Below are 72089 nucleotides of genomic sequence, written 5' to 3'. Positions count from 1 at the left end.
ATTGAGTCAAATGGGAACAAAAACATTTGGTTCAGTAACAATACTTAAACAATGTATCATCGATACAACCTACGAGGATCAGTAACTAGTTCTGGGGCATGAATCTAATGAAGCAGAGTTTTGAACAAACAATCGCGTGCCATTAAAAAGATACAAGTCACTGGTATTAAGCTGGTCTTATTCAACAGATATGAACTAACTTCATGCTAAATCGCATTGGGTACACCCCAACCAAACATATGTTGTCTTACAACGTATGAACAACATTATTGTGCAATATGCAGACATTCAGATGTGAAAAATAATAGGAAGGATGAACTTGGATCCTATCCTAACTTGGGTTCTTTGATGTTTTGAGCTCCGGGGCACATAATTAATATTTATCAGTGTGTAGCCCTATGTGTCCCCTTATAATATTAAGTTTTTATTAACTACCTAGATAAGTTTAATCTATACTGGAGTAAAATATAAGAAGATGATAAAATCTATCCAACAAGGATACATTCCTGATCGGGGTTTTCTGTGAAATTAGAGTGTAAGGCGTTCCCTACACTGTCCACAATAGCTGAGGTAGTCATCGAAGATTCAATGCATAAAATTGCAGTTATGGCATCTAATTGAGTAACCTCATTTCTGAACATAAGCCTTGCATGAGCTGCAACATTGAGAGAATAACAATTCCAATTGGAAGAAATGGAGTCCACAATAGATGAAGGAGCAAAACAGAGGGTAACATACCTTGGGCCAGGCGTATCAAACTTTCCAGCATTCGCACAGTTGTCCTAGCTGTATTGTTGGAAATATGATCAAAGAAAATACAAAAATGATATATTGATAATTGTGTCATTTAGCGAAAGGGATTTACTGAAGAACCTGCATTTTGAGTTGCAGATCTTCTTTGAAGTTGGTAATAGCTTGAAATAACTTTTTCAGCTTCCTTCATAAGGATTGGTTTGAAGTATCCTTTTACGAAGTGAATGTACCTGCAAAAAATTGCAGAGGCTTAAGATGCTAGCCATCTCTGAAAGAGTTATTACAGCTTCAAAGTAATCACATGTTCAAGGATGACATCTATAAGCCAAGCGGCAGAAAACAAAGTTTACAAATTTACACATTATTAATAATCAAATATGCACCTATCCTACCTTAGCCAAAATAAGAAAATAACCTTAGATTAATCCCAAAACAGTGAACCAATTCACTGAAAAACAAAAAGGATTGACACAAGGGTAAAGAAAAAGAGAGGAAAAGATTGATCAGAATATGCACATCTAACATAAATAGGAATTATGAAAGATAAACAATGATAGACAGGGGAAAAAAAAAAAAAAAAACTCTCCACATATCTGACTAAAAGATAAAGAGATAACAAAGAAAAGTTGTTATGTTCACAATTTAACATTGGTTGTCAATAAATTTCAACAGGAGAAAAGATAAGAAATTATCAAAGAGATAATGTGCCACAATTTATTATAGAAGACAGGAAAGTTGATAAGAGTTCATGAATTTTTCCTTTTTCCATCAAATGAGTTCAATTAAAGATTATATTTCACGAACTTCTATCAACTCTTGTCTTTAAGAGCGGACTCATGCATGAATGAGTTTAGGAGAAGTGTTAAGGTAAAAAAATATAATCGGCCACGGGAGAAGACTATATATAAATAATATAATGCCCTCTAGATTGATAGGTGCTACAACAGTTTCAGGTGCAAAAATAGTACAATGCTTAACATATATACACCGTGATACTCCAAACACATTATACAGCATATGTACATTATAGTCTCCCCATATCTATACCACTAAAATCTGAGTGCAAAGCACCATTTTTGCTGTCATATTCCAGTCATTAGCCACAGAAATTGAAAAACACCAAATGATATAAGTGAAATTAGTGAAAATGTAGTTTCATATATTTTAAAAGGTCTGATACTTAAGAGACCTCATGGATCTGCTCAGATTGGACAATAAATTACATGTCATTCTCTGTTAAAGGAATGACTTACCTGCGCAGCATTGAAAGTGGCCAGATATTTTCTATATTTTCATCATGATTTCCTTTACCTGGTTCTCCCTGCAATCAGTCACAAGCCAACCAATAATTGGATTTACTCTTCAGGTTAAACATACATAATATTAGGTGAATATTACCTCGGCAAGAATGTGAGATGATACAACTGCATCCCACTCAGGATTCTTCGTGTCAAGAAGGACAAGGACTATGTCAAATCTGCTCAATAAGGGACCAGAGAGTGTTGTATTGACAGAGAGCGCTAGACTGGGTTAAGAATGTTACAATCCATTAACATGTAAGAAATAAGTCAGATCTGCTCAATAATGGAACAAAGTACTGTATTCACAAAGAGAGTTAGACTCGGTTAAAAAGGCTACAATACAAATTATGTAAGAAATAAGTTAGCTGAAGGCTCATACAAGACTAAAACCTTGTAGTCCTCAAAAGTATTATGAGAAAGATAACAGGCACAACCAACAAATTATAATTTGAACCATTATGTCAAATATTCAGAATGAAATGGATACGTTGATCAGGATCATAATGCCCTTTAGGATTTGTTGCACCGAAGACAATGGTCCTAGTACTTAGAGTGGTCACAAGGCCAGCCTGGAAAACAGAAACACACAAATATTCAGTGGCCATGCTTAAACTTGGAGCCAAATTGATCATGATATAAACAAATTAATTTTATTCTCAAAGAATCTTAAATAAAGTGGAAAAAGTAATAAAACACATAAGATAAACAGTGAACTTTTGTCCAAGCTAATTAGGCAGAGAAATATTATAGATTATAATACATTGAAACATAACAAATACGCCAAAAAACAACACAATTATATTTTAATATAGAGGAGACTTGATTGGTGTGAAAAAAATTAAAGGTTTTAGGGTTATTTATAGTGTAGTTGTGGGGGGGAAAATGAAAAAAAAAAACTTATAATTATATAAAATAACCGTTGGGTGTCAATTGACCGTTGGTTGCCAATGGTTAAATTTTTTCTTTTTTTTAATAAATTTTGTAAAATTTTGTTTTAATCCTTATAATTTATACTTATTTTAGGGGGTTTAAATAATTTTACAAAGGACTAAAATAATAAAAGGTAAAAAACATTTGGGCCCAGTGGAGGGCCCGGCCCTTCTCCTAAGACCAGGCCTCCTAGGACCGGTTTTTGGAGCTAGGCTTTTGGCCCAGTCCCAAATGGCCAGCTCTAAGTGAAACACATCTTTTTTTTTTTTTTCTGATTCATTAATGGGACAAAAATTTTGTTTTAGTATTAACAATTTTGACAAATTCTGAAGGATTCTCATGTCCTGCATTGTCTAAGTAAATAGTAATGGTGCTCAGATCTTGTCTGCTAGATTAAACTAGATGCGTTATAGAGGATCGTCTTGCAGCGATCTTTTGTTCCAGTAACTCACAAAGCCGTCTGCGGAGATTGTGATTGTACATTCCCTTGCAGGGAAGACCAGACTGAATGTTAATGTTGGTCTCTTGATATTATTGTAAGGGTCAAATTGATATTTATTGAAACCTCGATGAAAGGTTGAAAATGAGTTAATTGTCATCCTTGAGGTTTGGTGCAAAAATATTTTTCCCCTCTAATTATGGGAAAGTAATTGGGCTAATTCATACACCATATGCCATGGTGGAGCTAGATGAGCATGAAAATGTATAAGTCATTATAATATAGAAAAAAGTAAACGACATATTGCCACCCAAGGTTTGACGAAATCCCAAGTGAGTACCATAGATTCCATTTATTCCAGATTCTCACCCTTAAGGTGACGGAAAAACGTTTGATATAACGGTAAAGGGGTAAATTGGTCATTTTACATGGGCGGCGCACGTTAACAGACCACTGCCTGTAACAGTCCTCCGACGCACATTAGCAGACCAACGCCGATAAACGTTTTTCACTCTTTTTCCGGCGATTTTTCCACCTAAAATCATTTGTCCACACCATTTGACTCCTCGAATCCTCTCCTACAAAACCCCTAACCTTTTTAGCCATGGTAGCTCACCGTTTGCCGTCCACCACTTCATCGAAAAACGGTCGAAGAACACAAACTCTCGGTCAACGAATGACGACAAAACGATTGCTGGGGACATGGGGATTTTATAGATCTGGATACGATGGTTTCATTGGTGGTGTCCAATTGGATTTCACCGTCGAAATCGACCGGAATCCTGTGAAGAACACTGAAACCCTAAGCCTAACGGTGCTGGCGATTGGAGGGGTAAATGAGTTGGGAACCAGAGGGGTTTTGGACGACAGAGTCCGGGGAAGGTGATGGAGTGACCAGGGCGTTTGATGTCGTCGGAAACAGCCCAGATCGGGCTGTTTCTGATGAGGGTGTGTAGTGATCGAGGGTATTTTTGATATAATTTGAAAATAAAATGATAAGTTATAATTCTAATAAATTAGGGGTTAAAACATAATTTATTAATTTAGGGTTAGGGGTATTATGGTAATTGTACACTCTAAACCCTAAAAGTTCATAACACTGTTACTTTAAGGGTTTTGGAATAAATGGAACCTGTGGTACTCATCTAGGATTTTGTCAAACCTTATGTGGGAATATGTCGTTTACTCTATAGAAAATCATATAAGACTATGTTTAAATGCTGTTAAATTTATTTATTAGACTGAAATAATATTTTATATATAAGAATCCAATCGTGAATAATCATAACCTAATTATAATTATATCATGTAGTACTCACTAAACATTTAATTCTTCGACATCAACCTCGTGATTAACAACTCCACTCCAACACACACCACAACCAAATCCCCTCGACAACAACCACTACAATGCAATTGTCTTTGACACAGCGAATAGGGTGTATCTGTAATATTTTCAAAACTGTAAAAGTAAGAGTTTATATAGCAAATATCAGTGATTCATCAGATATTTATCCCAAAAAAAAATCCTACGACCCAACCGGAGTGTCGTACATGATAATTCAAAACAAACGACTTCTTGTTTGTATCACGTACTTCAGAACGGCATCTCGTACGTCATGCCTAAAACCAAAATCGTCATTGGTTCATAGCCGATGTCAATGGCCAAACTCAGCCACCCACCACCACCAGACCTTAAAAATCAGAACTTCTTCTACAAAGCACACAGTATTCTCTGAGTTTCAATCAGAAAANAAAAAAAAAAAAAAAATTCATATCGAGTATTTATAAATAAGAAAAAAAAAGATTTCATGAATCGGATATTAACAATTTTTTTTTTTTTTTTGACTCGATGATTTCATTGGTATTGGTAAAAATAAATTATCAAATAATATAATGTTTTTAAAATATGAAATACGGTATATATATAAAGTTGAATACCCATGCAAGTTGTTTGCCATGTGACATATTTTGGAACTTGTAGAATTGTTCTATTTTGACACATAGGATTTGTGGTTGTTATGTGATTGAATTTTATTGGTGATGTTGTAGAGATATATTAATTGCTGAATTGGTATTCCAAATCCAAAGGTAAAAGCAAACCTATTTGAGTAACACATAGGACACTTTTTTTTTAGCTCTAATTTTTTTTTTATTTTAGAGCTCTAGAATTGCTCTCTCTTGCCACGTTGGATGTGTGGTTTAATGAGATATTTTTAGCTCTAAGATTCATGAATGCCGATATGGTTGTTTGCCATGAATACCCATGCAGGATATTTTTAGCTCTTCTGGCACATTTTTTGAAACTCTAGAATTGCTCAATTTTGACACATTGGATTGACAAGTCAATCAAATTACTCTATCTTGACACATTGGATTGATATTTGTTACTCCATTTATAATTATTAATTAATTAAAAAATTGGAACAATTCTAATTATATAGGTGCACTGCATTGCTATTCTTAAGGCCTAACCATAATGACACCTTATATTTGTGATTATCATGTGGTTGAATTTTATTGGTGATGATGTAGACAATATTAATTGTTACATTGGTATTCCAAAGTCTAAATAAATAGGCATAAAGATTGGATTACATAGGTGTATTGCATTGTTGTATTAATAATTAATAATAATACTAATTATGTATGTGCATTGCATTGACATTCTAAAGGTCTAACCATAAGGACACCTTGGATTTGTGATTGCCATGTGGTTGAATTTTATTGGTGATAATGTAGACAATATTAATTGCTACATTGGTATTCCAAAGTCTAAATAAATAGACATAAAGATTTTATTACATAGGTGCATTGCATTGGTAGTAAAAGCATACATGTTTATTAATAATTATATAGGTCCATTGTATTGACATTGCAAACAGTTCTTCGTATTCAATTCGTATTTAATCGTGTTGGCATTCGAAATGTCTAAATAAGGGATTATAAAAGGGGCATATGTTCAGTTGTGTATTATCGCAATATGTTAGTTGGTTTTAACAATATGCCTAGTTTTTTGTTAATTGTTTATAGGTCATGTTAGTTTTGTCAATAATACCTCTGTTCTTCATGATTTTATTAATTGATTATTTTTTATTTGTTTATGTTTTTGTTATCGTTTACAGGTCAAAGATTCATAGATTGGCATGGAATAAAGGCAGGATGTCCCATTGACATTGTCAAACGAGTTGTTATTTTGATTCTTATTGTCAAACGAGTTATTATTTTGATTCTTTATTCTGAACTATAAGTATTTCTTCTAACTATTTTAATACGAAATTGTAAGTATATCTTCCAACTATTTTAACGGTTATTATTTGATTGAATGATTGTTTTTGTTCAGTCAATCTATTTGAATGATTAATTGTGTTAGTCTTGCCGAATGATAAGTGTATTCCTTAACAATTTTAATATGAAGATTAATTAACTTTTGTTGATTTCATTTTCAGGTAACAGTTGTTATACGAGTGAATCCTTAACAAATTTTAACATGAAGATTGATTAAATTTTGTTATGTTTGTTTTCAAGGAAATGTTCATGTACTTTACTAAGATCAAATCGAAGATGATCCTATTGTCAGCCGAACTGTGAGTATGTGTCATAACTATATTAGTAGAAACAATTCAATTGTGTTGAATATGTTTTCTGTAAAACCATTCGTGTATTTTAATTTGTTATATGAATGATTTATTGTTTATGTCCTGTTGATGTGCGGGTATATGTGTTAAATGAATTAATTTTGGCTGATTCCGTTTTCCAAGTAATAGGTGTTATTTGAAATATTTTTTATCAGTCCTAATATGATAAACCCTTAAATTTGGGTAAGCAAACCATTCATTTTATCATCACACGCATTTCGGTTTCCACTGAACTATCAATAGTAAATTTATCATAACTTACTCAATAAAAATCCAATTCATGAGAGGATTAAATCTTTAGAAACTAGATAGACAGGACTTTAATTTGATATATCATACGCTTAATTTGGATAACTATAGCCCCACTACCGAACCATTTCTTTCATCATCACACACATTTCGGCTTCCACTGAACAGTTAGTAGTAAATTGACCATAACTTGCTCAATAAAAATCCAATTGAGGAGATGTTTGAATATTTAGAAACTAGATAAATAGAGATTTAATTTGATAAATTATACGCTTAATCTGGATAACTGTAGCCCGACTGTCAAATAATTCATTTTATCATCACACACATTTCAATTTCCACTGAGAATTTGACCATAACTTTCTCAATAAAAATCCAATTGATGAGCAGTTTGAATAATTGAAAACTAGGTAGATAGAGATTTAATTTGATATATTATAAACTTAATTTGGATAACTGTAGCCCCACTTCCGAATATTTCTTTTATCATCACATACATTTCAGTTTTCACTGAACAATTAGTAGTATATTAACCATAACTTGCTCAATAAAACTCCATTTCATGAGAGGTTTAAATCTTTAGAAACTAGACATACAAGCCTTTAAGTTGGTGTATTACACACTTAATTTGGATAATTGTAGCCCCACTGCCGAACATTCATTTTATCATCACACATTTCAATTTCCACTAAATAGTCAGTAGTAAGTTGACCATAACTTGCTCAGTAAAACTCTAATTGATGAGAGGTTTGAATCTTTAGAAACTAGACAAATAGGGCTTTAATTTGATATATTATACACTTGATTTGGATAAATGTAGCCCTACTTCCGAACCATTTATCATCACACATATTTTGGTTTCTCCTGTCTCTCGATTTCCACTGAACAATTAGTAGTAAATTGGTCATAACTTACTCACTAAAAATTCAATTGATGAGCGGTTTGAATATTTGAAAACTAGAAAGATAGAGCTTTAATTTCATATATTACATGAAGAATTTGGATAGCTATAGACCTACGAGGAACCATTCATTTTATCATCACAAACATAAAACCAATTAAATTTTAGTGATGACAAAGTAAAACAAATATTGATATGTAGTTTTAATTGTATTTGTTCTATCTCTTTTTGTTGATTTTTTTTATGTTACATACATATATCGAAAATAGGTTGTTGCTAAATATAATGAATTTTATTTGTATCACAAATATCATCTGATGTTTGTTGTCGAACCATGTAGCTTTAGTAAACCATTTATAATATGTCGAACCATTATTATTATCCTTAAAGGAAAACAAATATTGATAAGTAGTTTTAATTGTAATTGTTCTATCTTTTTTTGATGATATCTTTTATGTTACATACATATATCATGAAAAGAGCTTGTTGCTGAATATAACTAATTTCATTTATTTAACAAATATGAACTGATGTTTGATGCTAAACCATGTAGCTTTAGTAAACCATTCATTTTATAATCATACACATTTAAGTTTCCACTGAATAATTAGTAGTGAATTGATCATAACTTGCTCGATAAAACTCCAATTGATAAGATGTTTGAATCTTTAGAAACTAGATAGACAGGGCTTTAATTTAATATATTATACGCTTAATTTGGATAACTGTAGCCCCATTGTCAAACAATTCCTTTTATCATCACACACATTTCAGTTTCCACTGAGTAGTCAATAGTAAATTAACCATAACTTTCTCAATAAAAATTCAATTGATAAGAGGTTTGAATATTTAGAAACTAGATATATAGGGATTTAATTTGATATATTATATGTTTACTTTGGATAACTTTAGCCCCATGCCAAACCATTCCTTTTATCATCACACACATTTCGGTTTTCACTGAACAGTCAGTAGTAAATGGACCATAACTTGCTCAATAAAAATCCAATTGATGAAAGGTTTGAACCTTTAGAAACTAGACAGACAGAGATTAATTTGATATATTATATGCTTAATTTTGATAATTGTATCTCTACTGTGAAACCATTCCTTTTATCATCATACACATTTCAGCTTTTCCCGTTTCTTGATTTTCACTGAACAGTCAGTAGTAAATTAGTCATAACTTGCCCAATAAAGATCCAATTGATGAGCGGTTTAAATCTTTGGGAACTAGAAAGATAGAGATTTAATTTGATATATTATATGATGAATTAGGATAACTATAAATCTGCTGCCGAACCATTCATTTTATCATCATACACATAACACAAATTCAATTTTAGTGATGACAAAGGAAAACAAATATTGATGTATGCGTTTGGTTTAATATTTTTATCCCTATTCTGGATCCTATTTTTCAAATCGCGTTTGGTACAATATTCTCAAAATATTACCCTATTTTTTTTAATTACATTTTAACCCCATAAGGTTATTAATTTCACTAAATACCCCCTGAAAAAAAAGTTTAAAATTAACAAAAACACCCCCATCAACTCAACTTGTCAGATTCCGGCAACCACCGTCGGTGATAGCCGGAATCTGTACAACGGCCAAACTTCCGACCAGAAATGGCCGGAAGTTCACCGCTGTGGCCTTTTCCGGCCAGATCCACAACGGATCTGGCCGGAAAAGGCCAGATCTGGCCGTCAGCGACGGCCAAAGAAATGGCCGTCGTTGACGGTCAACGACGGCCAAATCTTGGCCGTCGTCGATCGAAAACGACGGCCACATCTTTGGCCGTCGCTGACGGCCAAAGATGGCCGTCGTTTGGCCTTTTCCGGCCGTCGACGGCCAAAACAAACCATAGATCTGGCCTTTTCCGGCCAGATCTACCATGGATCTAGCCGGAAAAGGCCATAACGATGTGTTACGGCACAGATCCGACAAGTCTGTGCCGTAACGAAATTTTCCGGTCAGATTCCGGCGGTGGTGGCCGGAATCTGACACTGCAGTGGTGGGGGTGTTTTTGTCATTTTACATGTTAGGGTCTTTAGTTAAATTAGTAAACCTAAGGGCTTTTTTATAAATTTTTAAAATTTACCTCGTAATACTCCCATATCCAATAACCCAATACTATCCCTAAAATCCTATCCAAAATACTAAACCAAACGCACCCGATATGTAGTTTTAATTATATTTGCTCTATCTCTTTTTGTTGATTTTTGAATTGACTTTGTTGTTTGATTTGTGGGTTTTACAATTATTGTCTTTCTTTAGGATGTTATAATCAAATGCTTTTTTTACTATAGGTGGTGGTCAATTCTAATTGCAGCAAATGGATTTGTGTCACAAGACCTTTATCTTCATGGCTTCTTCGATGCTTTAATTAAGTTGCCTTCAGATTATATTATTGGAGTTGTTGCTTTCTATGTGAGTTCTCTTCTCAAAATTCTTAATTTTTTTTATTTCTAAAATAATAATAATTCATTTTCTCTTCTCGACAATCAAAATCACTTTTTTCCTTTGGCTCTACAAGTCTCTTACTTAAAAGTTCACATTTTTCAACAAGGTTTCTCTTTTTTTAATTAATTTATAGACTTATCAATAATACCCAGTGGATTATCCTGCAAATTTTTTTTGCTTTTCTCGACAAAGTTTTAAACTTTGGTACCAAATGTCAAATGGTAACATATTTGAGAAGAATCATGATGATATAAACTTTGAGTTCAATTTGTGGATATTTTATTTATTGATTTTTAATTATCAATTCAATATAAAATGAACTTCAAAATAGAAAATATATATTTAAAACACAAAAAAACCAATAATAATATAAAAAAATATATAATAAACATACCTGCGCAACACAACTTGAAAATAAATATAAGTTACAAAAATTGCGGAAGATCAATATAAATTTTGAGTTTAAATAGTTGATTTTGATAATATATATGTAACATTAAATATCATACATGATTCACTACAAAATACTAACATCAAATATCAAAGACATGTCTGCAAAAATAATATCAATTATACAAGGTAATGATATATTAATAATTATACAGGTACAATTATTAATTTTATCTTAACACAACTTTGTATATATATATATACAATTTATATTTACTTTAAAATTTGTATAATTTTACACTTATTATGTCTTAATCTAATTAGTTTAATTTTTCAGAATAAATTTGTTTACAATTCATTTCAAAAACATTGAATAAACATACCCACGTAATATGCGGGCCTCATGTCTAGTTATAAATATATTACTAAAAATACCATAACGGAATAGTAATATTTTAATTGTGTGATTATTTTTAATTTTTATAGTTATGTGAAACTCTCTCCTAAAATGAACAATTAATATAAAATAAAAAATAAAAATCTGTAGCAAGCAAACAATACATATATTGGGATTTAACCAATAGGATATAAATAATCACAACAAACACAATTTAAAATAATGATGATGATTTTATTAATTATTTCATTAAATTTGTTCACTCAAAACAATATTTCAAGTCTAATCTGACAAGATGGTAGGTCTTGCTTGCAAATTTAGAGCATCGATTATTTCTAATAATAAAGAACACATACCTCCAACTTTTATTTCTAATATCTAGGAGAGCTCAGATCTTTTCGGGGTTGATCTTAATCCCTCGGTGGTTAACCATATACCCCAAGAATTTCATTTAGGATACTCCAAACAAACACTTTAGAGGATTAAGCTTCATTATGTACCTTTGGAGTACGTCAAACATCTCAGCGAGATATGCTATGTGATCTGAAGCGGCATGCGACTTAACTAGCATGTCATCGATATAGACTTCCATCGATTTCTCGATCTGCTCAGAAAACATACGGTTAACCAAACGCTAGTAGGTTGCCCCAGCGTTCTTCAGACCAAAGGGTATGACCTTATAATAGTACAGTCTCCGATCTGTGATGAACGAGCTATGCTCCTTGCTAGGCTCATACATCGAGATCTGATTATACCCCAAGTAGGCATCCATGAAGCTCAACAGCTCATGCCCAAACGTGGCGTCGACGAGCTGATCAATCCTAGGCAAAGGAAAAATGTCCTTCGGACAAGATTTGTTGAGATCAGAGAAATCAACGTAAGTTCGCCACTTGCCGTTGAGTTTCTTCACCAAAACTAGATTGGCGACCCAACTCAAGTAATGAGCTTCCAAAATGAACCTCTTTGAGAGGAGCTTATCCACCTCAACCTCAAAAGCAGCATAGCACTCCGGATCCATGGCTCTTCTCTTTTGGCAAACTGGCTTAACCGCGCTATCGATGTTAAGCACATGACATATTATACTCGAGTTGATCCCAACCATATCAGCATGAGTCCATGCAAAAACATCGATATTCTATCTAAGGAAGCTCGTTAAATCTGTGGCGAGTTAAGGGTTGAGATTACTTTCGATTCTGAACACTCATGTCAGCTCATTCTTGTCGACAGATACCTCAGACAGAGACTCAACCGACCCACTATGGGAATACTCCTCCTAAACACGAGGATCTATGCAATCTTCCACTAGACCTAGTTGTGGTTCGATCCTGTTGATCGCCATTGGCTTCCCTTTCCTTTTGCATCCCATATGCACTGCTCTCACATAGTAGTCACGAGATTTACTTTGAGACCCTTTCATTTCCCCACATCCCGTTGGAGTGAGAAACTTTATCTTTAGATGATAAATAGAGATGGCGGCCTTGAAACTTCATAGTAGAGGTCATCCCATAATGCTATTAAAAATGGACATACAATCTATCACTAAGAATTTCATCATCTTGGTCACTTCATTGGTCTCACCCAAAGTGACGGAAAGTGCAATCATTCCCTTGGGAATCAGATGATCCCCAGTAAAACCATAGATAGGGATAGAGGCAAGCTTTAGATCTGCCTCGTCCAATTGCATCACCTCAAAAGCTCACTGAAATAGGATGTTCACAGCGCTGCCATTATCCACCAACATCCTGTGGACTTCGCACCGACCTATTTTAGGTGCAATGACGAGTACATCCTCATGGGGATGATACAATCACAACTCGTCTTTCTCTGAGAAGATAATTTCTTCTTCTCTGCGAACCTTAGCGGGTCGTGACGCCGTGTTCATCACACTCACGAGGTCATGGCGAGCTTCCCGGGCATACCTTTCCTAGGCACCTCAAGAATTTCTCGCAAAGTGTGATCCTCCAAAGATGATCCCCAGGAAGTAGAAACCCTTAGAACCACGATGTTTCTTCCCTTGTTCCCTTTGATCCTTCTCCCGAACGGGAGTCAGACCATCAACATACTCCTTGAAATGCCCTCGCTCGATGAAGTCTTCAATTGCTTGCTTGAGAGCCCGAAACTCGTCAGTGTGGTGCCCATTATCTTGATAATAACGATAATATTTCTTGTTGAAGGGGGATTGTTCATGAGCGTCAGCTCTCCGAGCAGGCTGGCCTCTTCTGACTTATCCAGAATAGTTGATACTGATGCGTTAAGAGGAGTATGCTGATTCTTGTCACGATCACAATGAGGAACTTGGGCATAGGATTTCTTGGGCTCAAACTGCTACTTTTTCCCCTTTTGATGATCGTCATTAGCCCATCTGCTATCAGCTCTTCTATTACACTCCCCTCAGTCAAGAGCATTGGTCAAAGGATGAGGGTCGTGGCGATTAAGAGCGGCCACAAAATTCTCTATTCGGAGGTACTTCTCTGTAAGGTCGTAGAAACAAGTGAGGGAAATGTTGTCCTCGGATTACATCTTTTTCCACAGGTCGATCTGAGGGCGAACTCTTGCAATAATGAGAGTCTGAACAGATTCTTTAGGTGTATTAGCCATCTTGTGGAACCTGTCAATGTAGGATTAGAGCGATTCATTCTCTCCTGCCGTATACTGATAAGATAGCTCAACGACATTGAGAACTTTTTACTCGCTTGGAAGTGTCTCAAGAATAACGAGCTCATCTGCTGCCACGAGTTAATAGATCCTAGCGAAAGCGATCTAAACTAGCCTTGGCGTAGGCAGTCAAGGTCACTGCCAAACAGCGACATTTGGCCAAGTTGGAAACTTGGTGAAGCTCCATGAGGTCATTAAACTCATAAAGGTGATCATGCGGATCAGAATTCCCATCGAATGCTCGCATATCAGGCATTCTAAACCTTGACAGGAGAGGAGCAGCTAACACTGCTAGAGAAAAAGGAGATGCCTCAGCGACCTGCCTACGCTCATTTTGCTGATCTCTAAACTGATCCAGAGCTCGTTGTAACTCTTCAATCTGAGGCAGTGGAGCTACCTGATGATCATTTTCCGCAACGTGGGTTTGACCCTCACGATTATAGTTGAGGAAAGCCCACTGATCGGACTCTTCCTCGCCTCAACCGGAGGCTCCGGCATATCTTAACACATGTTGACTGGACCCGTGTGAGGCAATGAATGGTTCGGGGAGTTATTTCGACGTCCGTGATGGTTAGAACCGACCTACAAATGCTAGGAGTTTCTCTGCCTTGCACTCTTGTGGGGGTGCCCATACGATATGACGTGGGACGGTTCATGATGTGACATATCGCCAAGTCACAAATCCACAAGTATTCTACTTGCTTCACGATCAGTATTTGCTGGTCCCTTAGAGCCCTTCGGCCCATTATCTGCCACTTGCTTTCCCTCGCCTTTACACACTGTAGTGCACGCGACATGGGCCTTCGCCCGTTTCAATGCTTTAGCGCGACCTACAAGCTTTTTTGGCAGTAGCACCACCTTGTTGGACTCGGGTGGTATAACCTGATCCAAACGGTTTACCGAACCTTCGGTAAACCGTTTGGAGAGTATTATTGAACCTCTCCAAGTAATCCATCATAGTTGGGTCGAGCTATGAGCTCGAAGGAATGTCTGTCATGGTACTATGCTGAATCAAAGGCACTTCGAGAGAAGTGTCATCCTATACCTGGGGGACCTCTTCGTTGCTAGGGCTAGCTCGCTCGGTTTTGAAACCACAGGCCATTTGCTAAGGAACATAATCGATTGATCAAAGATTTCTGATGAAGAGCGGATACTAAATCAAGCCCTCATTCTAGCGACTAACTGTTGATGCTTGATTTTGGATATCAACTATTCGCATGTGCAAAGTGCTAAGCGGACTTAGAAATTACACGTGAATGGTAAATGAAATAAATAAATGGGAGATGATTTTTAAAGTGGTTCGGATGCTCAAAGCAAATCCTACATCCACTGTCTTTTTTATAAATAAAGGATTACAATCAGGTCGCAAATAGTGATAAGAGAAATAGAAATACAGAGAGGCAGAGTGAGTGTTTTTGTTATTAGAATCAGAATCCTAAAAACGAGAAGGGAGCTCTCTATTTATAGTAAGAGGTTTCTAGGTAATGATTATGGGTCTGCTAGCGGGCAGGTGTCGTATAGCTCCTACCATGCTTCCCATTGGCTGGTTGCACGGAAGATATCCTTAAATTGCGCAGGGCTTGGGTAGGTGGGTGACTCCCAGCCACTCACTAGCTAGATCTTTACCTGCCAAATTGATGACAGCCTTAATCCTTTTGTCCTTGGACGGCGTGGTAGCGCCTGGCCGACATTATCCCTTCCTGAACTATGATTGGTGCTAGCTAACGTAAATCTGTGTCAGTCCTGATTTTTAGGCATAACAATATTTTATAGTTATCTTTTCAAGTTTATCGAGTGAAACTGATGTTTTATTTTAATGATATTTGTCAATTTAATTTATTTTTCTCAAGGTTGTAGTCGTTATGTTTTATGTTTCAATTATATTGTTCAAAGTTTCATCACAATAATTTTCTGTGTTACTGATTCTTGACTGATATGTTGGAACTTGGAAGGGCTTCTTCTGTGATCATATTTCCAATTATAGCAACCAAGTAATTATCAGGAATTTCCTTTCCTCTCTCTCTCTCTCTCTCTCTCTCTCAATTCTTTAACTTGTTTTACAAATCCGTCCGACGCCGAATCCGGGAGAAGATCTCCAGGCTGCCATGATTTTTCAACTAGTTTAGTAGAGGCAAAATGCTATGTCTTGCCTAACCCTCTATTCATTTAAATAATTCAACCTCTGCCGGGGCCATGGATTTGGAACAAGACAGCCTCACTGATGTATTTGATATACAATAAACCTTGTAAGGTATAGCTAATCAGATTCAACGGGTTCTTGTCTAATATATANTTAGATAAGGTTTAATTTAAAATTTTAAATTAATTATATCATTGTTTTTATCCGACTCATGGTTCATCTTTTGGGAGATAAGATTATGGTTTCCGGATATATAATATATCTAAGCCTCACTTCTTTTAAATTTGGAAGCACTGTTCTTTTAATTTCAAAGTTTTTGGATAAGATTATAGTAACCTAATTTAGTAGAGGCAAAATGCTATCTCTTTCCTAGTTTTCTATTGATTTGAATAATTCAACCTTTTCCGAAGCTATGGATTTGGAATGTGACAGCTTCTTCAGATTTGCCTTTCTATTGAATTTGATATCGAATAAGTATAAAATAATTTACCAACTTGTATAAACTTTGAAGGATTAATTAATTTCTTTGTTTAAATAAAAAACTCTGTTAGGAGAGAATTCTGATCTTTTTTCTTTTTTTCTTTTTTTGTAATATAAATGACTTTTTATCATAAGTCATCTTTCATTTGATAGCTATTATTATTATTTTTACATAAGAACAAAAATCAATAAACTTAGTTTCACTTCGTGAAACATTGTTAAATTAATTAAATTTATTATGCAACACTCCATTAATATTGGTTTTTAGGTATGTCCTACTTATTATTATTTATATAAATGATATTATGTTCTTTGTTAAACTATAAAGCTGTATTTAGTACAACACCCATAAGCATTTTGTTAAAAATAAATTTTAATATAGTCCAAACCAACATAAAATCTTGATTACGCCCCTGAATAATACGTAAAAACATTTTTTTTTAAATGAAAATAATAATAATAATAATAATAATAATAATAGAGATGAACTCACATTAAACCAGAATTGGGGTGGGTGGAAGCCATGAAAAACTTGGAGAAGCTGTGACTAGTTGTTTCCATTTTAGAGAAAGTTCAACTGATGAAGGAATTGATTGAAAGCTACACAAGATCATGATGATAATTAAGCCTTCAAGTTTATAAATAACATTGTCCGATTCCAGCATTGTATTATTTTTTCTTTTTTAAGACAGCAATATTTATTACATGACCAAACTTTATGAACAATTAATACCCTTTGAAAATCGAAGGGAGAGCAGATCTGATTATTTATTATTATCAACTGCGTTATCATGACAGCTGTTAGGGGTGTGTTTTTTGGTGGCCAATTCAGGTCAAATAAGTTATAAATGTAATAGGTGGTTACTTGATAAGAATCGACCACAATAGGTGATCATTTGATGAGAATCAAACACAAGACCTATGGATAGGGGTGAATTCAGCCTAGTTTTTGCCCACCCTCAATTTTTTTTTTTAAATATAATATATATAATTTTTGGATTTTAGCCCACCCTAACAAAAATATAAATAGATAAAAATATTAATGTTCAATTAGTTTTTATTTTGGCTCACTCTAAGAGAAATTTTTAGATCTACTACTACTTATGGGAATCTAAAATCTTGTCATCCGACCACAACCAAGTGGTTAGCTTGGGGTGCGTTAACCCAAGCTAAACCCAAAAACCCAAACTAAACCAAGTGGTTTAATTCGAGTTTTAAGATACTAAAATGCAAAATTGAACTAAATTGGAGTGAATTAAAATTTAAGCGAATTGGTTTTTGATTTACTTTTCAACTCCAAAAACCTGAGCCAAATTGTATTAAGTATTTATTAAATAATATGATTATAACATGCACGAAGGAGCATCAAAGGGAGATAATAATTAATTAATAAGAATTAATTAACAATATGGATATCAATGGATATAAATATCTATATAATATTTTAGCAAGGTGGCTAAGCTTTTAATTTTAATTTGGATATGATAAACATATATTGAGACTTGACAAGTTAATTTATGGATAAAAATATTAATGATATTATTGGAAAGAGTAATTTAATATTCAACCAATAAGATATAAATAATCACTCAATTAAAAAAATGATAATAAGGATTTTATTAATTATTTCATTAAATTTGTTCACTAAAACAATATTTCAAACCTACCCAATCACTAAAACAATAAAAAGATCCTTAAAATGTTCATAAAAATATATATTTTTTATCCAACAAAATTAAAATAATATGTGTTTAAATCAGAGAAAATTAATTCTATATTATAATACTTTTTAATGATATAATATTTAAAAAATAATAATACAAAAGTTGCAAATAATAAAATTAAGAAAATAAAATAAAATATGTTAAACAAAATAAACATAAATTATAAAAGATGCAATTTCCTACTTTACCCGATTAGGCTAACAACAATTACCTTATGGATGAAGATGTCATGACTATACTCTAACATTTTATTTTAATTTGGGATTGTAATATTATTTATTTAAGCCTCTGGGTCTAAACTTACTTATACTAAAGCTAAGATCATTGTGTATAGCAATTCTCTGACTGGAAACTAAACCAGTTAACTAGTTAACAAAAACTGGTTAACTGTTAACTAGTTAACTGTTTTTGAGCCGATTTTCTCTTTTAACTTATTTTTTATTTTGATATTTTCCTAATTTAACTTATTTTTTTATTTTGAGAGGGAAGAGAAAAGTGAAAATCGGTGAGGATTGAGAAGAAATGTGTGTTTGTGTGAAAAAACAAAAAGAGAATAAATGTGCAAAGGGTGAAGAGTAAAGAGAAAATGATTTGCAGATTTAGGGTTTTTTTAATTTTAAAGTGAAAACCGATTTTATAAATCAGTTCCGATTAACTGGCTTTTAAATTTCTTTAAACCGGTAATTGAACCGAATTTCTGGTTTATGTATTAGTTTCCTTGAACTGAAGCCAAACTAATTTGGTTTGGTTTTTGTATTTTTTTGGACACCCTTAATCATAGCAATATAAATCATAATTCATATGAAGTCAAATACAGCAGAAGTGCTGATCTAAATTACATTCATCTAAAGCCAAAAATAGCTGAAGTGCCGTCAAATGCTTATTTTCTTGTACTTCCCTAATTTAGTAATTTTAATCAACTTCATCAACTCTTAATTTAGTTAAACTTCTCTGTCAAAAACCCAGCTGAATGAAATTGCAGGTGCTTGTGTAGCCCTAGCTAGAGCTCTCTCTTCCATTTTTCTCAGCCTTTCTGGTAATCCACAGACATAATCCTGAGCAATTTTTCCGTCACTTTTAAGCCCCTCAAGTTTCTCGATATTCCAAATACCCACAAAATGTTCCAAAACATTAATATAATCTGTGGTTGTGTACACTCCAATTCGCATTAAAACATTCGAAACATGATCGAACAACTGCTCATCTTTACCATCGTACATTGAATGGCCAGGCATGATCATTCTAATTCTCAACATGTCGGCAAACGCCACCATTGCTTCGGTAGGATCAAGCTCGAACAGCTTCTTGACAATCCTGCTATAAGCAGTTTCATGGCGCTTCTCATCGGAAGCGATTGTGCCACAGATTTGAGCTAGCTTTGAGTCTCCATGTTGCAGGGCAAGTTTGGCTGTGTTGCCGTGAGCTATAAATGTTGCTCTTTCTTGTACTGATGTATAAACAGAGAAATGATAAGGGTTGTCTCCAAAGCCAAAATCCTGTCAGAAAAAATAGGAAAAATAAAATTGCAAATTTACATAGTAACAAAGATAATTTTGATCTAATTTTGTAAAGGTGATAGGATCCCATTGAAAATTTCCAAATACTGATGTCTTAAAATTTTTAAAATCTAGACAGAGGTTTTACAAGAGAAAATGACATATTTATCAAACAGTACTATATCTTCATTTCTTTTCCCTTTTTATTAATACAATTTTTCTATTATTAGAAATTATGATTGTTTAATATATACTCAAATAATTTACAGCCCCCTGAAAAAAAAATTCTAGTTTCACCCTTGAACGGTGACAGGATCCCATCGAAAATTTTATAATGCTGACGTCCTGCAATTTTTAAAACCCACATGAAGTTTATACCAAAGAAAAAGACGCATTTTTTTGCATGGATCTTACCGTTCCTGAAGCAATCATATACTGAATAGTCTTCTCCACTTGTTTGATGTCAATTCTTCCTGAAAGATAGAGATACTTATTGAGAAGATCTCCATGGCGATTCTCTTCAGCACTCCAACCTCTACTCCAAATTGCCCATGGAGTGTCTTCTCTGCCGGTTTCATCACGATAAATTTCTGTGCTACTTACTCTTGACTGATACATTGGAAGGGCTTCTTCTGTGATCATATTGCCAACTATAGCAACCAAATAATCGTCAGGAATTTCCTTTTCTCTCTCCCTCAATTCTTTCACTTGTTCTACGAATCCGTCCGACGCCGAATCCGGTAGAAGATCTGCAGGCTGCCAGGATTTTTCAACTGGTTTTAGTAGAGGCAAAATGCTATCTCTTGCCCAACCCTCTGTGGATTTGAATAATTCAACCTTTTCTGGGGCCATGGATTTGGCACAGTACGGCTTCTTCATATCTTTTGTCTCTCTGAATTATTTGAAATGAAGAAACGAGAAAATTAGTCACCAACTTGTATATATAAACTTTGAAGGATTGATTAATTTCTTTATTCAATTAAAAACTCATGCTAGCAGAGAATCCTGCTCCTTTCTAGTCACGTTATCTTAATAAATGATAATATCAAGGGCCGAAGGGCGTAACTATAAGAGGGTTTGCCCGGGCTGTAGCTTGAGTGGCCCTTCAAAAGAATTGAAAACCTCTTTTTTCTTGTTCCTTTTTTCAAAAACAGGCATTATATTCACCATGTGAAATTAATATGTTCTTTATTAATCAAGAAAATTGTAGTTAGTATTATTCATAAGTATACTGTTAAAAATAAAATTTAACTAAGCATAGGCTAACCAAAAATCATGGCCACGCCCCTGAATAATACATGAAAATGATTAAAAAAAAAGTTGGAAAAAAATACAGATGAACTCACTTAGAACCAGAATTGAGGTGGGTGGAAGGCATGAAAAACTTGGAGAAGCTGCAAGGAGTATTTGCCATTTTTGGGAATGTTGCAAGTACTGAAGGAATTGATTGGAAGCTACACATGATCATGATGGTAAGACTTCAAGTTTATATGGAAAATAATGTGATTGACACAAGTTTTTCTTTGCTCTCTTCTCTATTTATAACTAGATTATATTACTGTAAATGTTTTAAGTTACATACCCAGTAATGTTACTGGGGCTTCTATAAGGGATAACCCTTATGTAACCTTACATAAATGGTCCCACCGACCCGATAACTGAGTTGTTTTCGGTTGTTATTTTGATGAGCACCTCTGGATTAAATTTATTTTCCAAGTTGATCTATTTTAGTAATCATTGATTTCATTTTATTTTTAAGTAGAACTCAGATCAAAAGAAATTCTTGCTCTTTTTGTATATAATGACGTCTTTATTTGTAAATAAAAAATCTTGCTCAACTTTTATTTTGTTTTAATTGATTATATGTATTGCAGTTTCTTAGAGAGAAGAAATTCAAACAGACGATTCCTCAAGTGAAGGTTGAAGATGGTGAAGAGATCAGTTATGAAATTGCGACAGCCGCGTTGAAGAGGGCAGTCAGATTGTTTACAGCTCATAGTGCAAAGAATTTAATCGGATGCTTGTTCTTAATGTTAAAATTCTTCTCGTAGAAAAATAATTTAATAGATAACATGGTCTAGTCCCATCATTTGGTTATTTTGATCAACATTTTGAAGACAGTAATATTTATTATATAAACCAAACTCTTGTCAGCTATTAAGACCTTTCACATAACAATATCAAGTACTATTTATAAGAAGAAAATATCTTTGTTATTAATTTCGTTCAACTATATTATGGTAACAAGAGTTTCATCTCTGGCCTTAAAAAAAAAATCGAAGTTAACTAGGTAGAACATAATTGTTTATAAATAACAAATGTTATATTTATAGTTTTGAGGTTTATAAACAAGAACGAACTTGTATAAGAACTTTTTCTTTTTTTTCATGTTTCTGATACTTCAACGTTGAACTAGAAAAATGAAATATGTTTTGTATTATCTCATTATAATTTAGTTTTTAGAATCAATGATACGATGAAACAAGTAATCTGTGAGATGAGTGGAATGGTTTACAAACTTTGGTTTTAAATGATTGCCAATGTGCTTACTGAAACGTTATAGAAAGTATTTAGAATCAAAAGAAACTTAAGACACACACAAATAACGATAAGTGTAAGGAGAAAGAACACCCGTGATTTATCCTAGTTTAGCCAAATTTGGGCTATGTCTAATAGAGTTAATATTATTGCAATATTTCATCACCTCTCTCATTGCAATTAATATATTTGTTATGAATTGTTATATCCCTCATACAAGAGAATAATATATTTATATACTATGTTAATTAAGAGAAACCTGACACTATTATGATTCTTATTTCTAAAACAAACCCTATTAGAAGTTCTAATTCATATCATTGAATATGCAAAGACTTATGCTCAATAAGGAGACACATATATAGCTTATCATGTTAAAGCTTCATTTGAATTTGTTTTCATCTTGCATCTTATGAAAGACATTATGACAGTCACTAATTTGCATTTGTTAAGGTTTGCAATATAAATCTCAAAATATTCTAAACGTCATCTAAAAATTGAGAGATGATGAATGTAATAGCTTGTTTAATAAGGTAAAGTCATTTTGTGAGGCACTAACATAGATATCCTAAACATGAGTGCTCCTTATGTTGCAAGAGGAGGTCAAGCCATCGTCAAGAAGAAAAAATATACAAAATTAAATAGTACTATGAACCGACCACCTATTAATTAAAATCCTAGTTCCATCATGTTACGCCTAAAAAGGTAGGGCTGATGTGGAGCCTCGTTAGTAGGGCCAGTCAGAGCTTAGAAAGGTTCTGTGCCGCCCAAGTGCAGCCACATCGCGCAATGGCGCAAGTGGCATGGTTCCTGTCAGCGCAGTAGGTAAGCGCCAGGCTTACGAGCGGTTGGGAATTACCCCTGTGTCCAAACCCTGCACAAGTCGAGGAAATCCCTCGGGCAGGTAACCAATTGGACACAAAAAAGGATTTGCACAGCACCTACCCACTTGCAGATTTTGTAATCACTACCTTGAACTCTCCCACTATAAATAGAAGTTTTCCCTCTCATTTGAAGGATTGGCTAATTTTACTCTGAAATAGCTTACTCTCTCTCTCTCTCTCTCTCTTTGAATTCTCTTTAAACTGTAACTTAGCTCACTAAACGCGACCTGACTTTATTCTCTTATTAATACAATAGCAGTGGACGTAGGATTCACTCTTTCAGCATTCGAACCACTTTAAATATTGCTTCTCATCCATTATTTAATTTGATATTCCCATATCACGTGTGACTTCTAAGTCCGCTTAGTATTTTACACATGCAAGTAGTTGGTGTCAAAATCAAGCGTCAATAGTCTGGCGCTAGAAGAGGGCTTGATTTAGTATCTTCTCTTCATCAGAAAATCTCTGACTAATCAGTCCCACCACAGCAAATGGCTCGCGGTTTCGAATCTGAACGAACCAATTATGGCAAGGAAGAGATCCCCTAGGTACAGGAGGACACTTCTCCCGAAGTGCCGCCAGTTCAACAGAATATCATGGAGGGTAATCCTTCAAGCTCGTGGCTCGATCCAACCGTCATGAGTTACCTGGAGAGGTTCAATAATACTCTCCAAACGGTCAGCCAAAGGCTAGATCGATTGGATAGGGTCATGCCACCTGAATCCAATGAGGCGGTGCCACCACCAAAAACGTCTGCAGGTCGCACGAAAGCGCAGAAAAGGGTGAAAAAATATCTCGCGCGCACTACAGCGTGTCAGAGAAAGGAAAAGCAAGTGGTGCAAAATGGACCAAAGGGCTTCAAGGAACCAGCGAACACCGATCACGGCCCGGGTAGAATACCCTTGGCATTGCGACTAGGCGATATGTTGCAGTCCCACGCCACGTTGCATGGGCAATCCCATAAACATGCAAGGCAGGGAGAATCTCAATATCGTCAAAATGACGACTTTGATCATCGTCGTGCAGGGATTCCCGTCATCCACGGGTTGGTTCATACCACTGCAGAGATTGGGAAGACTCCCTGAATCACTCAATGCCATCACACGACTCCAGCTAGCGTGTCTCAAGGTTTGTCGAAGCTTCTAGCCAAGGTGAGGAAAAATCCAATTTGCGATCTTTCCTCAATCGCAACCGTGAGCGTCGAACCCACGTTGCTAAAAGTGATCCCCAGGTAGCTCCACTGCCTCGGATTGAGGAACTACAGCGAGCTCTGGATCAGCTCAAGGCTCAGCAGAATGAGCAGGGGAAGGTCACAGAGGCGTCTCCCTTTTCTCCAGTAGTGTTAGCAGCCCTTCTCCCATCAAGATTCAAAATGCTCGACATGCGAGCATTCGATAGGAACTCTGATCTGCATGATCATTTATACAAGTTCAAGGACCTCATGGAACTCCACCAAGTCTCTGACTTGGCAAAATGTCGTTGCTTGGTAGTAACTCTAACTGCCCATGCCAAGCGCTAGTTCAGGTCGCTTCCAGCAGGATTAGTCAGCTCTTGGTCCCAAATGACCTCAACATTTCTAAGGCACTTCTAGGCGAACAGGAAGTTCTCAATATCGCTAAGCTATCTGAGCAATATACAGCAGGAAATGGATGAATCTCTCCAATCTTATATAAACAGGTTCTACAAGGAACTCCACAAAATGGCTCATACTCCTGAAGAGTTCGTTGAAACTCTCATAATTGCGGGAGTTCGCCCGCAGACAGATTTTTGAAAGTAGCTGCAATCCGAGGATAATGTTTCCCCCACTCGCTTCTACAACCTTATTGAAAAATACCTCCGCATTGAAAATTTTGTGGCCGCTCTTAATCGCCACGACCTCAGTCCTTCGAGCAATGCTCCCGACCGGGGCAAGAATATGAGGGTTGATCGCAGATGAGCTAATGACGATCAGCAGAAATGAAAGAAGCAGTGGTACGAGCTCAAGAAATCTTATGCCCTAATTCCTCATCGCGATCGCGACAAGAGTCAATACACTCCTCTGAATGCCTCAGTATCGGCTCTTCTGGATAAATTAGGAGAGGTCAGTTTGCTCGGAGAGCCCGAGCCTATGAAGAATCCCCCCTCAGCCAGAAATAATAAAAAGTATTGTCGCTATCATCAGGATAATGGGCATCACACCGATGAGTGTCGAGCTTTCAAGTAGGCAATTGAGGACCTCATTAAGCAGGGGCACTTCAAAGAGTATATCGATAGAAAAATCAAGAGGAACCAAGGAAGAAGCATCGTGGTCGCAAAGGCCACTACTACGTGGAGATCATCTTTGGAGGACCATATCTCGCGGGAAATTTTTTAGGTCCCAGGAAAGGTATGCTCGGGAAGCCCTTCATGACCCCATAAGTGTAATGAGTACAATGTTGCGACCTGCTAAGGTTCGCAAAGAGAAGGAAATCACCTTCTCCAAGAAAGATGTGGTGCAATTGCATCATCCCTATAGGATGCTCCCGTCATCGCGCCTGAAATAGGTCGGTGCGAGGTCCACAGGATGTTAGTGGACAATGGAAGCGCCATGAATATCTTATTTCAGCGAGCCTTCGAGAAGATGAAACTGGACGAGGCAGATTTGAAGCCTGCCTCTATCCCTTTTTATGGTTTCATCGGTTATCATTTGATTCCCAAAGGGACGATCTTACTCCCGGTCACGTTGGGAGAAACCGACGAGATGACCAAAATGACTAAATTTTTGGTAGTAAACTGTCTATCTATCTTCAATGGCATTTTGGGATGACCTCTATTACGAACCTTCAAGGCAGTCACCTCAATCTACCATCTAAAGATGAAGTTCCCCACCTCTATGGGGATAGGGGAAGTAAGCAGATCTCAATGCGCATCTCGCAACTGCTATGTAAGAGCAGTGCAGATAACGTTAAAGGGAAAAGGAATACCAGTTGGCATCCTTGAGCAGGCATGGCGATCAGCAGGATCGAGCCACAACCTAGCCTGGTTGAGGATAACATGGATCTTCGCATCTAGGAATGCCCTCACAGTGGACCGGTCAAGGACCTATCCTAGATGCCGATCGATCAAAGCGAGTCGACCCTAGTATTGAGAATCGGGAGTAATCTCAACCCTCAGCTCGCCAATGACTTAACAAGCTTCCCAAAAGAAAATGTCGATGTATTCGCATTGACTCATGCTAACATAATCGGGATCAGCCTGAATGTTATATGTCATACCCTGAATATTGATAGTGCAATCAAGGCAGTTCGCCAAAAGAAAAGAACGATGGACCAAGCGATATGCTACCTTGAAAATTGAGGTAGATAATCTCCTCTTGAACGGGTCCATCCGAGAGGCTCTTTACGAGAGCTAGGTTGTCAATCCGGTCTTAGTAAAGAAGTATAATGGCAAATGGCAGACCTGCCATCTCCGGCACGAGCTGTTGGGTTTTATGGACACCTACTCGGGATATAATCAGATTCTGATGTATACGTCAAATGAAGAGCATGCCTCCTTTGTTACAGATCGGGGGCTGTATTGCTATAAGGTTATGCCCTTCGGCCTGAAAAATGTTGGGATGACTTACCAACGGCTGGTTAACTGAATGTTTTCTGAGCAGATCAAAAAATCGATGAAAGTCTATGTCAATGACATGTTGGTCAAATTGCATGTCGCTTCAGATCACATAGCACTTCTTACTAAGATGTTCAATATACTCTAAAGGTACATAATGAAGCTCAATCCTCTCAAGCGTTCATTCAGAGTATCATCGGGAAAATTCCTAGGGTATATGGTTAACCAAAGGGGAATAGAAATCAACCTCGAGAAAACCCAAGCCCTCCTTGATATGAGAAGTCTGACCAACCAAAAACAGGTTCAGAGTCTCAATGAGAGAATAGCGGCTCTTAGTCGCTTCATATCAAAGGCAACAGATTGCTGCTTGCCATTTTTCAATATACTTAGGGCCAACAAAAAGTTCGAATAAACTCCGAACTGTGAACAAGTTTTTCAGAGCATAAAAGAGCACCTCGAAAAGCCACCTCTCCTGTCCAAGCCTCTCCCTCAAGAAATTCTTCTCCTATATTTGTCCGTCTCTCAGCATGTAGTCAGCGCAACTCTAATTCGAAAAAAAGCCGAGTCCAATGGCCGATATATTACACGAGCAGGCGACTGCTGGACGCTAAAATACGGTATCCAAAAATGGAGCGATTAGCTTATGGCCTACTGATCGCCTTTAGAAAGTTGCGACCTTATTTCCATGCCCATATAATCCATGTATTGCCCAACTATCTACTCAGGCAAGTCCTTTAGAAACTAAAGGCTTCGACTAAGTTGTTCAAGTGGACGATGGAACTGAGTCAGTTTGATCTGTAGTACAGACCAAAAGCAACCATTAAAGGGCAGGTTATTGTCGATTTCATTTTGGAGTTTTTGCACCAACCGATTCAGGAATCCGAGCAACAGGCCAGCGAAGTCACCTAGGAAACTGTTCAAAATTTATCGACATGGAGCCTCTATATCGATGGTTCCTCCAACAGGAAAAGGGTCAGGGCAGGCGTTCTCCTTCTTAGTCCCGAAGGGACTCGCATCCATGGTATTCTTCAGTTTGGATTCAAAGCTACCAACAACGAGGCCGAGTACGAAGCGTTTCTCGCTAGTCTGCAATTGGAAAAAGAGATGGGGTTAATCGCGATCAGTATTCACAGCAACTCCATGCTGATTGTCAATCCGATTTTGGGAGAATATCAAGCCAAGGAAGAAAACATGATCAGTTATCTGAAGAAAGCTAAGGTCACACTCGAGTCTTTCAAGAACTTCACGATCACGCAGATTCCTAGAGACAGTAATTCTGTTGTACATGTCTTGGCAAGAATAGCCTCGTCGTTGGACTCAGATGCACCAGAAAGTAATCCTATTTGGTACATAGAGATCCCTAGTATCAGCTCACCCGAACAGGTCGTGGCTACAATAGAGTCAGTTTCCTAGATGATCCCAGTTATTCAATATCTCTGAGATAGGACCTTGCCCAATGACAAGACTGAGACAAAAACCCTGCGCACCAGAGCTGTTTGTTACACACTCATAGGAGATCAGTTGTACAAGCGAGGGTTTAACGCCTCTCTCATCCTATGTGTAACCGATGAGGAAGCAGACTATATCATGAGGGAGATACATGAAGGGATCTGAGGTAATCACACTGTCGCGTGATCCCTCGCTAACAAAGTTGTTCGTCAAGCATACTGCTAGCCCCTACTTCAAGAAGACATCTTCAATTTTGTAAAAAATTGTAACAAGTGCCAACGGTTCGCGAATATACCGCAAGCTCATTTCCACCAACTGATAACCATGACCAGCCCCTAGCCATTCTCCATGTGGGGAATTGATCTTATTGGACCCATGCCAACCAAAAAGGGAGGGGTTGTAACACCTTCTGAAAACTAGTATAATGCATGCAATTAACAATGGAAAATTGGGCCCAAAAGTTTCTTTTCATTACAATTCACATGTCTTTTATACACAAAAGTTACTGTTTACAAAAGTGCATTTCAAAAGACAAAATAGGGGAACAGTGTAGCTATTGCTCCTCGCGCGCCGACGCCCCTCCAACCGAATCATCACCTAGAACCTGCATCCACAAAGGAAAATAACGGGGTGAGCACAAATAATGCTCAGTAATAAAACACTCTAACTGTCTGTCCCCGTTGTGATTCTCAATTCTTTCCTTCTAATTCTGTTCTATTTCTTTCTAATAACATCATGACCTCATCTTACCGGAGGTACGGCCGAATGGCGTTCACACAGCACCATTTCACTCTCTATGGCTATCGGTGGAATTCACACAGTACCAACCCTATCTTAGTGACTACCGAGTGAGGATCACAAAGCACCAACTCGGTTCCTCCTAACTATCGGGTGGGAATCACCTAGCACCTACCCGTTTCTCATGAATTTTGGGTAATGATACCAAGCATTTACCCATCTCTAGTCACTATCGGTGATGATCACAAAGCATCACCCCGCTTCTACTAGCCATTGGATGATGATCACAAAGCATCAACCTACTATCTCTTAACTATCGGGTAGTGGTCACAAAGCATCTACCCATTTCTATTACCTTGGGTGACGATCACTAAGCATCGACCCATCTCTCTAAGCTATTCGGATGATGATCACAAAGCATCAATCCGATTCCCATAAGTCGGTGATGATCACAAAAGCATCATCCCAACTATACTACTCTTCTAACTCATTCTATTGTAGCAGTTTCAATGCTCTCTACCCTTAGAGTAATTTACCCAACTCGCCTACTCATAGGGTATTTCTATACACAAAGTTTTCCACCTTCTGGTCACTTTTCAATCATAAGAACATGCACATGGAGATTCATCTCTACTAATGCACTTGTGAAATGCCACATCAATGTTGCAAGAATTAAGGTTCTTACTACCACTCAACCTCTATTAGGCATTTCATCAAACAACTCATGTGCACTAAAACTATCTCATAGTCTTGAATCTAAAACTTTTCCTAACCATCCAAAATGGGGAAAACCCCTTCACAAAGCCACAAAACCTCCATAGAAAACACTTCCAAAAGGGTTCATAATCCCCCTTAAATTTCATCTCAACTACCTTGCCAAACCAACACTCATTTCTCAAATTTGCAAGGTAAAACATTCACCATAGAAATTCCATTTAATACTCCATACATGGCATATTACATGCACATCACATACATACACCATTTCTATCAAAACCCTAATCAAGAAATTTCATGAATCTCAACTTGGGTTGGGTTTTACTTACTTGCTATGGAGAGACTTCACCAAATCCTCTTTCCACTTGGTTTCTTGACTTTCTCTCTACTCTAACCAAAAGAATGAAAACCCTCAAATTTCAATATGGGTTAAAACTCCCAAATCACACACATAAGTAGAGATTCTTACCTTAGAAAGCCTTAGGTTGCTTTTTATACCCCCAAATCACTTCAAAATCCCTTGGAAAACCTTGATCAAGAGAGAAGAGAAGTTGAGAGGAAGAAGAATGGAGTGCTGCTTGAGGAGAAGAAATGAGGGTTTTGTTAATTCAACCCTTTTAATGAAATGTATAACAAAGCATTCCCATTTTGCCCTTACTCTCTTTGGAAATTCCATCCATATCCTTTGATTCTTACAACTCACTCCCATCTCCACTACTCTCCAAGAAAAATCCTTACAATTCACTCCCCACTTTTCCTACTAATTAGGGGTAGAAAGGTCAAATTGCCCTTGGGGAAGAAAATATCTAAAACTCAACCAACATAAAATCGGCCCTCGCCGCGGCGAAGAAACCTTGTGCGCCGCGGCGAAACTGTCCGAGAGTTTCGCCCTTGTCTCAACACATCTTCGCCGCGGCGAAGACTCTTCTTCGCCCCGCGAAGCTTGGTTCACTAAGATTCTTCTATTTTCACCCAATTTCAGGGCAACAATCAACATAACATTCAAACAAACAAATATAACAAACACCAACTCGATTAAGGGCCGAAAGAGGAAACAATAACAACGTACCTCAGCGGGCGTTACAATCTTCCCCCTTAAAGAATTTCGTCCCGAAATTCAACAAATAACTCTGGGAAACGATTCTGCATGTCCCGTTCACTTCCCAAGTGGCTTCTTCCACTTTGTGATTCCTCCAAAGGACCTTCACTAGCGAACATTCTTTTCCGAAGTTCTTTAACCCTTCGATCCAAAATCTGAACTGACAGTTCTTCAAATACTAGATTCTCTTTTACTTCACGCTTCTACGCTCAGGATGTGGAGGGGATCACTTAATACTTCCGTAGCATCGAGACATGAAAGACATCGTGCACCCTATCCAGCTAGGTGGTAGTGCCAATCTATAGCCACTCTTCCCACTTTGCAAGATCTCAAAGGACCTACTACCTCGGTGCTAACTTCCCTTGTGTTCCGAAGCGCATGACTCGTTTGTAAGGGGAAACTTTCAGAAACACTTTGTAACCCACTTGGAATTCCACTCTTCCTCTTCAAGTCGGCATAACTCTTCTGTCGATCTTGGGCTTGTTTCATTCTACTTTGGATCACCTTCACATCTTCTACTTTTCTGAGTCATCTCTGCCCAAGGCGGTACTCAACTCATCTCTCTCTCACTTCATCCCAATGAAGCGGAGACCTACATCGTCTACCATACAAGCCTCGTAAGGCGCCATCTAATTGTAGACTGATAACTGTTGTTGTAGGCATCACTAATGGTAACATCTCATCCCAGGATACTCTGTATCCATGCAACAGCGCTCAACATATCCTCGAACACCTATTCGTTCTCTCGGTTTGGCCATCTTCTAGTATGATAGGCAGTACTGAATGCTAAACGGTACCCAAACTCCTCTGTAAACTTGTCACGCAAGGTGAAACAAATCTGAAATCTCTATCTGATACTATAACCTTGGGCACCCAGCAATCTGACTATCTCCTTGAGGTAAATCTGAGCCAACTGATCTGTAGTGGTGCTCTCCTTTATGGAGGAAATGGGCTGACTTGGTTACCTATCCACAATCACCCATATACATACATCCTTTTTGCACTCTGGGAAGACCCTGATAAATCCATTGAAATGCTCTCCCATTTCCACTCTGGAACACTCATGGCTGAAGCAACCCTGACGCCGTTGATGTCGCTTCACCTGCTGAAGGTTAGACATTACCACAACTCGGCGATGTCTTTTTCATACCTGACCACCATAGCCTTTCTTGATGTCCTGATCATCTGTGGTTGCTCCTATGCGCGGTTACGGTGTGTCATGAGCCTCTATAAGGATTTCTGTTTCAACTCCTCAATGGGAGGTATACAACCGATTTCTAAAATAGAGGCACCCATCTCTCACAAAGAACTCTATGTCTTCCCTCATGCCACTTGCTGAACTAGTTTCTGACACCACATCAGCCATTTGCTTTTCTCTAATTTCCTCCCATAAGGAAGACTGTACCACTGGCTGGCAATTTTTCTCGGAACCACCTCAATCTGTTCCTTAGACAATCTCTATTAACTCTTTCTGCCTGGTACCGGGAAACATGAGCTTTTCTAGTCAAGGCATCTGCTACTACATTGGCTTCCCCGGTTGGTACTTGATCTCACAATCATATCCTTGACAGCTCTAACCACCTTCTCTGTCTCATATTAACTCCTTTTGAGTGAGAAGTACTTCAAACTCTTATGATCGGTGTAGAATTACTCTTCCACCATAAAGTAATGCCTCCATATCTTTAAAGCAAAGACCACGGCTGCTACTCTAGGTCAGGCGTAGGTATCTGGTCTCGTACTCTTTCAATTGACGAGAAGCATAAGCATAACCCTACCTACTGCATCAACATAGCTCCGAGTCCCGGCAAGAGGCGTCTGTATAAATGTCATAACTACACCCTCCTGCGGTACACTAGCACAGGAGCTGATGTTAACCTCTTCTTCAACTCTGGAAGCTTTCTTCACACTGCTGACCAGACAAAAGGAGTTTTCTGCTTGGTAAAGCTTCAACGGTTTCCAACTGGCGAATCCCGCACAAATCGCCGTAGTTAGCCTGCTAAGCCTAAGAACTCCTGATTTCTTTACTGTTCTCGGCTTCTGCCATCCCAGGATGGCCTGCACTTTATCTATCTACCGAAATCCCTTCCTTCGACACGGTATGACCCGGAATATCACTTGGTTCAGCCAAAACTCACACTGGAAAACTTAGCACACCTTCTTTTCTCTCAGCCGTTGCAATACTAATTCCAAGTGTCTCTCATGTTTCTTCTTTGACTTGAGTAAACAGAATGTCGTCGATGAAGACAACAATAAACTGATCCAGTACTCATGGAATACCCGGTTCATCAGTCCATAAACACTGCGGGGCATTAGTCAAGCCAAAAGGCATCACTACAAATTCATATGCCCGTACCTGGTACGAAAGGCAGTTTTAGCCACATCTTGCTACGCCACTCTTACCTGGTGGTACCCGACCTCAAATCAATTTTGGAGAACACTGCTGCACCTTTCAACTGATCAAAGAGGTCATCTATCCGGGTAGTGGTTACTATTCTCACTGTAACTTTATTCAACTCCCTATACTATACACATTCTTAGTGATCCATCCTTCTTTTTCACAAACGGATTGGAGCTCCCCAGGGGAATGACTTGGTCGGATGAAGCCTTTATCTAAAAGTTCGTGGTTGCTTCTTTAATTCTTGGAGCTCAGCTGGGGCCATTCGATAAGGGGCTTTAGATATTGGTGCTGTTCCTGGTGCTAGTCGATACTAAATTCTACCTCTCTCTCTGGAGGCAAACCCAGTAACTCTCCGAAACCATCTAGAAAGTCTCGAACTACTGGCACCCCCTGGATCTCTAACTGTGGAACATCACCACTCTGCACTACATGGGCAATATACCCGAACACCCCTTTCTCACATCTTCCTGGCCTTCACTTACTAATCGACATGCTCAACTAGTGGCCTCCTCCAAAACTAACTATTCTCCACATCGAGGTTAAACCTCGCCTTCTTTTCCGACAGTCAATCTCTACTCCATACCTTCCTAGGAAGTCCAACCCAATCCACAAAATCGGGCATACAAAGACTATTAAGTCAATGTCAACTCTCTACCCTGGATCACTAAGGACTCTCTTAACAAAATCTCTGAGTCACAACACCCCCATCGGGTAGTTTCTATCTTAATGGGCTGAGTCGCTCTAGTAGGTTTCAAGCCTAATCTCTCAAGCATCCCATAAGATATAAACGAATGGGTAGCACCCGAATCATTAAAGCAATAAAGGGACGCATGAATATAACTGACCATAACGGCTGTGACTGGCCTCTGCTTCCCCTTGTGCCACAGTAAAAACTCTGGCACTCGCAGTACCTCCTGAACTCTGAGCAGTTGGTGGAAGAGGAGCTTTGCAATCCCTCATCATGTGCCGGCTGTCGACACCTATGCATACTCTCATCCCTCAGACACTCTCCCGGTGGTTCTTCCCACACTTAGGCAAGGAGGAAACCCTCCGTTCGAGGTCGCTTATTCCTCCACTCCTTCTAGTCTGTATACTGAAACTTCTTTTTCTGATTCTCATATCTTTACCTTTATCACCCTCATGTTTCTCTCTTCGAGGAGCGAGGGTAGCTCCTTCGCTCCTCCTGTCGAGGATCCTACGGGAAGATTTTATTCTCAAAATCTCCGCCTTCATTGCCCGCCTCAAGCCTCACTGTAATTGCGAGAGGGTTGGGGAGCTTGTCATAATATCCGGCTATCTCCGCTTCATATCCATGCACAAACTTATCCCTTCTCAAGGCCGAGTGCTCACTATTCCCGTGCAAACCTTGCAAGAGCGTTGAACTTCACGTGAGTATTCTTTCCACACGCTAGTCCCTTGCTGAGACTGATAAACTTGGACCTTCTCATGAACTTGGTCCTCTGATCTATACTCACCTCAACTCTCTGCCTAACTCTTCCCACGTCACTGTTGCGTCGTGAGTTTTCTTCCATCAATTCCCACCAAATTCGGTGCATCACCCCAAACAAGAAACTCGCATACCGGATCTTCTCCCGGTCTGACATGGGAAATAAACCCGTGGCTCTTTCTACTGACCCAAGCCATCCTCTGCTACTACTACTGGATCCGTAGTACCCTTAAACTCTAGGGCTGATCTGACTGGAAAGCACCATAAATCGGTTCAACTCTGTTCGGTACTGGGGGAGGTACCGTTGCCCTCTTCTACAGGCGTAACTGACGGTGCCTGTACGGGGTACAACTCTCCCCTGGGTTTCAATCATAACTTGCTGAATTATTCCCCGGATTCTCTTCATCCAAGGGAGGGGGCGTGACTCTGGTGGGTTAGAAGGTTCTCCTTCATTCACCACACTTTACCCGCGATTTCGATAACATACGCCTCATCTACAAAATGATCACACTAATGAACTCAAAAACAATTACTATAGGAAAGAATTACTCACACGTCGGTTAGAGGACGTCGTGGCGATGAGAATAGTACACGTTCAATCCCAAAACCTGGCTCTGATACCAAAAATGTAACACCTTCTGAAAACTAGTATATGCATGCAATTAACATAGGAAAATTGGGCCCAAAAGTTTCTTTCATTACAATTCCCATGTCTTTTATACACAAAGTTACTGTTTACAAAAGTGCATTTCAAAGACAAATGGGACAGTGTACTATTGCCCTCGCGCGCCGACGCCCCTCCAACCGAATCATCACCCTAGAACCTGCATCCACAAAGGAAAATAACGGGTGAGCACAAATGCTCAGTAAGTAAAACTCCTACCGTCTGTCCCCGGTGTGTGATTCTCAATTCTTCCTTTTCATACTGTTTCTATTTCTGTTTCTAATAACATCATGACCTCACTTACCGAGTACGGCCGAATGGCGTTCACACAGCACCATTCACTCTCTATGGCTATCGGTGGAATTCACACAGACCAACCCTATCTTAGTGACTACCGATAGGATCACAAAGCCCAACTCGGTTCCTCCTAACTATCGGGTGGAGATCACTAGCCCTACCCGTTTCTCATGAATTGGGGTAATGATCACCAGCATTTACCATCTCTAGTCACTATCGGGTGATGATCACAAGCATCACCCCGCTTCTACAGCCATGATGATGATCACAAGCATCACCTACTATCTCTTAACATCGGGTAGTGGTCACAAAGCACTACCCATTTCTATTACTCATTGGTGACGATCACTAGCATCGACCCACTCTCTAAGGCTATTCGGATGATGATCACAAAGCATCAATCCGATTCCCATAACGTCGGGTGACACAAGCTCATCCCAACTATACTACTCTTCTAACTCATTCTATTGTAGCATTTTTCAATGCTCTCTACCCTTAAGTAATTTTACCCACTAGCTCTCTACTCATAGGGATTTCTATACACAAAGTTTTCCACTCTTTTAGGTCCTTTTCAATGCTATATACAATGCACATGGATGTCATTCTCTACTAATGCACTTGTGAAATGCCAACATGCAATGTTGCAAGATTAAGGTTCATTACTACCACTCAACTCTCATTAGGCATTTCATCAAACAACTCATGTGCACTATAAAACTATCTCATAGTCATGAATCTAAAACTTTTCCAACCATCCAAAATGGGAAAAACCCCTTCACAAGCCACAAAACCTGCCATAGAAAACACTTCCAAAAGGGGATTCATAATCCCCCTTAAATTTCATCTCAACTCACCTGCCAACCACACTCCTTTCTCAATTTGCAGGTAAGAACATTCACAAAGCATAGAAATTTCCATTTAATACTCCATACTGGCATATTACATGCACACACATACAACACCATTTCTATCAAAACCCTAATCAAGAATTTTCATGAATCTCACTGGGTTGGGTTTTACTTACTTGCTATGGAGAGACTTCACCAAATCCTCTTCCACTTGTTCTTGACTATTCTCCTACCTAACCAAAAATGAAAACCCTCAAATTTCAATATGGGTTAAAACTCCCAACACACAACTTAAGTAAAGATTCTACCTTAGAAAGCCTTAGGTTGCTTTATACCCCCAAATCACTTCAAACCCTGGGAAACCTTGATCAGAGAGAAAGAAGTTGGAGGAAGAAGAATGGAGGGCTGCGTTTGGAGGAAAGAGGGGTTTGGTTAATTCTATACCCTTAATGAAATGTATAACAAAGCTTCCCATTTTGCCCTTACTCTTCTTGGAAATTCCATCCATATCCTTTTGATTCATTACAAACTCACTCCATCTCAACATACTCTCCAAGAAAAATCCTTCAATTCACTCCCCACTTTTCCTACTAATTAGGGGTAGAAGGTCAAATTCCCTTGGGAAAATATCTAAAACTCAACCAACATAAAATCGGCCCGTCGCCGCGGCGAAGAAACCTTTGTCGCCCCGCGGCGAAACTGTCCAAGAGTTTCGCCCTTGGTCTCAACACATCTTCGCCGCGGCGAAGACTCTTCTTCGCCCCGGCAAGCTTGGTTCACTAAGTTCTTCTATTTTCAACCATTCAGGGCAACATCAACATACATTCAAACAAACAATAAACAAACACCAACGCGATTAGGGCGAAAGCTGCCTCCATATAGCGCTCCCATCAGCCACACCGGACCTCACGGCGTTACAGGGGTCAAGTATGCTGTCATCACGGTGGATTATTTCACCAAGTGGGCCGAAGCTGAACCATTAGTCGCGGTCACTACCAAGAAGCTCAAGGACTTCATCTTGAAAAATATAGTGTGTTGTTATGCAATTCCTCATACACTCATCTCTGATAATGGGAAGCAGTTCGACAACGAGGAATTCAAACAGTTTTGCGATGAGTTGGGGATCCATAAAAATTTTACCTCAGTCGCAAGACCCCAAGCCAATGGCTAGGTTGAAGCTATCAACAAGACCATCAAGTATACTTTGAAAGCTAAGCTTGGAGCTCCCAAGGGTAATTGGGTCGACGACCTCCTAGAAGTCCTATGGGCATATATGACAACTCCGAGAACCTCTACTTCAGAAACACCTTTCTTGCTAGCATATGGCTGCGAGGCTATGATCCCAATGGAAGTAGAGGCTGGTTCATTTCGGAGAGACTTGTTTAATGAAATAGACAATGAAGCACTTCTAAGTGCAAGTCTGGACTTAGTTGAAGAACACCATGCCAAAGCTCAGTTAAGGATAGTAGTGTACTAGTAGCGCACGAAAAGATTCTTCAACTCTAAAATCAGGAGAAGAGACTTTCAGGTCTGCGACTTGGTTCTGAAAGAAGTCCTTCTCGGTACAAGAGAACCGAGCGCGGGAGTATTAGGATCGAACTGGGAAGGCCTATACTGCATCGCCAAGGTGATACGACCAGGGACGTATCACCTCAAAAGGCTTGACGGTTTCGAAGTACTGTGAGTTTGGAATGTTGAGCATCTTCTCCCATATTATCAGTAATTCCGAACTCGCCCTTTTAATTTCCTTGTAAAATATCCCTTGTAAACTTTGTAAATAAGATCGCTTTTAAGCAAAATTTATCTTGTATGATCTTGTTCCTCACATTGTTTTTATCTTTCTGTTCGCATATGTAATATTTTTGAAGTACAAGAATTTATAAGTGCTATCGCAAATAGCTAGAGAACGTCTTTCTGTTCACATATGTAATGGTTGTCGGGTATGAAAAATTATAATTACTGTCACAAATAATTTGAAAATATTTCTTTCATTCATGAATGCTAAGCAAAGAAAACAGAAAGTACAAGGACAGTCAAAAGCAAGGTTGTGAAAAAGAAAAGCAGAAGCGATCACTGGTTTTTGTCCCTAGGCCCTGAGGGTGCAACCTTTATATCTCTAGGTTGGTCGCCGACCGCTTGGTCAGCTGTTGGGTCCTCTAGAACATAATCCTCCGGCTGATCGTCTTTCGAATAAGGCTCTTGACCTTCCTCCTCATCATCAGCTTTTGCCATGGAAGCAAGGATCCACTGGTAATTGTCCAGGAGGTCGACGAGGTCTATGTTCAGGTTCTTTGGCCGTAGGGCATAAATGGCCTGAATCGACCAGTCAGCGGCTTTCCTCTCAATTTCCAGCTCTTGTCGCTTCATCTCTTCGATTAATGAAACGACCCGCTCCTAGGATAATTCAAGGTCCGCTTCAAGTGCCATCTTCTGCTTCTCGGTAGTTTTCCACACCCGAGCTCTTTCTTCCTCTGCCTGCGAGGCCCGTTCGGAGTTTGCTCGCAGTCCAACTCTTTCTCACCACACTCTTTGATGAGTCTGGCTACTGTCCTCTAGAGCTCTTTGATCTCCTCTCCTCTCCTCTCTTCTCCAGCTTGGCCTTTTGGAAGTCTATCGTGCAAAGTGTATCATTCCTCTTCGACATGTACTGGTTCGCCTGAACGGTGAATAGGCTCGCCTCTTTTTTCACAGCTGCTAAGTCACGCTTCAGCTATGCATTCTCTTCCTTCAGCTCAAAGAGTCCCCGGCAGCTTCCATTTGGGTCTTCTGTTAGGCTAAGTATATGGCGAGCAAAGACTGCATAATAAAGGAAGCAAGGGTTAAACTCCATTTCTTTGAAAAAACAAAGGAAATATTGGAAGGTCCTCAACAAGGACAAACCGTCTTACCTGGCTTTGCAGCTGAAACGCACTGGCCATCAAATCCGCAGGGTGGGAGGCCATGAACTCTTCAAAGACCTTGGCAAGTTGGCACTCCAAGAGGGTGCACACCACCGGCTGCAAGTGCTCCAGAAGTTGTCCCATATAATCCAACACAAGTGTGCCAGCTCCTGAAGCAGATGGCATTTTGCTAGTTGGCTCTTTGCCTACTCACCTTCCAAGAGCTGCGGTCTTCCCTATCCCCTGTGTGGACACTCAGGGACCAGTGTAACACCGATCGCGTGCCTCAAGCTCCCCCCTAGCGAAAAGCCTGATAAGGCTGCGATCTCCCAAGCTGCACCCACAAGCCCTCCAGCTCGGACTCTGATACCTTGGGCCGTAACTGCTTCCTCTTCTTAGATTTTTTGCCCATGGTCTTTTGCTTAGGGCGAGCAACCACAGGCCAAGAAGCTTCTGCTAGTTGTTCGATGGGTATTTGCACCCCCACCTACACTCCTCCAATAAGGTTGAAGCTAGGGTTCGCCTCAGCTAGTTCAATGGCGCTGACCCAGGGAAAATGAACCCCCTAGCTCTTAACGATCTCGGTACTTTGGGTGGCATGGTCGCTGCATGCAAGTACCGTTAGTAAAAGAGTTCGCTGCATGCAAAAGAAAAAAATTTCTAAAACTGCAGACACTTACAAAGTAAGGGTTCCAGGGTCACTTCAGAATTGAAGAAGTCGTACGTCCTCAAGTTGGTAGTTGACACGAGTAGTCTCACGTCGCGACTCTGCTCGGGCAGGTTACCGAATGATAGTATTCGGTTGAAGTCAGTGAGAGCCGTCAACCTGGTCATCTTGTTTCCTGCGAAGAAACAGGAAAGATCATTAGAAAGCAAAGACTAAAGGAAAAGAAAAAGTTCACTAAGTAAAAAAAGGGAAGACCTACTCGGCTCCCTAAATTAGCAAATGTCATCATAATGGAAAAAGAAAAATTTAGTCTTGTATGCCCCGACATTATTGGGGTAACCAAATATGCCTCTCTCAATCATAGATCGCTTCGAGAGGTAGTAAGAATCTTTGTCCTTGCTCTTCTTCAAATAATAAGAGCAAGCGAGCTCCAGCGCAGTCAACTGGTTGAGGCCGTTTTTGTCGCACGCGATATACATAGCCACGGCTATCATATACGCATTTGGCATCAATTGCAGAGGTGCAACCTCGAAGCAATTAAGGATCGGCCTAATAAAGGGGTGGAAAGGTATTAGCGCCTCGCATTTAAATATCGCCTCGGAGATTACAGCCATTCCCTTTGGGGGATTCCGAGCTGTATATGACCTATACCAGTAGACGTCTACGCTAAGTGCGTATTGGTCTACTATCCTTTGTATTTCCTCCCAGGTGGCCACTAACAGAATCTCTTGCATGAGACCTGCAGGTGCATCTTGCGCCTGCGAGTTTGTCCCCTCATTTGTTCTGGTCGCTGAGGCATCTATCTCTCCTACGGTCTGAAAAAGGGCAACACATAGAGATTACTCATTCTTCGTACAGAATTTTGTATGATGACGTAAAAGAACAAAAACCCTAATGTATCTTCCTTAAACCCACCAAAAAACATAAAAAAATCCTTGGGGACTACCCCCAAAGATTCGTGCCCTAAAAAACCTATTCCTTATGAAATAAAAAGCATTCTCCATTCGACTGCCCATAAACACGCACCATGAAAGTTCATTAAATAGATTCACACCCACCATTATCGCCTGGATAAGCTATCTACAAAGTAGACAAAGAAAAGTAATGGAAGGATCTTCCTTACCTCTTGGTTATGGGGATCAAACTTCTTACTATGAACATAAAGTGCGCACCAACTTGAGAATGGAAAATTTGGTCTCGTGAGAGCCTTTTACTTTCTCTAAAAATATGAGTGTTCTGACATTGCTTAAGGCGAGCCTGGGGTTTTATAATGGAGAAAGTGGCGATTAGTCTTCCCTAAGCCAAGCGACGCTTGGGCGGAATGCATTTCTCGCCATTGATCGCGATCACGTGTCATTAATCGGCGAGAATGAGTAACTGTCACACTTCGAGAAATTCAATCGTCGCTTCCCTCCATTGAAATAACCGAGCAACGGCTCGATTCTCTCCTCCACATTAAATGCGCTCTCATCCGCATTAATGCCCTAATAAAGAATGTCGTTTCAGCATGGCTTGCATTTAATGCGCATGGCTGACACTTATTGCGCACAGGACATGTCTGTCAAAATAACGGTTACTTTATTAATGGATTAGCTGTCAAGCGCAATGGATAACATGTGAAGAGGTCGTTGAGATAGAACACTCTTCTTCGCATATCGGTTACGGGACAATGTGATTCCTTGTCTTTGGTAAAAATATGCTAAGTGCTATCAGGTCGCAGATGTCGGTTAAGATAAGAGGCACATTGATATGGCACTGAGTAAGGTCTAATCCAGGTCGTCGACTTTGAGAAAGAAGACCATCTCAGGCCGCTAGTAGAGATGTGTGCTGCAACCTCCTTGTAGCCTGGTCAGCTGGATCAAGCATCATTTAGGACATGTCAAATCGTGGCATAATTATGAAGTTCTCAAGGTTCGATCCTTAAACCTTAAAAACTGGGGGACTTCTATTATGCCTAAAAAGGTAGGCTGACATGGAGCCTCGTCAACAAGGGCTGGTCAGAGCTCAGAAAGGTTCTGTGCCGCCTAGGTGCAACCACGTCGCGCAATGACACAAGTGGCATGGTTCCTGTCAGCGCAGTAGGTGAGCCCCAGGCTTACAAGCGGTTGGGAACCGCCCACGTGTTCAAACCCTGTACAAGTCAAGGAAATTCCTCTGGTAGATAACCAATGGGACACAAAGAAGGATTTGCACGACACCTACCCACTTGCAAATTTTGTAATCACTACTTGAACTCTCCCACTATAAATAGAAGTCTTCTCTCTCCTTTGCGGGATTAGCTAATTTTACTCTTAAATAGCTTACTCTCTCTCTCTCTCTCTCTCTCTCTCTCTCTCTCTGTATTATCTTTAAACTGTAACTCAGCTCGTTGATCGCAACCTGACTTTACTCTCTTATTAATACAATAGCAGTGGACGTAGGATTCACTTTTTTAACATCCGAACCACTTTAAATATTGCTTCGCATCCATTATTTAATTCGATATTCTCGTATCACGTGTGACCTCTAAGTCTGCTTAACATTTTATATATGCAAATAGTTGGTGTCAAAATCAAGCATCAATATATCACTAGTTATGAATAATGTTCAATAGTACTATAATCTCGTAGCAAAAGTGCATGTTGATCTATCACACTATAATAGCAAAACAAAAGTAAAGAAAAAAGTATGGGCAATTTGATAAAATGTGGGGCCTAAATAAATTCGGTTCTCAATTTAGTCGGTTGGTGGGTTAAAAATCTTGACAATTTGAACAACTACTTTTTGTCAATTTGATTAGCTGTCTTCGGCCTAAAATTTGTGGCCAAAACCATGGCTTGGATTTATAAAATTTATTCAAACTAAGTCAACTATTTTTTTTTTTATAATTGAAATTAAAAAAGAGACAGTGTATTTAGCCCCAATAAAACATATAAGTACTCCTCGTTATTTAATACACTTCATTTATTTTTTAAAATACCCCATTTAATACCCAAAATATCCTTAGCAATTATATCGGTATTCCTCGTTATTTAATACACTTCATTTATTTTTTTATATACCTCATTTAATACCCAAAATACCCTTAACATATTTGAAATCTTTTCATTACGCTCTGATTCAAAAATATTTGTTCGGACGTAGTTTTGATTGTGTTTGTCTTTGCTGTAAGGATTTTTGGAAATCTTTATTTGTTTTATTATTTTGCATAAGATTTTTTTAAAAGTAAGAGTTTGGTGGTTATTGCGAGATAAATTTTAAAAATTAACAAAAAAAAACTCTCTATGTTTGTTAATTTATTAAATATTCATGTAATAAAATATTAAAAATTAATAAAAACACCCCTACTTACCTATTAAATACCGATAACCGGCCAACAGCGTTGGAGGGTGGCTGGAGTCATCGTATCGGCACATAACCGGCTGGATCTAGCTGTTCGTGAGCTGATATGACCTTTTCCAGCCAGATCCATCGTGGATCTAACCGAAAAAGGCCAAATCTATAACTAGATCTAGCCGTTGACGGTCAGATCTGACCGCGTTTAGTCGTCAACGATGGCCAAAGATATAGTTGTCGTTGACGACTAGCTACGACCAAATATCTGGCCTTTTTCAACTAGATCCATAATGGATCTCGCCGAAAAAAACTAGATCAACGCACTACCAGCCAGATCCAATCGGTAATGTGCCATTATACCAGATTCCAGCGACCTTCCAGCAGTAGTGGCTGGAATCTGACAAATGTGGAGGTGTTTTTGTCAATTTCTAAAATTTTTTGAGGTGTTTAGTTAAATTAACAAACCTAAGAGGTTTAAAAATAATTAAATATAATATAATTTTCAGAATACATAAACAAATATGTATTTCAAGTATGATAGGGATAGGATAGTACAAAAATACTAAAACAAGTGCACCGTAAACTCTTTGTTTAATTTATTGAAGGGAGGTATCCAATTTCATATTGGATTTAAATTTTGTTCTAGTTTTAATTTGTAAAAACTTTTTTTTTTTTTCAGTAATTAGCCACCCTTGAAGCCTTGATACAACTCAAAGTCTGATGTGTTTTAGAAAACTTACTTTATTAGTTTATTATCAGGTTCTCTTTGAAAATATAATCAAACAAAGATTAGGTATAGATTAAAAGTTTTCAATGGCTACATAAAATTAAGGTTAGATTTTTGTGAAAAACAAAGATTTATGATATAAAAAAAAAATTATGACAACCAATCCATGATTAAAAAAAATATATTAAATAGAATAAACATATCACATTATTCGTGTATCTACATTTTATTTTGTATATAAAAGTTTTTATTTCACATATAAATAACGTAATACATCAGATGCGGAAGTTTTACTTCACATATAAATAACGTAACACATCTGTATCACATTATTATTGTAACGATAGTTGAAAATGAATTCATAACACGTTGAATAGTATTCACACATAATCATAACAGAACGTAAAACTTGTAACATAGAGTGGACCTTCATGACATTTTTATTGTCGCCATGGCAGTAGTATTAGACATCCCTTAAAAGAACAGCCAGAAGCAAAATATAAAATCAACTTTGGAATCTGATCATGACAATTATTATTATCACAATGAGTTGATCCATATTGAACAAGCATAGATTATGATTATCATTGTCACCACCACCATCAAAATTGCCATGAAGATTATTTGCTTTGCTTACACTCAGACAAACTATTGAAAGAAAACAAGCTCATAGAAAGAGAAAAACAGTAAAAAAAAAAGAAAAAAAAAAACAACGGAACCGCAGCTGCCCCTATCCGCATATCTAATGGCACAACAAGAGAAACAACTGTATCTACAACCTCAAGCATAGTCGCTCGCTCACCACCGATTCTCTTCACACATAACAATAAAGCAATACACGAGAAAACTTTATTGGATATTTTATACCTCTAGTTTATCGTTGTGTGAGGATACGACAAGCAGCGAAACTGGAGATGTTATTTGAGTTTGCACTTAGAGCTGTACTTGTCTGTCGAAAATCCAACTGAATGGAAAGATGGGTCCTTGCTTGGCACGTCCTTGAGCCCTCTCTTCCAGCCTTCTGATTCTTGGAGGTAACCCGCAAACATAGTCTTGAGCTTTCCGCCCATCCCCTGAAAGTCCGGTTAGCTGATCAACCTTCCATCTGCCCACCAAGAATTCCAATATGTCTGCATAGTCCTTTGCGGTGTACACACCAAGCCGCTGAGCAACAGCTGAGAAGTGCTCAAAAAGGTCATCATCACGGCCATCATACATTAAGTGAGCTGGCATAGAGATTTTCTTCCTCATCATGTCGGCAAAAGCCATGATAGTTCCATCGGGATCAATCTCAAAGAGCTTTTCCACTATCTTGGTGTAGGCAGTCTCATGGCGCTTCTCATCAGCAGCAATTATACCACATATTTGAGCCAATTTCATGTCTCCATGCTCCTTGGCATGACGAGCAGTGTTTCCATGCGAAATAAAGGTTGCCCTTTCTTGGAATGAAGTATAGATGAAACCAAGGTAGGGACTGTTCTCTGTCCGGGGATCCTATAAAATGATACCCAAAAAAAAAAAGAGAAAAGATTAATTTAAGAGCATATTATCTTGGCCATTTTATGAATTTGAATAGAAGGGGAATAAATAGATGACACCTTAGGTAACCGACCCCATAATCTCGAATATTTTTAGTATTACTATATACTACTTTTTATAACATTACTTTTGTTTAGTTGCAGCCCTTCATTTTTTGGAGTAAAGATAATCAAAATAACTCATACTCTTTGTTTTGAAATGATATTACTATATCAAAGACTAAAATAAGCAGAGGAAAAACGACACACGACCTCTTACATTTAGAGAATGGATATCAAGGGAAACAAAAGGCAATTTTAGGTGCGGCATGGATATGTACAAGATGAAATACCAAACAGACAAAAAGACAAAAGAATATATGTCAGTCGTGCATGCAGAATCTTGTGTGTTTGTGTGTGGTTTTTATGTGCCTAAGTGTGTGCACACATGCAAGTATCAGTGGTTATAGACTTTCATCATTCTAAATCCCCAATTTTGTATGAATTGAATTATCCCTTTGCTTAAGCTGCAAAGGGTTCAATTTGAGAGTAAGTGTCTGCATGCGCATCTATTTTATAAAATTACTACTTGTATTATATCCAGAAGGCTGCTAATTTAAGAGGCAAGGGTCTTACCATTCCGGATCCAATCAAATACTGAATTGTCTTCTCAATTTGTCTCATGTCTACTCGTCCGCTCAAGTAGAGATACTTATTGAGAAGGTCTCCATGCCTATTCTCTTCAGCAGTCCATGCCCTGGTCCAAACAGCCCAAGATGTCGGGCTTGCACCTGTTTCATCACGAACTCCATCCAAGGTATTAAGCATTGTTTGATAAGTAGGAAGGGCTTCTTCTGTGATCATGTCTCCGACCAAAACAACAAAGTAATCATCTGGAATCTCTTTTGCCCTCTCCCTCAGTTCCTTGACTTGATCATGAAATCCATCAGAAGCAGGATCTGGCAGAAAATCTTGTGGTTGCCAACATTTCTCAACTGGCTTCAGGTGAACCAAAATGTTCTCCTCAGCCCAACCCTCCAAAGACTTAAAGATCTCAATCTTTTGGGGAGGCATTGAGTGGGTGACTTGAACATGCACCTCGCGAGGAGGTGTAAAAGGCTTCTTAAGACTCTCAACCTCCCTGCATCAAGCAGAAGAATTCGGGATCAGGTACACAGTTCAGATTAGATCCATCACAACAGTTACGTATAATTAAAGCTTAGAAAGATCCAAAGCTACATAAGCTCATAATATATATGAATAGTTGCAAGTTTTGAACGCCCAAGCATATCCAAAACACGAACATACAGGGCAGGAACTAAAGAAATGTCCCACATTCCAATTACAATTACAATTCTGTGGTTTTGTAGTTCATACATATACAAACAAAATTAAACCTGGACAAATATAATGTTCATGCAGTTATTTACATTTTCTCAACGTGGTTTAAGACTGGATTCATCACAAACACATGAATTGATAAACTACTTGGCCATGCTTTTGTCATCTACGATGTAGTAGGTACATAAATAACTTATATGGCAAAATTAAATTGTCATTTGACTGAAATTTTGTAATCTAGCATCTCAGAGGGGAAAGATATCAGGGTTCCAAAAGCTCAGGCCGATTGTCAGATACTCAAAATGTATCATTTGTGCGATTTATCAGAATAAGACACTCATGAGAGAATATAAATAACATTTTACGTTTATGGACACCATAAATCTTTTATTTTAAATAAGGCAGGACCACAACAAAGTAGTTCACTAATAACTACCAAAACCAAAACAAGGAGAAGCGAATCAGAAGAGAGTAAAATAAAGATTTCCTCCATTCCTCCAAACATGACCAGCAGCTACTACAAGTTAGGAAATGTCAAACAAGAAAATTGATGTGATATGATTGCTCACCAAAACTAGGTTCACCAACTAGTGTTTTTTTACTTCAAAAAACATAAACAATAATTAGAAGGACAAAACATGTTTTAGAATACGAATCAACGAACAGAGCAAGTATTGGTTGATCAAAGTTTAAAAAGCAATGGACATTATTAAACAAAGAGAAATAATTGAGACTAAATCATATAATAATTCAATAAAATCATTTGTAATTGGAAAAAGAAAAGCATGCATACAGAAACTTCCAATGGTATATTAGCTGCAAAGATTAATTTGTGATTAACAAGACAAAACAATGATTAGTTCAAAATAATTTCAAAAAAGAGTAGTTCCAATGGTAGAATAGCTACAAAGATTATTTCGCAAGTAACAACGAGACAAAACAAAGTCAGCTTAAAATAATTTCACAAAGAGTTTTTTCACCATTTAGAACCGTAACAAAGAATTTTACCGGTTCCTTGAACTAAAGCTGCAGTTTAAAAATAAGTCAAAGATCCACCAACTATTATAAAATGCAAGGGATGGATTATAAAAATGAAGAATCTATGCATAAAGGTATCCAAACTACGTTCACCAACTTGAATCTCCTTTCTCAATATGTAGATTCAACCACAATTTGAGAAGGACAAAAGGAAAGATAAATAAAATGGCAAAAGCGAAAAATATGACATAAACTCGCCAACCGAAACACTAAGCCTGCTATGCAAATTTAAACCAAAAAAAAGTACATCAAGAATCATTGATCATATTTGAAAATCACAAAAGTGAATAGTAATGAACAAATGAACAATACATGAAAAACATAACAAAAGCATGTTAAAGCGGTAGAAGTAAAAACCAAAAAGCCATTAGTTCCCAACTGAGTATGGCCTGTCCTAAAGCTGGAAAATACATCATCATTCAAGAAGTTTCCAAATAAAGACAAACAACTTCAACCACCAAGAACATAAGAAACAAACAGCTGGGCTGGCATGCACACACTTGACACAATAAATAATATAATAATAGATGAAATAAAACAAATTAAATTGGGGGCATCCAGAAATTATATGCACTGGAATATTCACCTAGGTAAAATCAGCAGCAGAAACATTGTAAGAAACAAAATAATAAGGACCAAAAATATCCATGAATTAACCCTTCAATTAATGCCAATGAAAACAGACATTCCAAGTTATGAAAATGAATAATAGGAAAAATTAAATATCTTAAACCAACTCCAACCCCACCTAATGGAAAATGACATACAGAAAATTGTGCATTAATATGAAATCAGGGATTGCATAAAAACCACCAAATCAAATGGAACCAATTCCAACCACCTCATGAAAAACTTGTTTTGAATTTCTTAAATGGCCTTGAAAATGCAAAAACACGGTATTTGACCATTGTTGAAAAGCAGTTTCAGCCTCTCTTTCATTTTATTGTGTCATTAAAATTCATGAATCATGCTACACTGGCAGTAATTAAAACAAAGAAAAATCAGCCATCACAATCAAAATCAAAATCACAAAGTCATACCAATCTTTTAATAGGAAATAAAAAACAAATATCGTAATCACTGCATACACCTCCACAAATTAAAGTCAAATGAAATGAACAAATTGAAAAAATACAGTATAACCACAAAATCATTCCTCCACCAAACTGAANGAGAGACCCGTCAGCTTCTCCACATTCCATTTTCCTAGAAGAAATTCTAGAATATCTGCGTAGTCCTTGGCTGTGTAGACTCCAAGGCGTTGAGTGACAGCTGAGAAGTGATCGAAAATATTATCATCTTCCCCGTCATACATCAAATGTGCTGGCATTTTAATCTTTTTCCTCATCATCCCATCTAAAGCCAACATTGTGTCATCCGGGTCTACTTCAAAGAGCTTCTCCACGATCTTTGTGTACGCAGTTTCATGTCTTTTCTCATCAGCAGCAATAATACCGCATATTTGTGCTAGTTTCACATCTCCGTGCTCCTTGGCCAGCCTTGCCGTGTTACCATGTGAGATGAATGTTGCTCTCTCTTGGAAGGATGTGTAGATGAATCCATTGTAGGGATTTTTTTCAAATTTAGGATCCTATATTAATTAAAGTATATGTTCATTTTATGAGTTGATGATAAGTGGTACTATTAAATTAAATTTATATAATAAGAATTATCTTACCATCCCTGCTCCTATGAGATACTGAATAGTCTTCTCAATCTGCTTCATGTTGACTCGTCCAGAGAGGTAAAGATACTTATTGAGAAGGTCACCATGTCTATTTTCTTCCGCACTCCAAGCCCTTATCCAAGTTGCCCAAGAACCGAGGCTTGCACCAGTCTCATCCCGAACCCCATCAAGTGTGTTGAGTATTGTTTGGTATGTTGGAAGGGCTTCTTCTGTAATCATATCACCAACTAATATAACGAAATACTCATCAGGGAGATGACTAACTCTTTCCCTCAATTCCTTGACTTGATCGTAGAATCCTTCAGTTTCAGGTTCTGGCAGAAAATCTGTTGGTTGCCAACTTTTCTCAACAGGCTTTAGGTGTACCAACACATTCTGCTCAGCCCAACCCTCCAAGGATTTGAATAATTCAATCTTCTCTGGTGGAAAGGAATGAGTAACGTCACCATATACATCTCCTCGACGGCAATACAGCTTCCTTAAATTCCCGACCTCTCTGTAATAAACAGACAAGAATTAAAAATTCCTAAGTAATTAAATAATTTATGCGTGTTTTAATGTAGCTAGCGCTAATCTAGCGATATAAATAGCAAATATTCAAACGCCTTCAAATCATCACCAGACAATAATTTTTAAATAAATTTGATAATATATGCTTTATACATTTATAAGCATGCATACAGAACTTTAAGAAACCTGCATGCATGTATATGCTGCATCTTGGCAAAAATTACTAGGCCAATTTAATTGATAACTATGAGCTGTTTCGGATCTAAGAAAACAGGACAAAAATTACTAGGCCAATTTAATTGATAACTATGAGCTGTTTCGGATCTATGATAACAGGAAACAAAACCCAGTTAAAAATAATGACTGATTGACCTATAAATTGTATTTTTGAAGGGAAAAAAACTCACTTGGTAGTAATAGAAAGAGTAGAGGGCATGAAGTGTCGTGGAGATGTGATGCCATGGGATTGAAGAGAAGGGAGGTTTAAGGACAAGGAGGAGACTGTCTTCAGTTTCAGAGCCATCGATCTCAATTTTTTATTGTGTTTAGTAATGCATGGCACTGATACAAAAGGAGAAAGAAATGGAGAAGACGAAAAAGAAAAAGAAACAGAAAAGTGAAAGGAGAAGAAGACGAAAAAGAAAAGGAAAAGTGGAGAAGGAGAGGAAGAGAAGAAGACGAAAAAGAAAAAGGAAATTGGTGAAGGAGAGGAAGAGAAGAAGAAAAACTGAAAAAGTTCTGGAAAAGAAAGAGAAACGAGTGAAAGGAGACGAAGACGAAACGAAAAATAATTGAGTGGAGAAGCAGACCTAAGAAATTGTGCAGGAGAAGCACTGAACTACTGAAGCAGACTGCAGTCTGCATACCCAATTACCAAGAAAAAGTGGAGGAAAAAAGAGCAGGATATCTTGGGTCCGTTTCTTTCGTTATTCCGAATCCTATTTGGAAGGATGTACTCAAAATAAATGTTTGGGCCTTTAGATCGGGTTGAAATTTTTTATTTGTTTAATTGAGCATATTGTTTGGTATTTTTGTATAAAAATATTACTGAAAAATAAGATAACAAACAATATAAAAAAGAGGGTAAATTATCAAGAATAATATTATCTGGGAAGAGGATAGTATTAAAATATTATTTTAGTAATCTAAATTTCTGTCCAATTTTATCCTAAAACAGTGGACAATGTAGATAAAAATATCATTGGCTTTGTTAATAATTACAAAACACATAATTCATAAAATGACAAAAACACCCACATCACCACAGTGCTAGATTCCCGTCACCACCATCGAAATCTGGTCAGAATTTGTCCTTACGACTCAGACTGGTCGAATCTGGCCGATGGTGTGTCGATCTAGCCTTTTCCAGCCAGATCTATCATGGATCTAGCCGGAAAAGGCCAGATCTAGCCACAAAAGGCCAGATCTGGTCGTCGTTGACCGTCAACGATGGCCAAGAGTTGATTGTCATTGACCGTTAATGACGACCATTTCTTTGGCCGTCACTGACTGCCAGATTTGGCCTTTTCCGGCCAGATCCACCATGGATCTGGCTGAAAAGGCCAAATCGGTGAATAAATGACCATTTCCGAACGTTTTTAGGCCGTTGTGACAGATTTCGGCCACCACTAACGGTGGTTGCGGGAATTTGGCAACTATGGGTGGGTGGGGTTGTTTTTGTTAATTTTTACACTTTTTTTTTCTAGAGGTGTTTAATTAAGTTAATAAACTTAAGGGGTCTAAAAGTTATTAAAAAACTAGAATATTATTTCCCAAATAATTAAACAAACAAGTATTTTGGGAATAAGATAGAGAATAGGGTTTGAAATAATAAAACAAACAAACCCTTAATTATTTATATCTAGTAATCATCTAAAAGGCATTATAGTAAAAGGGTATTTTAGGACATCTGTTATTATTATCAACCAAACACATTAATTATTAATACATCCCAATTGAACCAAGTACAATAATAATTTAAACCCGGTAATCTATAATGTAATCTTTTTTTCCGGTAATCTTATTACTAAGATAAAAAAATATTATATGATTCAAACACCCCCTTTGCTTCATTATCCTCAAAATACTATTATATTTTCTTTAATTATATTTTAAATCTCTTAAGTTTATTAATTTAACTAAACACCCTTAAAAAAAAAATTAAAAATTAACAAAAACACCCCCATCCACCCACATTTATCAGATTTCGACCACCACTGCCGAAAGGTGATTAGAATCTGGTATAATGGCACACTACCGACTGGATCTGGCTGGTAGTGTACCGATCTATCATTTTTCGGTCAGATCCACTGCCAAAGATCTGGCCGTAGCTGGTCGTCAACGACGGTCATATCTTTGGTTGTCGCTGATGGCTAGATCTAGCCGTCAACAGCCATAAATGGCTGTAGATCTGGCATTTTCTAGCCAGATTCGTGGTGGATATGGCCGAAAAATGCCATATTAGCACACGAATGGCCAGATTCGACCAATCATGCACCATAACGCCAGATTCTGGCGGTGGTGGTCGGAATCTGGCAACTGTGGATGGGGTGTTTTTTTGTCATTTTACAAAATTTTATATATTGAGGTGTTTAGTAAATTAGCAAACCTAGAGGGGTGTTTTTGTTAATTTTTAAATCCTACCTCATTATTTTCACCCAACTCTAAAAATATCAAAAATCATATCCAAAATAATGAAACAAACTTATTTATTTTTTTCAAAACCAGTTTTTAAAACGGGTTCGGTTAACTGGTTTAATATTATCCTTAAACCGTTAACCGAACCAAAAATTCGGTTTGGTTATTTTTTAAAACCCAAACCGAACCGGTAGAGATGGCAATAGATCTGATATTTTCGAATACCCGGCCCATCCCATCCCGAAAAGGTCAGGCCTTACTTGATGTTCGCGGGCTTGGGCCTGATTTTAAGGCTCGACCTCGGGTACGAGCCGGGCCTGGGTATGTCTTCAGGCTTGGCCCGGCCTAATAATTTTAGTATTAATTATAGTAAATTACCCTTATACTATATATTTAATTACAAGATTAATTATTCTACATATATATACTTATTTTTCTCAAACCTTACATGGATTGATGGATGCACTTTATGGAAAGTTATTTATATATTTGATGAGTATTAAAAAATAAATTAATATTTAAAAATTGTTTCTAGAATTAAAAATAAAAATATAAAAAAAAATTTGAAATTTATTAATATTTAAAAATTCACATTATAAAAATGGGCAGGCTTAGGCTGGGCCTGAGATTACAAAAAACCCGTCAGACCAAACTTGGGTTTTACCTGTCATACCCGTGACGGGCTTGGGCCTTTGTCATGAGGTCAGGCTTGGGTCTAGGCTAAAGGGTATCCGATCCTGGCTCGACCCATTGCCATCACTACGAATCGGTTAATCTGAAAATTTGTTTTTTCGATTCAGTTTTGATTCGATTTTCCGGTTTGATTCGGCTTTCAATTTTTTTTTTTTGGCAGCCTAAGCACCTTTTATAACGAACTGGCTTTTGAAACCGTGTACATACGAAAAAGGAAATATTGTCTCTGTTTTACACTTCTCGATCTATTGAAAGAAAGTCGATCACATATAAACACATTTTAATACTTTAAATTAAGTTTCAAATTTAATCATATGAAAATGGGTATTTTTATCATAATTGTGGTCTCAAGCTTTTGAAAATTGGGGCAACCAGACACAGAGCTGCGTGCGTGCATGATTATAAGATTGACTTGCGGTAAATATATGAAACCGCACGCTAACTACTGTTATTACTATTACTATTACTATAATTAAATACTGTTAATTTAATGATTTAAAATATATTAATAATTTATTATTTATTACTAGGCTCTTAACGTAACTATTATAGTCTACAAATTTGGACTTTCAAGTTCATCATGAAACTAAGACTACATCTTAATTCACATCACATGTCTTGTCTTATACTACTTTACCCAAATACTAATTGAATGCCACATGCTTATACGTGTCATCCATGCCTTCTAACACTGCTTACCATTTTAAAGAACAAGAAGAAAATTTTAGAGGAAAAATATTTGTAATCCATTGACTAACCTATCTTTTTAATCAAAATCACCCTCCTTCTGTAAATAGATTCAAAATTATTTTATGGGTTTATTTGCAAGGGAAACTATTATTAGATGTCTTTATGATCAATTATGGTTTTAGATATAAATGCTTAGAGATCTAGTATGATTTAAGCTTAACGTTTTAGATGAATTACATGGTATAATAAATAGATGCATGCATGAATCTTTAATTTAAGTTTCCAAAACCTAATTGTCCCTTGAATTTCATGGAACAGCCAAAATCTTTTTTTTTTTTTTTTTTAATTTATTTAAATTTCATATGAAACCTTGCTTTTTTATAATACTCTTTCCGTTTCAATATAACTGTCGTTTTAAGTTTTTACACAGTTTTTAATAAATAAAAAAACTGTGCAGAGATTTGACTTTTTCCTCATATTGCAGGTGGGAAAATTTTGTTTTCTCCGCTGCAATACATGTGTGAAATATTAAAATAAAGAGAGAGAAATTGTGAAAGATAGGAGATGAGGGAAAGAGATAGATAAAGAGAGAGAGAGAGGAGTGTGAGGTAGGGTAGAGAAAAAGGTAGAGAGAAGAGATGCGGGGCAGAGTGAAGAATAAAGACATGAGTCACAAAACCTTGAAAAAAGACAACGTCATTTATTTTAAAAAAATTAATACCCTCACAACGGCTTTTATAAAGAAACAGAGAAGTAATATGATGCATGACTATCTATTCTTTATCGATCATTTCTTTCAATAAAACTCTTCTAGTAACTTACTATAACACATACTCGATCTTTTGTAATTCTTTTTATAGAAATTCTAGTCAAGAAACGCTACTTTTTATAAGACTATTCCTTTAGAAGTTGTATCATATGGATCCTACAGAGAAAATATCTTGACCTGAATGTAATTAAAGGATGCCTGTCGGTGGCAAATTCAATTGAGTAAATATCATAGAAGATGGTAAGCATACTTGTAAGTTTATTAAAGTTATCACCCATAACACATGCATATTCTGCCCTTAATTAAACCCTTATTTTTCTTCCGAAAATCCAGCTGAAGGGAACATTAACACTAGTGTTAGCTTGTTTTGTCCTAGCCTGAGCTTTATTTTCCAATCTTCTAATCCTCCTAGGCAATTCACACACAAAATCTTGAGCTCTATGCCCCTCACCGGAGAGACCCGTCAGCTTCTCCACATTCCATTTTCCTAGAAGAAATTCTAGAATATCTGCGTAGTCCTTGGCTGTGTAGACTCCAAGGCGTTGAGTGACAGCTGAGAAGTGATCGAAAATATTATCATCTTCCCCGTCATACATCAAATGTGCTGGCATTTTAATCTTTTTCCTCATCATCCCATCTAAAGCCAACATTGTGTCATCCGGGTCTACTTCAAAGAGCTTCTCCACGATCTTTGTGTACGCAGTTTCATGTCTTTTCTCATCAGCAGCAATAATACCGCATATTTGTGCTAGTTTCACATCTCCGTGCTCCTTGGCCAGCCTTGCCGTGTTACCATGTGAGATGAATGTTGCTCTCTCTTGGAAGGATGTGTAGATGAATCCATTGTAGGGATTTTTTTCAAATTTAGGATCCTATATTAATTAAAGTATATGTTCATTTTATGAGTTGATGATAAGTGGTACTATTAAATTAAATTTATATAATAAGAATTATCTTACCATCCCTGCTCCTATGAGATACTGAATAGTCTTCTCAATCTGCTTCATGTTGACTCGTCCAGAGAGGTAAAGATACTTATTGAGAAGGTCACCATGTCTATTTTCTTCCGCACTCCAAGCCCTTATCCAAGTTGCCCAAGAACCGAGGCTTGCACCAGTCTCATCCCGAACCCCATCAAGTGTGTTGAGTATTGTTTGGTATGTTGGAAGGGCTTCTTCTGTAATCATATCACCAACTAATATAACGAAATACTCATCAGGGAGATGACTAACTCTTTCCCTCAATTCCTTGACTTGATCGTAGAATCCTTCAGTTTCAGGTTCTGGTAGAAAATCTGTTGGTTGCCAACTGTTCTCAACAGGCTTTAGGTGTACCAACACATTCTGCTCAGCCCAACCCTCCAAGGATTTGAATAATTCAATCTTCTCTGGTGGAATGGAATGAGTAACTTCACCATATACGTCTCCTCGACGGCAATACAGCTTCCTTAAATTCCCGACCTCTCTGTAATAAACAGACAAGAATTAAAAATTCCTAAGTAATTAAATAATTTATGCGTGTTTTCATGTAGCTAGCGCTAATCTAGCGATATAAATAGCAAATTTTCAAACGCCTTCAAATCATCACCAAACAATAATTTTTAAATAAATTTGATAATATATACTTTATACATTTATAAGCATGCATACAGAACTTTAAGAAACCTGCATGCATGTATATGCTGCATCTTGGCAAAAATTACTAGGCCAATTTAATTGATAACAACAAGCTGTTTCGGATCTATGAAAACAGGAAACAAAACCCAGTTAAAAATAATGACTGATTGACCTATAAATTGTACTTTTGAAGGGAAGAAAACTCACTTGGCTGTAATAGAAAGAGTAGAGGGCATGAAGTGTCGTGGAGATGTGATGCCATGGGATTGAAGAGAAGGGAGGTTTAAGGACAAGGAGGAGACTGTCTTCAGTTTCAGAGCCATCGATCTCAATTTTTTATTGTGTTTAGTAATGCATGGCAGTGATACGAAAGGAGAAGCACCTTTTATAACGAATTGGCTTTTGAAATCGTGTACGTCCGAAAAAGGAAATATTGTCCCTGTTTTACACTTCTCGATCTATTGAAAGAAATTCGAACACATATAAACACATTTTAATACTTTAAATTGAGTTTCAAATTTAATCATATGAAAATGGGTATTTTTATCATAATTGTGCTCAAGCTTCTGAAAATTGCGGCAACCAAGACACAACTGTGGGCGTGCATTATTATATGAGGATGAATAGAAATTGAGAAAAAGGCCTTACGAAATAAAAATGTGAGGTTGGCGTAATTTCCTTGAAAACGATCAAAAACGTGCATAACAGAATGGAAGGTGGATTTCAAACATGCTATTGCCGCCTTCATATACAGGAGTTCATTACGTAATATCATCTTGCAACCCACACAAAATTGAAGTTGAAATGTGTTTAGTAATAATGTTTGCGTCCAGAGTTGTATCACCAGAAATTACTCCATCACCATATACGCATTTTTAATATTTTATTTCCTTTTGTTATAACAATCTAAAATATGAAATCTAACTATAATGGAAATCACATGTTTCACTTGCTTAAAGAGCATATATTATATGTTATATGTTGAAAGTCAAACCGATTGATTGTGTTTATTTGATTCTTTTATTTTGTTGTTATATATTAGCTAAAGTATCTTGTTTTTTAGGAATTTTTATTTCTTAATTTTTATTTTCCTTTTACAAGAAGATTGAATTCCTAATTGTCAAATTTTTTTGATTTATTTTTATTATTTTCCTTTAAGAGATATTCCTTTCCGGAATTATCTCACTATTGTAACCTATTTATTTATGTCTTCTTTATTCAATAAAAAAGAAGATCACAGAAGAAATTGAGTTGATGTTCTTTCATACTTTCATTCTTTATTTTCTTCATGGTATCAGAGTGGGTTTAATCCTCTCTTTGTCTCTATCATCAAGTTTTTCTTATTTGTTATCTCTGCATCAATAGATGGAGAAAGAAGGTCAAGGAAATCACGTCTCCGCCGAGGAGCCATCACGTTCTAAAGCAAGTTTGTTTAACAAAGAGCAAATGGAGACGCTTCAAAAATTATTGTCTCCTTTTCTGTCAACTCAGTCACAAACCGGCTCATCTTCCAACTATGTTATTGGTTACGGAACCTTGAATCACAAAGATAATTTTTTGAGTGCCTTTGCTGTGGGTAAGAAACGTAAAAAACCTTGGATTGTGGACTCAAGAGCATATGATCACATGACGGGAGATGCAACAATGTTTGATACATATAACCCATGTCCAAATAATTTAAAGGTCCGAATAGCAGATAATTCGCTATCAAAGGTTATCGGTACAGGCTTAGTTGTGCTATCAAAGAACCTTACTCTCAACTCTGTTCTTTTTGTTCCTAACTTGGAATGTAATCTATTGTCAATTAGTAAACTCACTAAGGAAAAGAGGTGTGTTATTAATTTTTCCTCCACTCATTGTGAATTTCAGGATTTGGATTGGGGGAAGACGATTAGTAATGCTGAGGAATGCTCTGGACTCTACATCCTTAAGGAGCGCCATTATCCAGAAGAACAATCTCAAAAGGCAATTAGTGTTAATTCTTTTTCTGTTTCTTGTCAAAATAACGATAGTGAAATCATGTTGTGGCACTATCGCTTAGGTCATCCAAATTTTATGTATCTCAAGCATTTATTTCCATCCTTACTTAACAAAAATTCAAAATCCTTTGAGTGTGAAATCTGTCAATTATCAAAACATGTTCGATCTCATTTTCACATTCAACCCTACAAAGCGTCTAGTTCATTCTCAATAATTCATAATGATATTTGGGGTCCATCAAAAATAAAAAATGTAACATGTGCCAGGTGGTTTGTCTCATTCATAGATGATCCCACTAGATAAACCTGGGTATTCCTCATGAAAGAAAAATCAGGTTCAAATATTCAAAAGTTTCAAAAATATGATTCAGACCCAATTCCAATAAAAAATACAAATCCTAAAGTCTGATAATACTAGAGATTATTTCAACTCCAGCCTAAAAGAATTTCTAGCAAAAAAAGGAATAATTCACTAAAGTTCATGTATAGAGAAGCCACAACAAAATAAGATCGCTAAAAGAAAAAATAGACATTTACTTAGCTGGCTAGATCGCTCATGTTCGCAACAACTGTACCAAAATATCTCTAGGGGGAAGCAGTTCTTACGGCAGCTTACTTTATCAATAGAATGTCGTCTAAAGTTCTAAAATTCAACACACTTTGTCACACCTCCTAAAATCTTTTCCAACAACTCATCTTATTTCCACCATCTCACCCAAAATTTTTGGGTGCTCTGTCTTTGTCCATGTCCATCAACAACATAGAAGTAAACTTGATCCTAAGTCACTCAAGTACATCTTTCTTGGGTATTCCTCAAATCAAAAAGGGTATAAGTGTTATTCTTCAGTCACACAAAAATTCTATCATTCGATAGCATCACCTTTTTTGAAAACCAGCCTTACTACCCCAAAACTGATATTCAGGAGGAGAATTCAACTCAGGAATATCAATTTTGGGACTTTGAGTCATCATTGAGTCACCCATCACCACAGAAAATCACATTTCTCAAGAGCCTCCGAATTCACTCCTACCTGTTGAAAACATTGTGTTCATTGTTTACTTGGGGGATAAGGAGCACATCCAAAAGGAAACGGAGGAAGGAACACTTCCTCAACAAATCCATGAAGTTGAACCAAGTCCGAATTCGAGCAAAATTCCAGGTAACAATATTTTTGACTTAGATAGTGTTGTTGATTTCGAGTTAGAAAATGATATTCTAAATATGCCTATAGCTTGAGAAAAGGAGTTAGATCATGCACTCAGCATCTCATTGGGAATTTTATTTCATATGATAAACTATCACCATTTTTCCGTGCCTTTACTACTAGCATCACAGAGATACAGGTTTCTCAAAACATTCAGGAAGCTTTTAAGTGTCCTAAGTGGAAAACTGCAATTGATGAGGTAGTTCAGGCTCTTGAAAAGAATGGTACTTGGAAAATTATTGAACTCCCGAGGGGAAGAAACCAGTTTGGTGTAAATGGATTTTCAAAGTAAAGTACAAGGCAGGTGGGAATGTGGACAAGTACAAAGCGAGGTTGATCTCCAAATGATTTACTCAATCATATGGCATTGACTATTAGGAAACATTTGCTCCCGTTGCCAAGCTCAATACCATTCATGTACTACTTCACTAACTCGATGTAAATAATGTCTTTCTCAATGGTGACTTAGAAGAAGAAGTGTATATGGAAATTCTTGCAGGCCTAGAATCAAGATTCAATGTCAACAAGGTATGTCGTCTCAGAAAATCCTTGTATGGCTTAAACAGTCTCCTCGTGCCTAGTTTGAAAGATTCACTAATACAGTGAAATGGTAAGAGTACTCTCAATGTCAGTCGGACCACACATTATTTGTGAAGCACTCATCTGATAGGAAATTGGTTGTTATCATTATATATGTGGACGATATCATTCTGATAGGTGATCATGAGGAGGAATTATGTAAGATTAAACAATTCCTTACAAAGGAGTTTGAAATCAAGGATCTCGGGAACCTCATATTTTTATCTCAAAATAGAGATTGCATGGTCAAAGAAAGGTATAGCAGTCTCACAACGTAAATATGTTCTGGATTTACTAAATGAAACAGGAATGTTAAGATGCAAGTCTACAGAAACTCCTATTGATTCAACTGTCAAACTTGTTAACAATGATGATTGTGCACCAATTGATAAAAGAATGTATCAACGCCTTGTAGGGAAGCTCGTATATCTATCCCATACAAGGTTAGACATAGGTTTCTCAATGGACAAGTTCAATGATAGATCTCAAATCAACATCAGGATATTGTTCCTATGTGTAGGGAAACTTGGTGACTTGGAGGAGCAAGAAGCAATCTGTTGTACCCCGTAGTAGTGCAAAAGCAGAATTCCGAGCCATGGCACAAGGAATTTGTGAAGGAATTTGGTTATAAAGATTATTGTCAGAATTAAAGGTTCCCTTGAAGCATCCTATGGAATTATATTGTGACAATCAAGTCGTCATCAATTTGTGAAGGAATTATATTGCCATCACATGCAACTGTACCTTTAACAATAATTCAACCTACCTTATCAGTCAATTGTATTTTCTCCTTCTCTTTACGGAACCTATGAAATTTTGGTATGGAGTTGTTGTTTCAATTTTGTTAAAATGGACAGATTATACCAATTTTGGGAAGAATCTTCTTTTGAAATTTATATTATTGTAAATTTCTCCTTTGAAATTGTGGTCAACCTTCCCTTATTTTACCCTGAAAGAAAGCCTGTATTTTTTATCTAAGCCAAAATAGTGCAATTCTTATCAGGTCAAATTTTAGGAGAGAATGAAATTTGCCACTACGCCCACTATACATAAAAACTTCATGTAATCCCTGTTAGCAGGAGACGGGTATTTTCATATTTATATATATTTTCGTATTTTTATTTTTTAAATTTGAAAAATAAAAATAATTGTCTTTTCTTTCATGTAAAAAAATTTTTGTCATTTTTTTTTTAAATTTTAAAACCTTTTTTTTATTTAAGTTATTTTATTGTGTTTGGTTTTTCTTATTTTCTTATTATTTTTAATAGTTAAATTTTAAAATCAAACAATTATTTTTTTAAACGTTTAACTTAATTTTTTTTTTTTTTTGTTTTTAAATTTAAAATTGAAAGACTAACACCAAATAAGTATAGTAATAACACCCTTTGTATTAATGGCTGGACATCGACAAAATGTGAAAAACCCTGACCTTAAATCTAAAATGGTTGGGTGGTTAGAGATGAAGAAGAAGATGGGAGGATAGTATAGTAATAACAGCCTTTGTATTAATGTCACAACTTCACGATCACTAACAATGTTATAAATCTATAATAAAAGAAAGGTGGAACATATCGTTTGCTCATATTATAATTGTGTTTTTTCTTTGTTGAAAGTGGTAGTTCATCATATGAATGCTGACAATCACATCATCTCTTATTCCTCTTTTTCTGTTCTGGTTTATTAATGTTGGTACTTAATACCCTAAACAGTAACAATTCTATTGGTTTAATTAAACTTGGCACAAGCATTAGACATATCAACTATCTTGACTCAAACTAAACCACTCTTATTAGCTAAATTCAGCAGGCAAACCCCATCTCATTAAATTCCTTTTATCCACAATCAAAACTTTTTACTATCAAGTTTACACTGGGGAGTTTTAGATACATGCCATAAGATTGTACCATAAAGGAAAGATTAAACAAAACCACTAAACATGACTACGAGAAGGGGGAAGCTATAGATGATTATATGTGCAACTCTGCTGTTCCGCCGTGGCAGAACCTGGTTTCAGAGATGACAGGGGCGATATTTCATTTGGGTTCATACTTGTACCATCGGGAGGCAAACACCTTTTTGAGAAAAATTTGGCAATACTCTTTCCTCTTCCACTATTTTTTTCTGCGAATCAGAGAACAGATGACTTATTTTTTTTTTTTTAAAAAAAAAAAAATCTATATCCAGATGATGAACAACCTAATTAAGACACGGATGAGGTTCACATACCAGGAGATATTGACAAGCCAAGCTTCACCAATATATCCTTCTTGACCTGCACCACAAGATTACTAAGACTTTAAAAATAATAAACTTAACTAGAATCAAATTTGCTAAAAAATAAAGTAATACTACACATACAACATTTTTATATAATATTTCTCATACAACATTATGTGACAAAATATGATTGGTTGATTTTAAATTAAAATTAAACTTTCACCCAATCATCTTTTGCTACATAATGTTGTACGAGAATGTTGTATGTCTAATATTATTATAAAAAATAAACTTAACTAGAATCAAAATTGCTAACAAGGAAGAATTCACAAGCCTTCCACAACAGTGCCCCCAAGGTATAATTGATGCCTCACAAGTCCAAGTCAAACGTATATACAAATCACAAGAAAGCTTTGCTAGAATGTAAATGATAAATCCTAAAGTATGCTCAATCAAAGTTGCAAAATACACAACCCAGCATAAATATTCTTGGAGGCCCAAATCAATCAGAAGTCATTAATAGATTCAAATACGGATAATAATGTTAATGATTTCAAATAGCATTAATTAACTAATACATATGCATGGGTGTATTTTTTCCATATAAGAGCACCATAGGAATTAAACTCCTACAACAATAATGAAAATATGGAATTAGTAACTAACCTGCCAACGATTATCTGTAAAATCTGATATCTCACGTACTTTATTTCTTAATTGAGTCTTTGAAACAGAAGGGAACTTCTGTTGTAGAGACTCCACAACCTTATTGATACCTGTTGAGCATGAGTTAATAACAGAGACCTGAAAATCAAAGGGTTACATTAGCTTCAACTCATCACTGTGGTATTAATATCAGAACAAGGAACAGATGCATTAGAATATCTTTGTTCCTTCAAACAAAACATAGTATCAACGACTTCCATAGTTTTAGATAGAAAGTTATACACGGTCTCAGAGATGTTTCTTATATTAGCTCCAGAGAAAAATAAATAAATAAAAAATAATAATAATAATTTTGCAACTTACAACTGCAGGCAAATCTGATTCTGGTATAGTTGTCACAGTTGAAACTGTTATTGTACTGCCTTTGACATTTGACAAGCAAGCCTCTTGATCCTCATCACTTATGCTATCAACAGTTATTTCTACAAGGATACCATCAGGGAATGCACGCATGCTCAGAGCTTGCAAGCATGTCTGTTCCATTTTAGAAGTACCACTGAGATTTTCAGCCATTAAAAGCGGGGCCTTTTCATGCATCAGATTCAATATAATCAAGGGTTGGTTTTTCCGAAGAGCATGCTCTGTTAAATTGTGAAGATACTTCTGTTGCCGAACTAATGCACAGGATTCTTCGTTTTCTAACTCCTGCTTACAGCTAGGAGAACTTTTAGTCTCCTCAACAGAGTAATCAACTTCCATCCTGTCGACTTGTACACCCTACAGGGTAAAGACAAAGAAGATAAATAAAATGTACTTCGTAGATGTTTTAGAGTATGGATGGGTAAATTTTGGTAGCTAAATTCCTAATAGTGAGGCCCCATGTGAGCATCCAAAACATACTTTCATTGCATGATCACTAGGTCCATAGTGACAAACCCAGAAAATTCTTCTATGCTCTGTGTCCAAAATTCTAACTGGACAACAGTTTGCTATTTATTTTGAGTTTAGCATGTGCTTATGATGGGTAACCAATCTAAAGATTTTCCCAAAGTGAATTCATTTACAAACTTAAATATGATGTAAACAAAATGCTAAAACACTTGCTTACTCTCTTTAATAATTGCTACTTATTTTCAAGCAATGTATCCAGTTTTTATGTGAATCATGTCATGTGATATATTTTCATTTTGTTTGGCAAACCCAAAATTAGTGTATATTGGCTTGAAAATAAGTAGTTAGTGTTATAAAAAGTAAATAAACAAGTACTGCTACCATTCCTATATTATGTAAAGGTCCACAAAACCAAAAGATTTGGTTGTGGTTAGAACCTTAAGTTTCAACAGGGAGGTTAAGGGTTCAACATCCCTGGTGGCCACATATGTCCAAAAGTTATCTAAATACCAAAACCATAGAGTCTGCCGTTAATCTGCAGCTTATAACTCGTTGAAGTCATAACAAAGATGAGAGGATTATCCAAACATATATTGCTGAGTCCACAAAACAAAATAATAAGGGATAACATATGAGTCCAAAGTGAATGGGATCAATAATAAAGTTACTCAACTATGTTCCTGGATATCATTAGATCAGAATTTAAAGTATCACATTCAATAATACAAATAATAAAATAATTACAATAATGCATCTTCAACACAATGAGATTTCATTGCTTACCTCATCTTCTGAGAGATAACCATCAGGAACGAAAAAACCATCTTCAGTTTCCTCTTCGTCTTCAACTTTTGAACCTTCTTCATCATCATCTTTATCACAATCAGAGAGGCTTTCCCCTGGATCCTCCTGCACCACGAAAATGCCATTTGGATATCACTACCTAATTAGAGGTTTTTATTTGAAGTTTAGATAGAGAAACTGTCATTACCTCTTCCCATTCTTCATCACTATCAACATCATAATCCAAATCCGGGTCCTTCCTTAAAGGGTGGCACGGTCCCACTACATGGCTGAAAACATGGAATAATATATCAGTTACAGAATCCTACTCATTGCCATCCAGGCATATAGGACACGTTCCTTCCTAGGTAAGGCATGAGAAGGGAGAAAAAATAAAGTAGATGGCCAAAAAAAATCTAATCTTCATTGGAAAATTTGACAAATATTTCTTTGTTTTACTTAATAAGGCACATGAAGACTTGGAGGGAAAAAAAAAACCTAGAGAGAAGGGTGGAGATGCATTTACTTCATGAAGAATGTTGGTTCACTAAGCATGGCAATTCAGCTGTCTTTTATAGCCAGCAAAAAAATTGGTTATGAATGAGGCTATTGGTCATCATGAAGACATAGCAGACTTTCAATTACTCATCAAAGTGGACAAATCATAGAATAGGATAATAAACAGGAAAGATCATTTAATCATCGCAATCACAGAATAAGAAAAGAAAAAGAAACCTTCACAAGACATCTCTAAGACAGACTGCACTAGTCATGTGAGACAAATAAAAAGATCAAGAAATAGAGCTTACCTTTTCTTGGGCCAAATACCATAGAATGCAGGTCTATGACTCTTATCAAACTGCAATAATTGCTTTCTCTTGTTGCATTTCTTAGCATCAGGAGAACTATCCGCAATATTAATGAATGATCTATCCTCGATAGTTTGTTCACCCCATCGATCTACAGGCTTCTCCATGCACAAATCATCATCTTGACCTAAACCTCTGTTATTAGTTAGCTTAAGTTCCTTAAACAATGCCGTCTTAGGCTTCCTACGTATTCCCCAATGCTGATTTTCATTTGAGCGAATAGAATGACCAAACTGACGCCAAGAGGATAAGTGAGATCTGAGAAATAGAGTATATCTCAGGATCAAAGATTAAAATAGAAATTTAACAAATACAAACAGGAGACAAAAACAAACATGGCAACCTACTTGCGAAGATCATCAACATTAATCTCAGCATTTGATAAGAGAGCATAGTCCATTGATACAGTAACTGCTTCAGCCACCTTTTCACTCTTCTTACTCAATGAATCATATGTACTTTCTCTACATGAAGACTGGTCATTCTGGCATGACGAAGTAGTTTTACTTCTTTTAAGAAAGCTTTCCATCATTGAGGCCTGCTTTCGGATAGCAAGTTGCTTTTTTAATTCAGCTTCTTCCCTCTCTCGACGCCGTTGATCTTTCTCAGCTTCTTCTTGTTGCTTTCGTTGTTGTTTCCTAATTTCACACTCTTCTTTCTCACGACGCCTTTCATCTTTTTCTGCCTCCTCTTGCAAACGTTTTTGCTCCTTTTCCTGAATTATATTATGCCAAAGCAGAAAACCTTATCAGTGTGAAGTTCGAAACAGCATTAAAAAAAAAATCATTATTGCAACACATTAAATTTCATGTTTAAATTATCCAACACAACATATGATGTAAATCATAACCTAAAATAAAACATAATTTCTTGTAACCATATAGATCTTTAAGAGCACAATGGAATCAATCAAAGCAACATATTATCACAGTATCAATCTACATACATATTATCACAGCATCGATCACAGATCAAAAACAAGCGGCCATGACTAAAAGCACATAATAGAATTGAAATTTTTGCACCTACATTTTGCATCTTCTCCTTGTGTAGTTCGCGATCCATTTTCTTTTTCTCTTTCTCAACTTCTCGTTTATTTCTTTCTAATTGTTTGGCAATCAACTTCTCTTCTCGCTTGGCATCTTTCACAACCCTGTAACAATGAATAAAAACTTTAATGAAAGAAAAAAAAAATTAAACACAAAACATGATAAGGCCATTGCAGATACATACATATCCGCATCGCTCTTCTTTAACATATTATCCACTAAAATACGTATATCTTCCTCCCTTAACACTTTACCAAGCTTTTCAGATGCTTTCATCAGATCGTGAATGACATTAGGATCACTCTCTGACTTTTGCAGTGCAGTTACCATGGCTGAAATGAACCAAAAACGTCATCAATTGACTATCACAATAATCATTAAAGACGATCATTTTATAACATTTCTATGTATTAGAATATAGACTGCTCAGAATCATTAAAAGAAAATGCCTCCATGTTTGCATCTTATCCAGAAAAATTTACCAGAAACAGCAGTAATCCTCTCATGAATCTTCTTCCTACACATCCGCCGAATTTTCAATGCCCCACGCACAGAATTCGGAAGCAATTTCACATCTCTGGTCTGTAAAATAAGTACAGAATTTCAATTAGCTGAACCCTAATTACTACACCATTGACTAGATAACAATCCAATGCTAAATTAGTAATTCTAAGTGAGTATATCACAAATTATATTGGGTAACAATAGATGAAATCAACAATGAGTAAAATAAAAAATTCACAAAGTAATTACCTCCCAACACCAGAGACAAGCCTGAGTATGATCCTCCAATACATCAGCATCAACATTTGGAACTCCATACATTACTCTCTGTCCAACACATACCACCGCACTCTTCACAGCGGCCGAAGTCAAACCCACATTTTCATTCTCCTTGAGCTTCATGTGAATCTCTTCCACCAATTTCGACAACGGTAATGAACTCTCCTCCATCAACGCCGCCACCGATGCGTTTAACGAACCACCGCTTGCGGTGATATCAAAACTTAATCTTTGACTTGTAATCATTTCGTGGTATTACCGGAAAAGACCCTGCAGTTCTTCGTCTAAGCTCTTGATTTGACTCTCTTTCTCTTCTGTGGTAAGTACCAAACACGCTCTCTTACGTTTCACAGCCTTCTTAGGCCGATCTTCTACGGTGCCCGTATCCCCCATTTCCGAAACAAAACGACTACGTTTCTAAGATCTAGGGTTTGAGGTTTGAGGCTTGAGGAAGAAGATGATTTTGTCAGAAGAATGAAGAAAGCTTTTTATTTTCTATCTGATTGAAAACATTTCATTTCTCTCTTTTTTTTTTTCTTTTTTTTTAAATTTTTGGGTTTTTTTTTTTTTTTTTTTTTTAAGGTGTCTATATTGAATTCTCACTAATAATAGTTTTGATAGTGATGGGAAGTGGGATCAAGTTCTTTGTGTGCTCCTTTTTTTTTTGAAAGGTGGGAAACTGTAGCGATGAGACGTTTGATAAATAATATTAAATAGTTTGGTATTATTATTTTGTTTTTTGTTTTTCCCGCCCATTGAGAAGATTGCTTTATTTGGCTCCAAAATGTTTTGCAGATAAAGGTCTGTTTGGCGCCATCAATTTTTTGGGTTTGAAACCGTGCTGTAGGTTGTATGGGGCGTACGGTGGGGCTAACGTCCAACTACTGACACGTGTATATCGAGCTTTTCCTTTGTAACCTATTTGTGACACCTTGACTGTTGTTCATAACAGGCTGAGGCCCAGCAAAGCCCATATCAAGAAAAATCAATGAAAATATTATGATAAATCAGAATCATTTTGGTTGGTCAAGTATACCTCACTTTAACTAATTTTCTAGAGGAGTTATTCCATATAACCCATCACTGTGGTCCCTCAGGTGAATCATGGGCAAGACCTACCTCGTGACCCCTTAGATAAATTATGAGTAAATATATTACCTTTGCACCCAACAGAAGGATCAAGCCTAGGACTGTAAGTTGGATCATTTACAGTCCCCTTAATTTGCCATTATCACTGGATTACCTATGAACGGTTAAGAAATGAAGTTTACCATACTTAATTTTGTAAATGTAATATTCTTGTGTATTTGATTAATTTAATTTTCCTTGAGCAGAATGTTAATGAGAAGGTTTATGTTAATCTTGTCAGCTTACCACTTGTTGGCCACATGTCTCCTCTTCATCAACTATAAACTTTAGCTGTCAACTGCAATTTTACTTTATCTCCCAGATTAGATGTTTATTATTACTGAAATTTCTCAATAATATATTGGTTGATAGTTTGGCTGCTTAATGAAGTAGTTTACCACTGCGCATTCTGTAACCAGGCCTCATGTATCATGCAATTCAGTGATGTTTCTATAAAGTCTCTTCTCAGAACATATTTTCAACACTAAATCAGCAAACTCAATTCCTAGTTTGACAAAGCATCNGAAAGCTTTTTATTTTCTATCTGATTGAAAACATTTCATTTCTCTCTTTTTTTTTTTTTTTTTTTTTTTTTTAATTTTTGGGTTTTTTTTCTTTTTCTTGAAAGGTGGGAAACTGTAGCGATGAGACGTTTAATAAATAATATTAAATTGTTTTGGTATTATTATTTTATTTTTTGTTTTTCCCGCCCATTGAGAAGATTGCTTTATTTGGCTCCAAAATGTTTTGCAGATAAAGGCCGGTTTGGCGCCATCAATTTTTTGGGTTTGAAACCGTGCTGTAGGTTGTATGGGGCTTACGGTGGGGCTAACGTTCCAATACTGACACGTGTATATTAGGCTTTTCCTTTGTAATCTATTTGCGACATGCTGATAATTGGGCCGAACGACTTTTGCATACCCAAGGTTTGTCGAAACGACAGTTGATACCCAAAAGATTTTGAAACGACAAATAGGTACCTTCCGTCATGTTCTGTTAGTGATTTTCGTTAGATAATAGTGAAAAGACTAAAATGCCCTTAAAAGTTTAATTTTTAGTTTTTTTATAAATTTAAAAATTTCTAAAAAACCCGCTAGGTTTGCTAATTTGACTAAACACCCCAATATATAAAAATTTTATAAAATAACAAAAACACCCCAACCTCCGCAGTGCCAGATTCCGGCCGCTATCGCCGGAATCTGGCCGGAAAATTGCGTTACGACACAGACCCATCGGATCTGTGTCGTAACGAGTAGATCTTTCATTTTCCGGCAAGATCCGTGGCTGATCTGGCCGGAAAAGGCCAGATCTACGGCCAGATCTGGCCGTTGAGACCGGAAACTTGCCGAAAAATTGTGTTACGACACAGACCCATCGGATCTGCGTCGTAACACGTCGATCTGGAATTTTCCGGCCAGATCCGTGGAGGATCTGGCTGGAAAAAGCCAGATCTGGCCGTCGAGGCCGAAAAAGGCCAGATCGGTGTGTTACGACACAGATCCGATGGTTCTATGTCGTAACACAATTTTTCGGCCAGATTCCGGCGGTGGTGGCCGGAATCTGACACTGTGGATGCGGGGGTGTATTTGTTATTTTATCAAGTTTTTATATATTGGGGTATTTAGTCAAATTAGCAAACTTAGGGGGTTTTTTTAGAAATTTTTAAATTTATAAAAAACTAAAAATTAAACTTTCAAGGGCATTTTAGTCTTTTCACTATTATCTAACGAAAATCACTAACAGAACATGACGGAAGGTACCCATTTGTCATTTCAAAACCTTTTGGGTACTGATTTGTCGTTTCGACAAATATTGGACATGTATAAGTCGTTCTCCCCTGATAATTGTTCACACTGGGCTAAGACCAACACGGCCCATATCAAGGTATGTAAAGAAAAATAAATGAAAATGTCTGATAAATCAAAATCATTTTGATTGGTCATGTAACAGTATAAATGGAGTTTTTTTTTTTTTTTTTTCCAGCATACCCCACCTTAACTAATTTTCAAGAGGAGTTATCCTATAGTAACCCATCATTGTGATCCCTCAAGTAAATCATAGGTAAAACCTACCGTACAACCTCTTAGATAAATCATGAGCAAATGTATTACCTTTGCATCCAATGAAAGGATCAAACTTAGAACTGAGTTAGATCATTTATAGTTCCCTTTATTCGCCCTTACCACTGAGCTACCTATGAACGGTTAAGAAATGAAGTTTACCATACTTAATTTTGTAAATGTAATATTCTAGTGTGTTTGATTAATTTCATTTTCCTTGAGCAGAATGTGACAAATGTTAATGAGAAGGTTTATGTTAATCTTGTCAGCTTGCCACTTGGTGGCCACATGTCTCCTCTTCATCGACTACAAACTTTAGCTGTCAACTGCAATTTACTTTATCTCCCAGATTAGATGTTTATTATTACTGAAATTTCTCAATAATATATTGGTTGATAGTTTGGCTGCTTAATGACATCGATTAGCAAGTAGTTTACCACTGCGCATTCTGTAACCAGGCCTCATGAATCATGCAATTCAGTGATGTTTCTATAAAGTCTCTTCTCAGAACATATTTTCAACACTAAATCAGCAAACTCAATTCCTAGTTTGACAAAGCATCATCATGAATGTATATTTTTATCGATGATATATGCTACTTTATGAACAAAATTAACAAAGACTAATTAAAAAAAAGCCACTAAGAGCCGAAAACAAATGAGTTGGTATATGCTACAGTTTGAGCATGAAGGAGCATATGTTCAGTGATAGCAGCAGTTGGTGAGTTTGAAGGGAGACCATTCTCGCAATCGCAAGCCAATGTTGTCAACTTTCCCAAATCACTAATGCTCTTATACTGTTTCTGTTGTGACAGCTTGTAATCTTCAATCCCGGATCAGTAGTGTTGTCATGAAACTGACAGAAAGTTTGGTAGTTCTTGTCAACTTGTTTCATGGCTAGCTCGATTGATATAAGTGAGAGTAGAGCAGTTTGTACGATTGTCACTCAGTAATATGCTCTCACAAATTTCTTGGTTCAGAGTTAGGCTACAAATAGAAGAAATGACAGATTGGGTGACACCAACTGAGGGAGTGATCATAACAAATGCCACCAAAATAACACAAGCAGAGGCTACAATAACACTACACAAACCCAATTTACTCAAGTTAAATGAAAATATAAGAAATTTTATAATAGTTTACCTTGCTAGAGATCTCTAACGTAATCTTGTTGATCTGCATCCAAC

General features: G+C 37.0%; 6 protein-coding genes across 6 annotated transcripts in view; all 6 read right to left on the bottom strand.

Moving 5' to 3' along the window:
- LOC116140305 (probable DNA helicase MCM9) overlaps positions 1 to 2688 on the bottom strand; it is a 3063-nt gene extending 375 nt beyond the window's left edge. Inside the window, exons 1-6 of the mRNA XM_031425954.1 lie at positions 2542 to 2688; positions 2152 to 2273; positions 2007 to 2074; positions 874 to 983; positions 739 to 786; positions 503 to 655 (exon numbers count right to left, since the gene is read on the bottom strand). Of these exons, the coding sequence (XP_031281814.1) occupies positions 503 to 655; positions 739 to 786; positions 874 to 983; positions 2007 to 2074; positions 2152 to 2273; positions 2542 to 2686 (646 nt within the window). The 5' untranslated portion in view covers positions 2687 to 2688. The remainder of the gene's footprint in view (positions 1 to 502; positions 656 to 738; positions 787 to 873; positions 984 to 2006; positions 2075 to 2151; positions 2274 to 2541) is intronic.
- A 16635-nt stretch (positions 2689 to 19323) lies between these two features.
- LOC116140292 (stearoyl-[acyl-carrier-protein] 9-desaturase, chloroplastic-like) lies at positions 19324 to 21450 on the bottom strand. The gene is made up of 3 exons (XM_031425939.1): positions 21306 to 21450; positions 20374 to 20851; positions 19324 to 19959 (listed from the first exon to the last, which is right to left on the bottom strand). The coding sequence occupies exons 1-3, from the start codon at positions 21425 to 21427 to the stop codon at positions 19405 to 19407; spliced, it is 1155 nt and encodes a 384-aa protein (XP_031281799.1). The 5' UTR covers positions 21428 to 21450; the 3' UTR covers positions 19324 to 19404.
- Positions 21451 to 44759: 23309 nt separating this feature from the next.
- Positions 44760 to 47021, bottom strand: LOC116140289 (stearoyl-[acyl-carrier-protein] 9-desaturase, chloroplastic). Its single transcript, XM_031425937.1, has 2 exons — positions 46350 to 47021; positions 44760 to 45690 (listed from the first exon to the last, which is right to left on the bottom strand). Exons 1-2 carry the CDS (start codon positions 46785 to 46787, stop codon positions 45130 to 45132), a joined length of 999 nt encoding a protein of 332 aa, XP_031281797.1. The 5' UTR covers positions 46788 to 47021; the 3' UTR covers positions 44760 to 45129.
- Positions 47022 to 49242: 2221 nt separating this feature from the next.
- On the bottom strand, positions 49243 to 50812 carry LOC116140283 (stearoyl-[acyl-carrier-protein] 9-desaturase, chloroplastic-like). The gene is made up of 3 exons (XM_031425933.1): positions 50697 to 50812; positions 49771 to 50275; positions 49243 to 49683 (listed from the first exon to the last, which is right to left on the bottom strand). The coding sequence occupies exons 1-3, from the start codon at positions 50810 to 50812 to the stop codon at positions 49243 to 49245; spliced, it is 1062 nt and encodes a 353-aa protein (XP_031281793.1).
- Positions 50813 to 55357: 4545 nt separating this feature from the next.
- On the bottom strand, positions 55358 to 57033 carry LOC116140291 (stearoyl-[acyl-carrier-protein] 9-desaturase, chloroplastic-like). The gene is made up of 3 exons (XM_031425938.1): positions 56902 to 57033; positions 56038 to 56542; positions 55358 to 55950 (listed from the first exon to the last, which is right to left on the bottom strand). The coding sequence occupies exons 1-3, from the start codon at positions 57015 to 57017 to the stop codon at positions 55381 to 55383; spliced, it is 1191 nt and encodes a 396-aa protein (XP_031281798.1). The 5' UTR covers positions 57018 to 57033; the 3' UTR covers positions 55358 to 55380.
- A 5381-nt stretch (positions 57034 to 62414) lies between these two features.
- Positions 62415 to 68222, bottom strand: LOC116140282 (chromatin assembly factor 1 subunit FAS1-like). Its single transcript, XM_031425931.1, is given in 12 exon segments — positions 62415 to 62578; positions 62684 to 62729; positions 63341 to 63478; positions 63704 to 64117; positions 65015 to 65140; positions 65223 to 65304; positions 65824 to 66141; positions 66231 to 66598; positions 66913 to 67036; positions 67117 to 67264; positions 67415 to 67514; positions 67686 to 68222. Coding segments are annotated over 12 exon segments (2451 nt in total). The 5' UTR covers positions 68109 to 68222.
- Positions 68223 to 72089: the final 3867 nt, after the last annotated feature.

The sequence above is a fragment of the Pistacia vera genome, unplaced genomic scaffold, assembly GCF_008641045.1.
Source record: "Pistacia vera cultivar Batoury unplaced genomic scaffold, PisVer_v2 Contig368, whole genome shotgun sequence".
Classification (NCBI taxonomy): Eukaryota; Viridiplantae; Streptophyta; class Magnoliopsida; order Sapindales; family Anacardiaceae; genus Pistacia; species Pistacia vera.
Note: the sequence above shows the minus strand (reverse complement) of the source record. Positions and strands in the feature narration are given on the sequence as shown.

Bases quoted from the DNA above. Each gene is read 5' to 3' on its own strand.
- LOC116140292 (XM_031425939.1), bottom strand. From the start codon at position 21,427: ATGATCATGTGTAGCTTCCAATCAATTCCTTCAGTACTTGCAACATTC. The intron at 20,852-21,305 runs GTGAGTTCATCT...CAAATAATTCAG, and splicing joins CACCTCAATTCTGGTTCTAA to AGAGACAAAAGATATGAAGA. The intron at 19,960-20,373 runs GTAAGATCCATG...TTTTTCTGACAG, and splicing joins ATATGATTGCTTCAGGAACG to GATTTTGGCTTTGGAGACAA.
- LOC116140289 (XM_031425937.1), bottom strand. From the start codon at position 46,787: ATGCCTCCCCAAAAGATTGAGATCTTTAAGTCTTTGGAGGGTTGGGCT. The intron at 45,691-46,349 runs GTAAGACCCTTG...ATCATTTTATAG, and splicing joins ATTTGATTGGATCCGGAATG to GATCCCCGGACAGAGAACAG.
- LOC116140291 (XM_031425938.1), bottom strand. From the start codon at position 57,017: ATGGCTCTGAAACTGAAGACAGTCTCCTCCTTGTCCTTAAACCTCCCT. The intron at 56,543-56,901 runs GTGAGTTTTCTT...TGTTTATTACAG, and splicing joins ACTCTTTCTATTACAGCCAA to AGAGGTCGGGAATTTAAGGA. The intron at 55,951-56,037 runs GTAAGATAATTC...TAATTAATATAG, and splicing joins ATCTCATAGGAGCAGGGATG to GATCCTAAATTTGAAAAAAA.